At 50.6% G+C, this 72,089-nt stretch overlaps 1 protein-coding gene across 1 annotated transcript; it reads right to left on the reverse strand.

Annotated features, from left to right (window-relative positions):
* Nucleotides 1-679: 679 nt before the first annotated feature.
* SMYD5 (SMYD family member 5) lies at nucleotides 680-33,405 on the reverse strand. Its single transcript, XM_073662668.1, has 13 exons — nucleotides 33,252-33,405; nucleotides 30,440-30,548; nucleotides 28,737-28,876; nucleotides 28,293-28,414; nucleotides 27,998-28,067; nucleotides 27,448-27,552; nucleotides 27,253-27,315; nucleotides 14,391-14,461; nucleotides 12,745-12,851; nucleotides 12,608-12,664; nucleotides 12,436-12,530; nucleotides 1,333-1,403; nucleotides 680-1,093 (listed from the first exon to the last, which is right to left on the reverse strand). The coding sequence occupies exons 1-13, from the start codon at nucleotides 33,342-33,344 to the stop codon at nucleotides 970-972; spliced, it is 1,227 nt and encodes a 408-aa protein (XP_073518769.1). The 5' UTR covers nucleotides 33,345-33,405; the 3' UTR covers nucleotides 680-969.
* Nucleotides 33,406-72,089: the final 38,684 nt, after the last annotated feature.

Raw genomic sequence — 72,089 nt, forward strand, 5'->3', positions numbered from 1 at the left:
ATCCAGGCGCCACTAGGGGGAGCTCAGCGCCAACAAACTTGTATCCAGGCACCACTAGAGGGAGCTCAGCGCCCACAGACTTGTATCCAGGCACCACTAGAGGGAGCTCAGCGCCCACAAACTTGTATCCAGGCACCACTAGAGGGAGCTCAGCGCCCACAGACGTGCATCCAGGCGCCATTAGGGGGAGCTCAGCGCCCACAGACGTGCATCCAGGCGCCACTAGGGGGAGCTCAGCGCCCACAGACTTGTATCCAGGCGCCACTAGGGGGAGCTCAGCGCCCTCAGACGTGCATCCAGGCGCCACTAGGGGGAGCTCAGCGCCAACAAACTTGTATCCAGGCACCACTAGAGGAAGCTCAGCGCCCACAGACGTGTATCCAGCCACCACTGGGGGGCGCTCCCTGTATACAGCCACCACCGGGGGGCGCTCCCTGTATCCAGCCACCACTGGGGGGCGCTCTCTGTATCCAGCCACCACTGGGGGGCGCTCCCTGTATCCAGCCACCACCGGGGGGCGCTCCCTGTATCCAGCCACCACCGGGGGGCGCTCCTACAGTAATAAATACACATATGGGGTGACCGGCTCCATACAGATCACCGCAGGCCCCTGTAATCCCCCCGCCCCTGGTGCGGTCGGTATTGGGGGGCACAGAATGAAGACGCACACAGGCCGCCATTGCCGGAGAGCTGTATATAAATAATTTACTATTTATCGGCCAATCCTATAAAACGCTGATCACAAGGACCAGTATGAATGAGTTTCCAGGTGTCTCCGGGGAGGGGTACATGCAGTGCCCGCCCCCTTGTCCGTGGGGGTCCGGGCTGTCCCACCAGGGTCTGTACGGGGGAAGAGAAGAGTTTATGTATAAAAGTGGTCAGATGTGAAAGGCGGCAACAGGCAAAGTCAATTCAAGTGCTGGAGTGTGGGGTCCGGGCCCGGCGGGGGTCCGAGGCCGGCGGCTGCCATCACACGTCCGTCATCTCATCCTCCAGCTCCGCGTCCTCCTCTTCCTCCTCCTCCGAGGTCACGTCTGGCTCCTCACACTGCGACAGGCACTTCGGGCAGGAGCAGACGAAGAGATAGTTCTCCCTGGAAGCAGAGGAGCCATGAAAACTCAGGACAAAAGGTGTAAATCCCCCGCACCGCACTACAATGCCCAGCATGCCCTCACTGGGGGATTACCACCATGATGGGAGTTGTAGTTTCTTCACTATAGAACAGACCAAGTACAGACAGTGGATAGGATATAGGTTATCTGAGGAGAAGCCATGACTGAGTCCAGGCCGAGGGTCTCCAGTATCTGATGGGGGTCAGCGACGTTCTCCTACCTGAGGATCTTGTGCCGGGTGTGACGGCTCCGCTCCCTCTGACAGCAATCCAGATAACTGATACAGATCTCCTGAGAGACGGGAGAAGAAACCCGCAGAAGAGTCACAAGATGCTCCAGAGCTGCGCTCACTATTCTGCTGTGTACATACATTACATTACTGATCCTGAGTTACCTCCTGTATTATACTCCAGAGCTGCACTCACTATTCTGCTGGTGCAGTCACTGTGTACATACATTACATTACTGATCCTGAGTTACCTCCTGTATTATACCCCAGAGCTGCACTCACTATTCTGCTGGTGCAGTCACTGTGTACATACATTACATTACTGATCCTGAGTTACCTCCTGTATTATACCCCAGAGCTGCACTCACTATTCTGCTGGTGCATTCACTGTGTACATACATTACATTACTGATCCTGAGTTACCTCCTGTATTATACTCCAGAGCTGCACTCACTATTCTGCTGGTGCAGTCACTGTGTACATACATTACATTACTGATCCTGAGTTACCTCCTGTATTATACTCCAGAGCTGCACTCACTATTCTGCTGGTGCAGTCACTGTGTACATACATTACATTACTGATCCTGAGTTACCTCCTGTATTATACCCCAGAGCTGCACTCACTATTCTGCGGGTGCAGTCACTGTGTACATACATTACATTACTGATCCTGAGTTACATCCTGTATTATACCCCAGAGCTGCACTCACTATTCTGCTGGTGCAGTCACTGTGTACATACATTACATTACTGATCCTGAGTTACATCCTGTATTATACTACAGAGCTGCACTCACTATTCTGCTGGTGCAGTCACTGTGTACATACATTACATTACTGATCCTGAGTTACATCCTGTATTATACTCCAGAGCTGCACTCACTATTCTGCTGGTGCAGTCACTGTGTACATACATTACTGATCCTGAGTTACATCCTGTATTATACCCCAGAGCTGCACTCACTATTCTGCTGGTGTAGTCACTGTGTACATACATTACATTACTGATCCTGAGTTACATCCTGTATTATACCCCAGAGCTGCACTCACTATTCTGCTGGTGCAGTCACTGTGTACATACATTACATTACTGATCCTGAGTTACCTCCTGTATTATACTCCAGAGCTGCACTCACTATTCTGCTGTGTACATACATTACATTACTGATCCTGAGTTACCTCCTGTATTATACCCCAGAGCTGCACTCACTATTCTGCTGGTGCAGTCACTGTGTACATACATTACATTACTGATCCTGAGTTACATCCTGTATTATACCCCAGAGCTGCACTCACTATTCTGCTGGTGCAGTCACTATGTACATACATTACATTACTGATCCTGAGTTACATCCTGTATTATACTCCAGAGCTGCACTCACTATTCTGCTGGTGCAGTCACTGTGTACATACATTACATTACTGATCCTGAGTTACATCCTGTATTATACTCCAGAGCTGCACTCACTAATCTGCTGGTGCAGTCACTGTGTACATACATTACATTAATGATCCTGAGTTACATCCTGTATTATACTCCAGAGCTGCACTCACTATTCTGCTGGTGCAGTCACTGTGTACATACATTACATTACTGATCCTGAGTTACCTCCTGTATTATACTCCAGAGCTGCACTCACTATTCTGCTGGTGCAGTCACTGTGTACATACATTACATTACTGATCCTGAGTTACATCCTGTATTATACTCCAGAGCTGCACTCACTATTCTGCTGGTGCAGTAACTGTGTACATACATTACATTACTGATCCTGAGTTACATCCGGTATTACACTCCAGAGCTGCACTCACTATTCTGCTGGTGCAGTCACTGTGTACATACATTACATTACTGATCCTGAGTTACACCCTGTATTATACTCCAGAGCTGCACTCACTATTCTGATGGTGCAGTCACTGTGTACATACATTACATTACTGATCCTGAGTTACATCCTGTATTATACTCCAGAGCTGCACTCACTATTCTGCTGGTGCAGTCGCTGTGTACATACATTACATTACTGATCCTGAGTTACCTCCTGTATTATACTCCAGAGCTGCACTCACTATTTTGATGGTGCAGTCACTGTGTACATACATTACATTACTGATCCTGAGTTACATCCTGTATTATACTCCAGAGCTGCACTCACTATTCTGCTGGTGCAGTCGCTGTGTACATACATTACATTACTGATCCTGAGTTACCTCCTGTATTATACTCCAGAGCTGCACTCACTATTCTGCTGGTGCAGTCACAGTGTACATACATTACTGATCCTGAGTTACCTCCTGTATTATACTCCAGAGCTGCACTCACTATTCTGCTGGTGCAGTCACTGTGTACATACAGTGCCTACAAGTAGTATTCAACCCCCTGCAGATTTAGCTGGTTTGATAAGATGCAAATAAGTTAGAGCCTTCAAACTGCAAACGAGAGTAGGTTTTATGAACAGAAGCATAAATCTTACAAACCAAAAAGTTATGTTGCTCAGTTGAATTTTATTACATTTTAAACATAAAAGTGCGGGTCAATTATTATTCAACCCCTATGTTTAATATTTTGTGGAATAACCCTTGTTTGCAATTGCAGCTAATAATCGTCTTTTATAAGACCTGATCAGGCCGGCACAGGTCTGTGGAGTTATCTTGGCCCACTCCTCCATGCAGATCTTCTCCAAGTTATCTAGGTTCTTTGGGTGTCTCATGTGGACTTTATTCTTGAGCTCCTTCCACAAGTTTTCAATTGGGTTAAGGTCAGGACACTGACTAGGCCACTCCAACACCTTGACTTTTTCCCTCTTGAACCAGGCCTTGGTTTTCTTGGCTGTGTGATTTGGGTTGTTGTCTTGTTGGAAGATGAAATTACGACCCATCTTAAGATCCTTGATGGAGGAGCGGAGGTTCTTGGCCAAAATCTCCAGGTTGGCCGTGCTATCCATCTTCCCATGGATGCGGACCAGATGGCCAGGCCCCTTGGCAGAGAAACAGCCCCACAGCATGATGCTGCCACCACCATGCTTGACTGTAGGGATGGTATTCTTGGGGTCGTATGCAGTGCCATCCAGTCTCCAAACGTCAAGTGTGTGGTTGGCACCAAAGATCTCGATCTTGGTCTCATCAGACCATAGAACCTTGAACCAGTCTGTCTCAGAGTCTTCCAAGTGATCATGAGCAAACTGTAGACGAGCCTTGACATGACGCTTTGAAAGTAAAGGTACCTTACGGGCTCGTCTGGAACGGAGACCATTGCGGTGGAGTACGTTACTTATGGTATTGACTGAAACCAATGTCCCCACTGCCATGAGATCTTCCCGGAGCTCCTTCCTTGTTGTCCTTGGGTTAGCCTTGACTCTTCGGACAAGCCTGGCCTCGGCACGGGAGGACACTTTCAAAGGCTGTCCTGGGCGTGGAAGGCTAACAGTAGTTCCATAAGCCTTCCACTTACGGATGATGCTCCCAACAGTGGAGACAGGTAGGCCCAACTCCTTGGAAAGGGTTTTGTACCCCTTGCCAGCCTTTTGACCCTCCACGATCTTGTCTCTGATGGCCTTGGAATGCTCCTTTGTCTTTCCCATGTTGACCATGTCTGAGTGCTGTTCACAAGTTTGGGGAGGGTCTTAAATAGTCAGAAAAGGCTGGCAAAAGAGATCTTTAATCCACACATGTGAAGCTCATTATTCTTGGTGCCTGAACTACTTCTTAATACTTTAGGGGGACCAAACAGAATTCTTGTGGTTTGAGGGGTTGAATAATAAATGACTCTGAATTAACTTTTAACGTTTTAAAAAAAAAAAAAAAAAAAAAAAAAAAGCAAAAACAAAATTTGCTGCAGAGCATTTCCCACTTCCAGGCTGATCTACAGTACAAATGTCACAATGCCAAGTTAATTCCGCATGTGTCAACCAGCTAAATCTGCAGGGGGTTGAATACTACTTGTAGGCACTGTATGTACACAGTGACTGCACCAGCAGAATAGTGAGTGCAGCTCTGGAGTATAATACAGGATGTAACTCAGGATCATTAATGTAATGTATGTACACAGTGACTGCACCAGCAGAATAGTGAGTGCAGCTCTGGAGAATAATACAGGATGTAACTCAGGATCAGTAATGTAATGTATGTACACAGTGACTCCACCAGCAGAATAGTGAGTGCAGCTCTGGAGTATAATACAGGATGTAACTCAGGATCAGTAATGTAATGTATGTACACAGTGACTGCACCAGCAGAATAGTGAGTGCAGCTCTGGAGTATAATACAGGAGGTAACTCAGGATCAGTAATGTATGTACACTGTGACTGCACCAGCAGAATAGTGAGTGCAGCTCTGGAGTATAATACAGGAGGTAACTCCGGATCAGTAATGTAATGTATGTACACAGTGACTGCACCAGCAGAATAGTGAGTGCAGCTCTGGAGTATAATACAGGATGTAACTCAGGATCAGTAATGTAATGTATATTCCCAGTGACTGCACCAGCAGAATAGTGAGTGCAGCTCTGGAGTATAATACAGGATGTAACTCAGGATCAGTAATGTAATGTATATTCCCAGTGACTGCACCAGCAGAATAGTGAGTGCAGCTCTGGAGTATAATACAGGATGTAACTCCGGATCAGTAATGTAATGTATGTACACAGTGACTGCACCAGCAGAATAGTGAGTGCAGCTCTGGAGTATAATACAGGATGTAACTCAGGATCAGTAATGTAATGTATATTCCCAGTGACTGCACCAGCAGAATAGTGAGTGCAGCTCTGGAGTATAATACAGGATGTAACTCAGGATCAGTAATGTAATGTATGTACACAGTGACTCCACCAGCAGAATAGTGAGTGCAGCTCTGGAGTATAATACAGGATGTAACTCAGGATCAGTAATGTAATCTATGTACACAGTGACTGCACCAGCAGAATAGTGAGTGCAGCTCTGGAGTATAATACAGGATGTAACTCAGGATCAGTAATGTAATGTATGTACACAGTGACTGCACCAGCAGAATAGTGAGTGCAGCTCTGGAGTATAATACAGGAGGTAACTCAGGATCAGTAATGTAATGTATATTCCCAGTGACTGCACCAGCAGAATAGTGAGTGCAGCTCTGGAGTATAATACAGGATGTAACTCAGGATCAGTAATGTAATGTATGTACACAGTGACTCCACCAGCAGAATAGTGAGTGCAGCTCTGGAGTATAATACAGGATGTAACTCAGGATCAGTAATGTAATCTATGTACACAGTGACTGCACCAGCAGAATAGTGAGTGCAGCTCTGGAGTATAATACAGGATGTAACTCAGGATCAGTAATGTAATGTATGTACACAGTGACTGCACCAGCAGAATAGTGAGTGCAGCTCTGGAGTATAATACAGGAGGTAACTCAGGATCAGTAATGTAATGTATGTACACAGTGACTGCACCAGCAGAATAGCGAGTGCAGCTCTGGAGTATAATACAGGAGGTAACTCAGGATCAGTAATGTAATGTATGTACACAGTGACTGCTCCAGCAGAATAGCGAGTGCAGCTCTGGAGTATAATACAGGAGGTAACTCAGGATCAGTAATGTAATGTATGTACACAGTGACTGCACCAGCAGAATAGCGAGTGCAGCTCTGGAGTATAATACAGGACGTAACTCAGGATCAGTAATGTAATGCATGTACACAGTGACTGCACCAGCAGAATAGTGAGTGCAGCTCTGGGGTATAATACAGGAGGTAACTCATGATCAGTGATGTAATGTATGTACACAGTGACTGCACCAGCAGAATAGTCAGTGCAGCTCTGGAGTATAATACAGGATGTAACTCAGGATCAGTAATGTAATGTATGTACACAGTGACGGCACTAGTAGAATAGTGAGTGCAGCTCTGGAGTATAATACAGGATGTAACTCAGGATCAGTGATGTAATGTATGTACACAGTGACTGCACCAGCAGAATAGTGAGTGCAGCTCTGGAGTATAATACAGGAGGTAACTCCGGATCAGTAATGTAATGTATGTACACAGTGACTGCACCAGCAGAATAGTGAGTGCAGCTCTGGAGTATAATACAGGATGTAACTCAGGATCAGTAATGTAATGTATATTCCCAGTGACTGCACCAGCAGAATAGTGAGTGCAGCTCTGGAGTATAATACAGGATGTAACTCAGGATCAGTAATGTACTGTATGTACACAGTGACTGCACCAGCAGAATAGTGAGTGCAGCTCTGGAGTATAATACAGGATGTAACTCCGGATTAGTAATGTAATGTATGTACACAGTGACTGCACCAGCAGAATAGTGAGTGCAGCTCTGGAGTATAATACAGGATGTAACTCAGGATCAGTAATGTAATGTATATTCCCAGTGACTGCACCAGCAGAATAGTGAGTGCAGCTCTGGAGTATAATACAGGATGTAACTCAGGATCAGTAATGTAATGTATGTACACAGTGACTCCACCAGCAGAATATTGAGTGCAGCTCTGGAGTATAATACAGGATGTAACTCAGGATCAGTAATGTAATGTATATTCCCAGTGACTGCACCAGCAGAATAGTGAGTGCAGCTCTGGAGTATAATACAGGATGTAACTCAGGATCAGTAATGTAATGTATGTACACAGTGACTCCACCAGCAGAATAGTGAGTGCAGCTCTGGAGTATAATACAGGAGGTAACTCAGGATCAGTAATGTAATGTATGTACACAGTGACTGCACCAGCAGAATAGTGAGTGCAGCTCTGGAGTATAATACAGGAGGTAACTCAGGATCAGTAATGTAATGTATGTACACAGTGACTGCACCAGCAGAATAGTGAGTGCAGCTCTGGAGTATAATACAGGAAGTAACTCAGGATCAGTAATGTAATGTATGTACACAGTGACTGCACCAGCAGAATAGTGAGTGCAGCTCTGGAGTATAATACAGGAGGTAACTCATGATCAGTGATGTAATGTATGTACACAGTGACTGCACCAGCAGAATAGTGAGTGCAGCTCTGGAGTATAATACAGGATGTAACTCAGGATCAGTAATGTAATGTATATTCCCAGTGACTGCACCAGCAGAATAGTGAGTGCAGCTCTGGAGTATAATACAGGATGTAACTCAGGATCAGTAATGTAATGTATGTACACAGTGACGGCACTAGTAGAATAGTGAGTGCAGCTCTGGAGTATAATACAGGATGTAACTCAGGATCAGTGATGTAATGTATGTACACAGTGACTGCACCAGCAGAATAGTGAGTGCAGCTCTGGAGTATAATACAGGATGTAACTCAGGATCAGTAATGTAATGTATGAACACAGTGACTGCACCAGCAGAATAGTGAGTGCAGCTCTGGAGTATAATACAGGATGTAACTCAGGATCAGTAATGTAATGTATGTACACAGTGACTGCACCAGCAGAATAGTGAGTGCAGCTCTGGAGTATAATACAGGATGTAACTCAGGATCAGTAATGTAATGTATGTACACAGTGACTGCACCAGCAGAATAGTGAGTGCAGCTCTGGAGTATAATACAGGAGGTAACTCAGGATCAGTAATGTATGTACACTGTGACTGCACCAGCAGAATAGTGAGTGCAGCTCTGGAGTATAATACAGGAGGTAACTCCGGATCAGTAATGTAATGTATGTACACAGTGACTGCACCAGCAGAATAGTGAGTGCAGCTCTGGAGTATAATACAGGATGTAACTCAGGATCAGTAATGTAATGTATATTCCCAGTGACTGCACCAGCAGAATAGTGAGTGCAGCTCTGGAGTATAATACAGGATGTAACTCAGGATCAGTAATGTAATGTATATTCCCAGTGACTGCACCAGCAGAATAGTGAGTGCAGCTCTGGAGTATAATACAGGATGTAACTCAGGATCAGTAATGTAATGTATATTCCCAGTGACTGCACCAGCAGAATAGTGAGTGCAGCTCTGGAGTATAATACAGGATGTAACTCAGGATCAGTAATGTAATGTATATTCCCAGTGACTGCACCAGCAGAATAGTGAGTGCAGCTCTGGAGTATAATACAGGATGTAACTCAGGATCAGTAATGTAATGTATGTACACAGTGACTCCACCAGCAGAATAGTGAGTGCAGCTCTGGAGTATAATACAGGAGGTAACTCAGGATCAGTAATGTAATGTATGTACACAGTGACTGCACCAGCAGAATAGTGAGTGCAGCTCTGGAGTATAATACAGGAGGTAACTCAGGATCAGTAATGTAATGTATGTACACAGTGACTGCACCAGCAGAATAGTGAGTGCAGCTCTGGAGTATAATACAGGAAGTAACTCAGGATCAGTAATGTAATGTATGTACACAGTGACTGCACCAGCAGAATAGTGAGTGCAGCTCTGGAGTATAATACAGGAGGTAACTCATGATCAGTGATGTAATGTATGTACACAGTGACTGCACCAGCAGAATAGTGAGTGCAGCTCTGGAGTATAATACAGGATGTAACTCAGGATCAGTAATGTAATGTATATTCCCAGTGACTGCACCAGCAGAATAGTGAGTGCAGCTCTGGAGTATAATACAGGATGTAACTCAGGATCAGTAATGTAATGTATGTACACAGTGACGGCACTAGTAGAATAGTGAGTGCAGCTCTGGAGTATAATACAGGATGTAACTCCGGATCAGTGATGTAATGTATGTACACAGTGACTGCACCAGCAGAATAGTGAGTGCAGCTCTGGGGTATAAGACAGGATGTAACTCAGGATCAGTAATGTAGTGTATGTACACAGTGACTGCACCAGCAGAATAGTGAGTGCAGCTCTGGAGTATAATACAGGATGTAACTCAGGATCAGTAATGTAATGTATGAACACAGTGACTGCACCAGCAGAATAGTGAGTGCAGCTCTGGAGTATAATACAGGAGGTAACTCAGGAACAGTAATGTAATGTATGTACACAGTGACTGCACCAGGAGAATAGTGAGTGCAGCTCTGGGGTATAATACAGGATGTAACTCAGGATCAGTGATGTAATGTATGTACACAGTGACTGCACCAGCAGAATAGTGAGTGCAGCTCTGGAGTATAATACAGGAGGTAACTCAGGATCAGTAATGTAATGTATGTACACAGTGACTGCACCAGCAGAATAGTGAGTGCAGCTCTGGAGTATAATACAGGAGGAAACTCAGGATCAGTAATGTAATGTATGTACACAGTGACTGCACCAGGAGAATAGTGAGTGCAGCTCTGGGGTATAATACAGGATGTAACTCAGGATCAGTAATGTAATGTATGTACACAGTGACTGCACCAGCAGAATAGTGAGTGCAGCTCTAGGGTATAATACAGGAGGTAACTCAGGATCAGTAATGTAATGTATGTACACAGTGACTGCACCAGCAGAATAGTGAGTGCAGCTCTGGAGTATAATACAGGATGTAACTAAGGATCAGTGATGTAATATATGTACACAGTGACTGCACCAGCAGAATAGTGAGTGCAGCTCTGGGGTATAATACAGCATGTAACTCAGGATCAGTAATGTAATGTATGTACACAGTGACTGCACCAGCAGAATAGTGAGTGCAGCTCTGGAGTATAATAGAGGATGTAACTCAGGATCAGTGATGTAATTTATGTACACAGTGACTGCACCAGCAGAATAGTGAGTGCAGCTCTGGAGTATAATACAGGATGTAACTCAGGATCAGTAATGTAATGTATGTACACAGTGACTGCACCAGCAGAATAGTGAGTGCAGCTCTGGAGTATAATACAGGAGGTAACTCAGGATCAGTAATGTAATGTATGTACACAGTGACTGCACCAGTAGAATAGTGAGTGCAGCTCTGGAGTATAATAGAGGATGTAACTCAGGATCAGTGATGTAAAGTATGTACACAGTGACTGCACCAGCAGAATAGTGAGTGCAGCTCTGGAGTATAATACAGGATGTAACTCAGGATCAGTGATGTAATATATGTACACAGTGACTACACCAGCAGAATAGTGAGTGCAGCTCTGGAGTATAATACAGGATGTAACTCAGGATCAGTGATGTAATATATGTACACAGTGACTGCACAAGCAGAATAGTGAGTGCAGCTCTGGAGTATAATACAGGAGGTAACTCATGATCAGTGATGTAATGTATGTACACAGTGACTGCACCAGTAGAATAGGGAGCGCAGCTCTGGGGTATAATACAGGAGGTAACTCAGGATCAGTAATGTAATGTATGTACACAGTGACTGCACCAGCAGAATAGTGAGTGCAGCTCTGGAGTATAATAGAGGATGTAACTCAGGATCAGTGATGTAATGTATGTACACAGTGACTGCACCAGCAGAATAGTGAGTGCAGCTCTGGAGTATAATACAGGATGTAACTCAGGATCAGTGATGTAATATATGTACACAGTGACTACACCAGCAGAATAGTGAGTGCAGCTCTGGAGTATAATACAGGATGTAACTCAGGATCAGTGATGTAATATATGTACACAGTGACTGCACCAACAGAATAGTGAGTGCAGCTCTGGAGTATAATACAGGAGGAAACTCAGGATCAGTAATGTAATGTATGTACACAGTGACTGCACCAGCAGAATAGTGAGTGCAGCTCTGGAGTATAATACAGGATGTAACTCAGGATCAGTAATGTAATGTATGAACACAGTGACTGCACCAGCAGAATAGTGAGTGCAGCTCTGGAGTATAATACAGGAGGTAACTCAGGATCAGTAATGTAATGTATGTACACAGTGACTGCACCAGCAGAATAGTGAGTGCAGCTCTGGAGTATAATACAGGATGTAACTCAGGATCAGTAATGTAATGTATGTACACAGTGACTGCACCAGCAGAATAGTGAGTGCAGCTCTGGAGTATAATACAGGAGGTAACTCAGGATCAGTAATGTAATGTATGTACACAGTGACTGCACCAGCAGAATAGTGAGTGCAGCTCTGGAGTATAATACAGGATGTAACTCAGGATCAGTAATGTAATGTATGTACACAGTGACTGCTCCAGCAGAATAGTGAGCGCAGCTCTGGAGTCAGTACCGCGTCAGTAAGGATCAATATATGTAGGTGGTCCGGTCTCCTCACCTCCCCTGGCTCGATGTCCTCCAGCGCCATCAGGTGGAGCAGATAGTTGTTGTCGGGGAATGAAGCCTCAGCATTGGGGACACAGCTGTGATTACCTGTCAGGGATATTACTGGTTATCGGGGGTCCGGTGTGTAATCACCGGGGTGTAGTAGTGTTAGGGGGGGGACTCACAGCAGCTCTGCAGCAGGTACAGGCCGGAGCCCTCACAGTTCAGGAACTCCCCGGTCTCTGCAGAGGAAAGAGGTGACAGATGGGACCCTCTGTTATATACAGGCGGCCATTACAGTGCCCCATCCCCCGCTCCGCACCTTTCTCTATGTCCTTGTACAGCTGGTCTATCAGGGCGTCCAGCCGCTCCCTTTCATCCGCCGGCAGCTCCAGGGCGTCACACGCATGAACCCACTGACTGAGCGAGCTGCAACAGAAAGACGGAGCTACCACCCGATGGCTGCCACGGCAAACCCGGGGAGCCTATAATCACCAGCTCTCACCATCCCGCCCTCCTGGCGCCCATATTCCCTGCCCACTCCCAGGTTCTCACCACTGCCCCCGGCGCCCATCTCCCCTGCCCACTCCCAAGCTCTCACCACTGCCCCCGGCGCCCATGTTCCCTGCCCACTCCCAAGCTCTCACCACTGCCCCCGGCGCCCATCTTCCCTGCCCACTTCCAAGCTCTCACCACTGCCCCCGGCGCCCATCTTCCCTGCCCACTCCCAAGCTCTCACCACTGCCCCCGGCGCCCATCTTCCCTGCCCACTCCCAAGCTCTCACCACTGCCCCCGGCGCCCATCTCCCCTGCCCACTCCCAAGCTCTCACCACTGCCCCCAGAGCCCATCTCCCCTGCCCACTCCCAAGCTCTCACCACTGCCCCCGGCGCCCATCTTCCCTGCCCACTCCCAAGCTCTCACCACTGCCCCCGGCGCCCATCTCCCCTGTCCACTCCCAAGCTCTCACCACTGCCCCCGGCGCCCATCTCCCCTGCCCACTCCCAAGCTCTCACCACTGCCCCCAGAGCCCATGTTCCCTGCCCACTCCCAGGCTCTCACCACTGCACCCGGAGCCCATCTTCCCTCCCGCTCCCAGGCTCTCACCACTCACCTGGTACCAATCCCGCGCTCGCACCACTGCCCCCGGCGCCCATCTCCCCTGCCCACTCCCAAGCTCTCACCACTGCCCCCGGCGCCCATCTCCCCTGCCCACTCCCAAGCTCTCACCACTGCCCCCGGCGCCCATCTCCCCTGCCCACTCCCAAGCTCTCACCACTGCCCCCAGAGCCCATGTTCCCTGCCCACTCCCAGGCTCTCACCACTGCACCCGGAGCCCATCTTCCCTTCCGCTCCCAGGCTCTCACCACTCACCTGGTACCAATCCCGTGCTCGCTTCCAGGCTCTAACCACTGCCCGCAGTGCCCATGTCCCTTGCCCGCTTCCAGGCTCTCACCACTGCCCCCGGAGCCCATCTCCCCTGCCCGCTCCCAGGCTCTCACCACTGCCCCCGGCGCCCATCTCCCCTGCCCGCTCCCAGGCTCTCACCACTGCCCCCGGCGCCCATCTCCCCTGCCCGCTCCCAGGCTCTCACCACTGCCTCCGGCGCCCATCTCCCCTGCCCGCTCCCAGGCTCTCACCACTGCCCCCGGCGCCCATCTCCCCTGCCCGCTTCCAGGCTCTCACCACTGCCCCCGGCGCCCATCTCCCCTGCCCGCTCCCAGGCTCTCACCACTGCCCCCGGCGCCCATCTCCCCTGCCCGCTTCCAGGCTCTCACCACTGCCTCCGGCGCCCATCTCCCCTGCCCGCTCCCAGGCTCTCACCACTGCCCCCGGCGCCCATCTCCCCTGCCCGCTCCCAGGCTCTCACCACTGCCCCCGGCGCCAATCTCCCCTGCCCGCTTCCAGGCTCTCACCACTGCCCCCGGCGCCCATCTCCCCTGCCCGCTCCCAGGCTCTCACCACTCACCTGGTGCCAATCCCCTGCCCATTGGTTCCAACAAGAGCAAATAGTGATCGGAAGCCCTCAGGGGTGAACCACTGCGGAGACAAACAGCAGCGTGTAAGGAGTTAACCCTTGTTTGGTTACAATCGCACCAACACCCCGTGTAGATTTACTATTTATGTGCAAAAAATTATTATTTTTTTTGTCCCCGTATCCTGACAGCCGGAACCAGGCGCGTGGTCAGGACACTCGTACCGGTCACCAGGATTCGGTACACGGGACTTCATTACTTTTTAATTCAAATTTGTGTCGATACGATTATAGGATTCCTGATTTTTATACAGATAATAAAAAAAATTACTTTTGCAAAAGAAAATCTATTTTTACGGTCGTCCTGCTGTCAGGTTTTCATTTTTCTGAACCCTATGACGCCTTGGGTTTTTTCTAAACGAGCGCCAGACGGCATTCACCGAGCGCCAGACGGCATTCACCGAGCGCCAGACGGCATTCACCGAGCGCCAGACGGCATTCACCGAGCGCCAGACGGCATTCACCGAGCGCCAGACGGCATTCACCGAGCGCCAGACGGCAACACCGAGCGCCAGACGGCAACACCGAGCGCCAGACGGCAACACCGAGCGCCAGACGGCAAACACCGGGCGCCAGACGGCAAACACCGGGCGCCAGACGGCAACACCGGGCGCCAGACGGCAACACCGGGCGCCAGACGGCAACACCGAGCGCCAGACGGCAACACCGAGCGCCAGACGGCAACACCGAGCGCCAGACGGCATTCACCGAGCGCCAGACGGCATTCACCGAGCGCCAGACGGCAACACCGGGCGCCAGACGGCAACACCGGGCGCCAGACGGCAACACCGGGCGCCAGACGGCAACACCGGGCGCCAGACGGCAACACCGAGCGCCAGACGGCAACACCGAGCGCCAGACGGCAACACCGAGCGCCAGACGGCAACACCGAGCGCCAGACGGCATTCACCGAGCGCCAGACGGCATTCACCGAGCGCCAGACGGCATTCACCGAGCGCCAGACGGCATTCACCGAGCGCCAGACGGCAACACCGAGCGCCAGACGGCATTCACCGAGCGCCAGACGGCATTCACCGAGCGCCAGACGGCAACACCGGGCGCCAGACGGCAACACAGAGTGCCAGACATCAGATTTTATCACTTTTTTTTCAGGCAAAATTAACAGAAATAAAAGCTGGAAGGAGATTCTACATTTTTTTTACAGCATTCACCGAGCACAATAAATAAGAAACGACTGCCGACATGAGAGCAAAAATCACCAGAACAATAGTAACTAGAGTCCCCTGACGATGGACCCCACCGAAAGAACAATAGGAGCCTACACCCCCTATAAGCCCCCCCTATACTCTCTCACAACATAATGCTTAAAACAAATTTGTTTTTACATTGAATAAACAGATTAACGCAATGGAGGAGACATCTAATATATATAATTGTCTTATCCCGTCTGTCTGTCTGTCCAGGAAATCCCACGTTGCTGATTGGTCCGGCCGCGGCCAATCAGCGACGTGGGATTTCAGAAAAATATGGCGGCCGTTAGCGGCTCACCCTCACATGCTCACCCTCAGACGCTCACAAGCTCACGCTCTGACGCTGACACTCACGCTCTGACGCTGACACACTCTGAAGCTCACGCTCGGACGCTCACGCAGATTTTAGAAAAATATGGCGGCCGTTAGCGGCTCACCCTCACACGCTCACCCTCAGACGCTCATGTTCTGACGCTCGGACGCTTACGCTCTCACACTCACGCTCTGACGCTGACACTCACACGCTCACGCTCACGCTCAGGCTCTGACGCTCACGCTCAGGCTCTGACGCTCACGCTCAGGCTCTGACGCTCAGGCTCGGACGCTCAGGCTCGGACGCTCAGGCTCGGACGCTCAGGCTCGGACGCTCACGCTCAGGCTCGGACGCTCAGGCTCGGACGCTCACGCTCGGACGCTCACGCTCGGACGCTCACGCGGATTTTAGAAAAATATGGCGGTCATTAGCGGCTCACCCTCACACGCTCACCCTCTGACGCTCACACGCTCATGTTCTGACGCTCACACGCTCTGACGCTGACACTCTCGCTCGGACGCTCAGGCTCGGACGCTCGCGCTCTGACGTGGACGCTCTGACGCTGACGCTCGGACCCTCAGGCTCAGACGCTCGCGCTCACGCTCTGACACGGACGCTCTGACACGGACACTGACGCTCGGACCCTCAGGCTCAGACGCTCACGCTTGGACGCTCACGCTCTCATGTTCACCCTCACGCTCGGACGCTCACGCTCGGACGCTCACGCTCGGACGCTCAGGCTCGGACGCTCAGGCTCGGACGCTCAGGCTCGGAAGCTCAGGCTCGGAAGCTCAGGCTCACGCACTGACGCTCACGCTCGGATGTTCAGGCTCTGACGCTCACGCTCGGATGTTCAGGCTCTGACGCTCACTCTCTCATGCTCACGCTCGGACCCTCACGCTCGGATGTTCAGGCTCTGACGCTCACTCTCTCATGCTCACGCTCGGACTCTGACGCTCACCCTTGGATGCTCACCCTTGGACGCTCACATGCTCACCCTCACATGCTCACCCTCACACGCTCCCACGCTCACCCTCACACGCTCCCACGCTCACCCTGTGCTAGCCGGTCATCTCCCGGCTGCTCGCAGCAGAAGTTCCCCGACCGGCGGCCTCGGTCCCCGGTCCTCCAAAATTCATTAGGGGCCCCGGGGGGATTAATTTAAACACAGCTTCGCTGATTAGTCGCGCCCGGTTGGCCGCATACATATTCTAGAATACCCGATGAGTTAGAATCGGGCCACCATCTAGTGTGTGTATATATATATATATATATATATATATATATATAAACACATACATAAACACATACATAAACAGTGGTGTGAAAGTGTTTGCCCCCTTCCTGATTTCTTATTCATATACATGTTTCTTACTTAAATGTTTCAGATCACAAAACAAATGTAAATATTAGACACAGATAAGACAAGTAACCAGAAAATGCAGTTTTTAAATTAAGGTCTTTATTAAAGGAAAAATAATCCAAACCTACAGGGTCCTGTGTGATAGTGATTGCCCCTAAACCTAATATCTGGTCGGGCCCTTACCTAATCAAGCGTTTGCGATAACTGGCGATGAGTCTTTACAACGCTCTGGAGGAACTTTGGCCGCTCATCTTTGCAGAATTGCTGTAATTCAGGTTTCCAAGCATGAACCGCCTTTTTAAAGGTCTGGCCACAGCATCTCCATCGGATTAAGGTCAGGACTTTGACTAGGCCACTCCAAAGTCTTCATCTTGTATTTCTGCAGCCATTCAGAGGTGGACTTGCTGGTGTGTTTTGGATCATATTCCTGCTGCATAACCTAAGTGCGCTTCAGCTTGAGGTCACGAACAGATGGCCGGACATTCTCCTTCAGGATTTTTTGGTAGACTGCAGAATTCATGGTTCCATTTACCACAGCAAGTCTTCCAGGTCCTGAAGCAGAAAAACAGCCCCAGACCATCACCACCATATTTTACTGTTGGTATGATGTTCCTTTTCTGAAATGCTGTTACTTCTACGCCAGATATAATGGGACATACACCTTACAAAAAGTTCAACTTTTGTCTGGTCTGTCCATAGAGTATTCTCTCAAAAGTCTTGGCGATCATCAAGATGTTTTCTGGCAAAACTGAGACGAGCCCTTAAGTTAATTTCCCTCAGCAGTGGTTTTCGTCTTGGAACTCCGTCATGCTGCCATTTTTGCCCAGTCTCTTTTTTATGGTGGAGTCATGAACACTGACCTTAACTGAGGCAAGTGAGGCCTGCAGTTGTTTGAATGTTGTTGTGGGGTCTTTTGCGCTCTTGGGGTAATTTTGGTTGGCCGGCCACTCCTGGGAAGGTTCACCCACTGTTCCATGTTTCCGCCATTTGTAGATAATGGCTCTCACTGTAGTTCGCTGGAGTCCCAAAGCTTTAGAAATGGCTTCATAACCTTTTAGAGACTGATATATCTCAATTACTTTGTTTCTCATTTGTTCCTGAATTTCTTTGGATCGCAGCATGATGTCTAGCTTTTGAGGATCTTTTGATCCACTTTCCTTTATCAGGCAGGTCTTATTTAAGTGATTTCTTCATTGAGAACAGGTGTGGCTGTAACCAGGCCTGTGTGTGGCTAGGGAAAGTGTACTCAGCTACCCAAAGATGTGATAAACCACAGTTAATTTATGTTTTAAGGTGAGGGGGAAAAAACTTTTTCACACAGGACCCTGTAGGTTTGGATTTCGTTTTCCCTTAATAAAGACCTTCATTTAAAAAAACGGCACTTTGTGTTTCCTTGTCTTATCTTTGTCTAATATTTACATTTGTTTTGTGATCTGAAACATTTAAGTGACAAACATGCAAAAGAATAAGAAATCAGGAAAGAGGCAAACACTTTCACACTACTGTATATTAAGAAGTAGCCTGATAAGATGGGGACGCCCCGATGAAGCAAGGGTGAAACGTACATAGGGGCACCAGCAGCACATACGACAGCGATGTCTTCTACTTCTTAGTATATATACACTGCTCAAAAAAATAAAGCGAACAGTGAAATCCCCCCTCCTAGATCTGAATGAGTGAAATCTCCTCATTGAATACTTTGTTCTGTAGAAGCTGAATGTGCTGACAACAAAATCACCCAAAAATCATCAATGGAAATCACATTTATTAACCAATGGAGGCCTGGATTTGGAGTCACCCCCAAAATGACAGTGGAAAAACACACTACAGGCTGATCCAACTGTGATGTAATGTTCTTAAAACAAGTCACAATGAGGCTGAGTATTGTGTGTGGCCTCCACGTGCCTGTATGACCTCCCTACAACGCCTGGACATGCTCCTGATGAGGCTCAGTATTGTGTGTGGCCTCCACGTGCCTGTATGACCTCCCTACAACACCTGGGCATGCTCCTGATGAGGCTGAGTATTGTGTGTGGCCTCCACGTGCCTGTATGACCTCCCTACAACGCCCGGGCATGCTCCTGATGAGGCTCAGTATTGTGTGTGGCCTCCACGTGCCTGTATGACCTCCCTACAACGCCTGGGCATGCTCCTGATGAGGCTGAGTATTGTGTGTGGCCTCCACGTGCCTGTATGACCTCCCTACAATGCCTGGGCATGCTCCTGATGAGGCTGAGTATTGTGTGTGGCCTCCACGTGCCTGTATGACCTCCCTACAACGCCTGGGCATGCTACTGATGAGGCTCAGTATTGTGTGTGGCCTCCACGTGCCTGTATGACCTCCCTACAACGCCTGGGCATGCTCCTGATGAGGCTGAGTATTGTGTGTGGCCTCCACGTGCCTGTATGACCACCCTACAACACCAGGGCATGCTCCTGATGAGGCTGAGTATTGTGTGTGGCCTCCACGTGCCTGTATGACCTCCCTACAACGCCTGGGCATGCTCCTGATGAGGCTGAGTATTGTGTGTGGCCTCCACGTGCCTGTATGACCTCCCTACAACGCCTGGGCATGCTCCTGATGAGGCTGAGTATTGTGTGTGGCCTCCACGTGCCTGTATGACCTCCCTACAACGCCTGGGCATGCTCCTGATGAGGCTGAGTATTGTGTGTGGCCTCCACGTGCCTGTATGACCTCCCTACAACGCCTGGACATGCTCCTCATGAGGCTGAGTATTGTGTGTGGCCGCCACGTGCCTGTATGACCTCCCTACAACGCCTGGGCATGCTCCTGATGAGGCTCAGTATTGTGTGTGGCCTCCACGTGCCTGTATGACCTCCCTACAACGCCTGGGCATGCTCCTCATGAGGCTGAGTATTGTGTGTGGCCTCCACGTGCCTGTATGACCTCCCTACAACGCCTGGGCATGCTCCTGATGAGGCTCAGTATTGTGTGTGGCCTCCACGTGCCTGTATGACCTCCCTACAACGCCTGGGCATGCTCCTGATGAGGCTGAGTATTGTGTGTGGCCTCCACGTGCCTGTATGACCTCCCTACAACGCCTGGGCATGCTCCTGATGAGGCTGAGTATTGTGTGTGGCCTCCACGTGCCTGTATGACCTCCCTACAACGCCTGGGCATGCTCCTGATGAGGCTGAGTATTGTGTGTGGCCTCCACGTGCCTGTATGACCTCCCTACAACGCCTGGGCATGCTCCTGATGAGGCTGAGTATTGTGTGTGGCCTCCACGTGCCTGTATGACCTCCCTACAACGCCTGGGCATGCTCCTGATGAGGCTGAGTATTGTGTGTGGCCTCCACGTGCCTGTATGACCTCCCTACAACGCCTGGACATGCTCCTCATGAGGCTGAGTATTGTGTGTGGCCTCCACGTGCCTGTATGACCTCCCTACAACGCCTGGGCATGCTCCTGATGAGGCTGAGTATTGTGTGTGGCCTCCACGTGCCTGTATGACCTCCCTACAACGCCTGGGCATGCTCCTGATGAGGCTGAGTATTGTGTGTGGCCTCCACGTGCCTGTATGACCTCCCTACAACGCCTGGGCATGCTCCTGATGAGGCTGAGTATTGTGTGTGGCCTCCACGTGCCTGTATGACCTCCCTACAACGCCTGGGCATGCACCTGATGAGGCTGAGTATTGTGTGTGGCCTCCACGTGCCTGTATGACCTCCCTACAACGCCTGGACATGCTCCTCATGAGGCTGAGTATTGTGTGTGGCCGCCACGTGCCTGTATGACCTCCCTACAACGCCTAGGCATGCTCCTGATGAGGCTCAGTATTGTGTGTGGCCTCCACGTGCCTGTATGACCTCCCTACAACGCCTGGGCATGCTCCTCATGAGGCTGAGTATTGTGTGTGGCCTCCACGTGCCTGTATGACCTCCCTACAATGCCTGGGCATGCTCCTGATGAGGCTGAGTATTGTGTGTGGCCTCCATGTGCCTGTATGACCTCCCTACAACGCCTGGGCATGCTCCTGATGAGGCTGAGTATTGTGTGTGGCCTCCACGTGCCTGTATGACCTCCCTACAACGCCTGGGCATGCTCCTGATGAGGCTCAGTATTGTGTGTGGCCTCCACGTGCCTGTATGACCTCCCTACAACGCCTGGGCATGCTCCTCATGAGGCTGAGTATTGTGTGTGGCCTCCACGTGCCTGTATGACCTCCCTACAACGCCTGGGCATGCTCCTGATGAGGCTGAGTATTGTGTGTGGCCTCCACGTGCCTGTATGACCTCCCTACAACGCCTGGGCATGCTCCTGATGAGGCCGAGTATTGTGTGTGGCCTCCACGTGCCTGTATGACCTCCCTACAACGCCTGGGCATGCTCCTGATGAGGCTGAGTATTGTGTGTGGCCTCCACGTGCCTGTATGACCTCCCTACAACGCCTGGGCATGCTCCTGATGAGGCTGAGTATTGTGTGTGGCCTCCACGTGCCTGTATGACCTCCCTACAACGCCTGGGCATGCTCCTGATGAGGCTGAGTATTGTGTGTGGCCTCCACGTGCCTGTATGACCTCCCTACAACGCCTGGGCATGCTCCTGATGAGGCTGAGTATTGTGTGTGGCCTCCACGTGCCTGTATGACCTCCCTACAACGCCTGGGCATGCTCCTGATGAGGCTGAGTATTGTGTGTGGCCTCCACGTGCCTGTATCACCTCCCTACAACGCCTGGGCATGCTCCTGATGAGGCTGAGTATTGTGTGTGGCCTCCACGTGCCTGTATGACCTCCCTACAACGCCTGGGCATGCTCCTGATGAGGCTGAGTATTGTGTGTGGCCTCCACGTGCCTGTATCACCTCCCTACAACGCCTGGGCATGCTCCTGATGAGGCTGAGTATTGTGTGTGGCCTCCACGTACCTGTATGACCTCCCTACAACGCCTGGGCATGCTCCTGATGAGGCTGAGTATTGTGTGTGGCCTCCACGTGCCTGTATGACCTCCCTACAACGCCTGGGCATGCTCCTGATGAGGCTGAGTATTGTGTGTGGCCTCCACGTGCCTGTATGACCTCCCTACAACGCCTGGGCATGCTCCTGATGAGGCTGAGTATTGTGTGTGGCCTCCACGTGCCTGTATGACCTCCCTACAACGCCTGGGCATGCTCCTGATGAGGCTGAGTATTGTGTGTGGCCTCCACGTGCCTGTATGACCTCCCTACAACGCCTGGGCATGCTCCTGATGAGGCTGAGTATTGTGTGTGGCCTCCACGTGTCTGTATGACCTCCCTACAACGCCTGGGCATGCTCCTGATGAGGCTGAGTATTGTGTGCGGCCTCCACGTGTCTGTATGACCTCCCTACAACGCCTGGGCATGCTCCTGATGAGGCTGAGTATTGTGTGTGGCCTCCACGTGCCTGTATGACCTCCCTACAACGCCTGGGCATGCTCCTGATGAGGCTGAGTATTGTGTGTGGCCTCCACGTGCCTGTATCACCTCCCTACAACGCCTGGGCATGCTCCTGATGAGGCTGAGTATTGTGTGTGGCCTCCACGTACCTGTATGACCTCCCTACAACGCCTGGGCATGCTCCTGATGAGGCTGAGTATTGTGTGTGGCCTCCACGTGCCTGTATGACCTCCCTACAACGCCTGGGCATGCTCCTGATGAGGCTGAGTATTGTGTGTGGCCTCCACGTGCCTGTATGACCTCCCTACAACGCCTGGGCATGCTCCTGATGAGGCTGAGTATTGTGTGTGGCCTCCACGTGCCTGTATGACCTCCCTACAACGCCTGGGCATGCTCCTGATGAGGCTGAGTATTGTGTGTGGCCTCCACGTGCCTGTATGACCTCCCTACAACGCCTGGGCATGCTCCTGATGAGGCTGAGTATGTGTGTGGCCTCCACGTGTCTGTATGACCTCCCTACAACGCCTGGGCATGCTCCTGATGAGGCTGAGTATTGTGTGTGGCCTCCACGTGTCTGTATGACCTCCCTACAACGCCTGGGCATGCTCCTGATGAGGCTGAGTATTGTGTGTGGCCTCCACGTGCCTGTACGACCTCCCTACAACACCTGGGCATGCTCCTGATGAGGTTGCGGATGGTCTCCTGTGGGATCTCCTCCCAGACCTGGACTAAAGCATCCGCCAACTCCTGGACTGTCTGTGGTGCAACGTGACGTTGGTGGATGGAGCGAGACATGATGTCCCAGATGTGCTCAATCGGATTCAGGTCTGGGGAACGGGCGGCCAGTCCATAGCTTCAATGCCTTCATCTTGCAGGAACTGCTGACACACTCCAGCCACATGAGGTCTGGCATTGTCCTGCATTAGGAGGAACCCAGGGCCAACCGCACCAGCATATGGTCTCACAAGGGGTCTGAGGATCTCATCTCGGTACCTAATGGCAGTCAGGCTACCTCTGGCGAGCACATGGAGGGCTGTGTGGCCCCCCAAAGAAATGCCACCCCACACCATTACTGACCCACTGCCAAACCGGTCATGCTGAAGGATGTTGCAGGCGGCAGATCGCTCTCCACTGCGTCTCCAGAATCTGTCACATGTGCTCAGTGTGAACCTGCTCTCATCTGTGAAGAGCAGTGTGCGCCAGTGGCGACTTTGCCAATCCTGGTGTTCTGTGTCAAATGCCAAGCGTCCTGCACGGTGTTGGGCTGTGAGCACAACCCCCATCTGTGGACGTCGGGCCCTCATACCACCCTCATGAAGTCGGTTTCTAACCGTTTGTGCAGACACATGCACATTTGTGGCTGCTGGAGGTCATTTTGCAGGGCTCATGCAGTGCTCCTCCTGTTCCTCCTTGCACAAAGGTGGAGGTAGCGGTCCTGCTGCTGGGTTGTTGCCCTCCTACGGCCCCCTCCACGTCTCCTGGTGTACTGGCCTGTCTCCTGGTAGCGCCTCCAGCCTCTGGACACTAGGCTGACAGACACAGCAAACCTTCTTGCCACAGCTCGCATTGATGTGCCATCCTGGATGAGCTGTACTACCTGAGCAACTTCTGTGGGTTGTAGAGTCCGTCTCATGCTACCACGAGTGTGAAAGCACAACCAACATTCAAAAGTGAACAAAACATCATCCAGAAAGCATTGGTACTGAGATGTGGTCTGTGGTCCCCACCTGCAGAACCACTCCTTTATTGAGGGTGTCTTGATAATTGCCAATAATTGTCTATTCCATTTGCACAACAGCATGTGAAATTGATCGTCAATCAGTGTTGCTTCCTAAGTGGACAGTTTGATTTTACTGAAGTTTGATTTACTTGGAGTTATATTCTGTTTTAGTGTTCCCTTTATTTTTTTGAGCAGTGGATATATCCTGCCACTAAGGCTTTCCTTTCATTGTTATGGATATGGTAAGGATATAAGTCTGCTATTTCATCCTTCTTCTCTGCCAGATTTCTAAAACTTAACATGGACAAAACAGAATTCATCATCTTTCCGCCATCTCATTCAACCCCCCCATCTGACGTATCCATCAATGTCAATGGCTGTTCACTCTCCCCAGTCCCACAAGCTCGCTGCCTTGGGGTAACCCTGGACTCTGAACTCTCCTTCACACCACATATCCAAGCCCTTTCCACCTCCTGCTGACACCAACTCAAAAATATCTCCCGGATCCGCACATTCCTCAACCACGAATCTGCAAAAACACTAGTGCACGCCCTCATCATCTCCCGCCTCGACTACTGCAACCTCCTGCTCTGTGGCCTCCCTTCCACCACTCTCGCACCCCTCCAATCTATCCTAAACTCTGCTGCCCGACTAATCCACCAGTCCCCCCGCTATTCCCCGGCCTCTCCTCTCTGCCAATCTCTTCACTGGTTCCCCATTGCCCAGAGACTCCACTTCAAAACCCTAACCCTGGCATACAAAGCCATCCACAACCTGTCTCCTCCATATATCTGTGACCTAGGCTCCCGGTACATACCTGCACGCAACCTCCGATCCTCACAAGATCTCCTTCTCTAATCCCTCTTATCTCCTCCACCCACAATCGCATACAAGATTTCTCCCTTGCTTCCCCCCTACTCTGGAACTATCTACCCCAAAGTATCAGACTCTCGTCGACCGTGGAAACCTTCAAAAGGAGCCTGAAGACCCACCTCTTCCGACAAGCCTACAACCTGCAGTAACCACCGCTCCACCATACCGCTGCACGACCAGCTCTACCCTCACCTACTGTATCCTCACCCATCCCTTGTAGACTGTGAGCCCTCGCGGGCAGGGTCCTCGCTCCTCCATACCGCTGCACGACCAGCTCTACCCCCGGCCTACTGTATCCTCACCCATCCCTTGTAGACTGTGAGCCCTCGCGGGCAGGGTCCTCGCTCCACCATACCGCTGCACGACCAGCTCTGCCCTCACCTACTGTATCCTCACCCATCCCTTGTAGATTGTGAGCCCTCGCGGGCAGGGTCCTCGCTCCACCATACCGCTGCACGACCAGCTCTACCCTCACCTACTGTATCCTCACCCATCCCTTGTAGACTGTGAGCCCTCGCGGGCAGGGTCCTCGCTCCTCCTGGACCAGTCGATGTCACATTGTGTTCAAGATCATTGTAATTGTTAATGTATGTATACCCCTTTTTCACATGTAAAGCGCCATGGAATAAATGGCGCTATAATAATAAATAATAATAATAATAAGTACAGTGACATCAGGTGTATTATGTGACTATATTCATGTGCTCCTCCATTGTGTTACTCATTTATTTTTAACTGTATGAATTCAATAAACATTACATTGTAAGAGATTATTTGCTCCTATTCTGTTCTCTCGATGTTGTGGACAATAAATAAGACGACAGTTTTCACATTGTGTTTTTGCAGAGGATTTCTTTTTCATGTTATAACTGGTAATTTTCATTTTTCCCAGGATTTCCTGCTCTCACGAGGCCTCATGCACCCGGACCTGTGACTGCACGGAGGACTCACGGCCCCGCCCATGTACCGCACGGAGGCCGCACGGCCCTGCTCATGTACCGCACGGAGGACGCATGGCCAAGCTCATGTACTGCACGGAGGACGCACGGCCCCGCCCATGTACTGCACGGAGGATGCACGGTACCACTAATGTACTGCACGGAGGACGCACGGCCCCGCCCATGTACTGCACGGAGGATGCACGGTACCACTAATGTACTGCACGGAGGACGCACGGCCCCACTCATGTACTGCACGGAGGACGCACGGTACCACTCATGTACTGCACGGAGGACGCACGGCCCCGCTCATGTACTGCACGGAGGACGCACGGTACCACTAATGTACTGAACGGAGGACGCACGGTACCACTAATGTACTGCACGGAGGACGCACGGTAGCACTAATGTACTGCACGGAGGACGCACGGCCCCACTCATGTACTGCACGGCATCACTACACTGCGTCTGTCACTGACGGTCGGGTGATCAGGCCCCGATGGTAACTGATTGGCTCAGGGGGTATGAGACAGTGAAGCCTTTGTCAGACCTCCCTGCTGCCATGAGGTGGCGCTCTGCAGGTGCCGATGGGCAGTGTTTTCCCTGTGTCAGATTCCTCACATGCTCCGGTCACCAATGTCAGCGGCCTGTGAGGGGTTTAGGAGCTGACACTCCACTATGTCGGCTCTCAGCCCCTGCAGCAGCCCCTCCTGGCGCCACCTCTGTGACTTAACCGTGCGCCCGACTGTGAGAAATCACCTGAGACAGGTTAATGGCGCCCCCTGCTGGCTCAGTCTGTGCACAGATCAGGCTGTGGGTGAAGAAAGAAATCCTAAGGTCCTATAACACAACTGACAGGCTACTGGATTGTGATTGCAGCTCTGGAAACATCTGCAGAACATGAACGTTACAGCAGAATTACGAGCGCCTCTCTGGGAGGAGTGACTGTGGAATATGTGGCCATACAGGCAAAGTGTACAGCAGACCTGGAGACGTCTTACCCGGCTGACTCGCTCCTCGTATGAAGCCTCCATGAAGAGGCGGCGCAGCTGATCCAGCTGTCCCTGCAGGAGGGAGAGAGCGCAGGACATCAGCCAGAAAGCAGAAGAAGCCTGAATGCAGCTCTAGAGGTGACTGGAGGATAACCCAACATGGCCTCCTGCACCTCATACCCCGTACCTCGCCTCATTTCTCACCTTGAACTTGTCCCCCAGCAGTTTGTGGACGATCTCCTCCTCCTCGTTGGCCGTCTTATTACAGAACTGGGAGAAGATCTGCGGCCACCAGTCCTTGTCTTTGGCCTGCGGGCAGCGGAAGAGGGGACACATCACAGTAATGGCCGCGCCGGACCCCCTGAGACCCCTCATGTTCCTCCCACATCACCCAGAACGTCCCCAGACAATCAGTAATGGTCAGAGGCTCCCACCACAGGGCCACGGAGACCTCATGTCAAACACACCACATAGATATGGGGTCCACAGAAGCAGCCCCCTCCAGCTATAGACCCCAGACAGGCCGGGCTCAGGGCTGCCCCCCCACTATAGACCCCAGACAGGCCGGGCTCAGGGCTGCCCCCCCCACTATAGACCCCAGACAGGCCGGGCTCAGGGCTGCCCCCCCCACTATAGACCCCCAGACAGGCCGGGCTCAGGGCTGCCCCCCCAACTATAGACCCCAGACAGGCCGGGCTCAGGGCTGCCCGCCAACTATAGACCCCAGACAGGCCGGGTTCAGGGCTGCACCCACCTGCTTCACCGAGGCGGCCATCCTGGCCATGAGCATGATGCTGGCCGTCTCCGGGGGGTAATGGATGTTCCTGGATGGGGGTTACATAGGGGGAGACATTAGAGCAGCGCACGGTACTACAATCCCTGTCGGACCTCGGCTTATTCATTACTTCTCTGCCATCTTTGTCTACTCAGCTGTAAAGAAACTACAACTCCCAGCAGAGCGGCTGTGAGAGCACGCTGAGGGTGACACATCACAGACGGACATCGCCCCCTCCAGGCGAGGAGCCATCCTGGTCACACGCGCCTCTCACCTCCAGGTTTCCTCCAGCTTATTGAGCGGATGTTGAGGGTTATCCCGGGAGGAGCCCAGACACAGGACCTGGTGATATTGTTCTCTGGCCGCCCGGAGACAGTCAGCACTGCAGTACGACACCTGCAGGGGGAGACAGAGGAGACGTCACTGCCTTGATCACATGACAAGGCAAGCAGGGCATTATAACTCCAGTCCATGCTTTACACTGCAGCTCAACTCCATTGTTAAAATTTACTCGGGTTCACAGGCTCAGGATACTATTGTGTCTATTCCTGATGCTTTACACTGCAGCTACGCTCCACAGCTGTTGTCTGAAATCTATCAGCGCATTTTAAAAGGATCAGTTAATCTTCCCCGGCCCATGCTTTACACTGCAGCGCTGCTCATATAAGCGAGGCATGAGGCAGTGCAGTGTGGGGTCCTCGCCCTTCGTCCTCCTCACCTGGCACTGCGGGCACTGCTGGTGGAGACCATTCTGGACTGTGCAGAGCTCTGGGTAGGGGAGGGTGATGTGGGCGTTGGCAGACAGGCGCTGGGCGTTTTCCTCCGCCGTCTCCAGGGATCGCAGGCAGTGGTCACAGGCTGCGGAGAGGGAACCCGTGAGGAAGCGGAGCACCAATCACCTGCTGAGGTGCGGACCTTCCCCCGTTCCCCCGCGGAGGCAACAACCCCCCGCCGCTCAGAATGGAGGCGACTGTCGAGGAAGTCAGAGACAGAAAAGTGCTGCCAGGACCCGACCCAGCGCAGCCCTCCCCCCGCCAGGACCCAACCCCGCGCAGTCCCTCCCCCCGCCAGGACCCGTCCCCGCGCAGTCCCCCCCCCCGCCAGGACCCGACCCCGCGCAGTCCCCCCCCCCCCCCGCCAGGACCCGACCCCGCGCAGTCGCCCCCCCCCCGCCAGGACCCGACCCCGCACAGTCGTCGTCCCCCCCCCCGCCAGGACCCGACCCGCACAGTCGTCGTCCCCCCCGCCAGGACCCGACCCCGCACAGTCGTCGTCCCCCCCCGCCAGGACCCGACCCCGCACAGTCGTCGCCCCCCCCGCCAGGACCCGACCCCGCACAGTCCCCCCCCCCCCGCACAGTCGTCCCCCCCCGCCAGGACCCGACCCCGCGCAGTCGTCCCCCCCCCCCGCCAGGACCCGACCCCGCACAGTCGTCCCCCCCCCCGCCAGGACCCGACCCCGCGCAGTCGTCGTCCCCCCCCGCCAGGACCCGACCCCGCGCAGTCGTCGTCGTCCCCCGCCAGGACCCGACCCCGCGCAGTCGTCCCCCCCCCCACCAGGACCCGACCCCGCACAGTCCCCCCCCCTACCAGGACCCGACCCCGCGCAGTCGTCCCCCCCCCCCGCCAGGACCCGACCCCGCGCAGTCGTCCCCCCCGCCGCCAGGACCCGACCCCGCAGTCGTCCCCCCCCGCCAGGACCCGACCCCGCGCAGTCGTCGTCCCCCCCCGCCAGGACCCGACCCCGCGCAGTCGTCGTCGTCCCCCCCCGCCAGGACCCGACCCCGCGCAGTCGTCGTCGTCCCCCGCCAGGACCCGACCCCGCGCAGTCGTCCCCCCCCCCGCCAGGACCCGACCCCGCACAGTCCCCCCCCTACCAGGACCCGACCCCGCGCAGTCGTCCCCCCCCCCCCGCCAGGACCCGACCCCGCGCAGTCGTCCCCCCCGCCGCCAGGACCCGACCCCGCAGTCGTCCCCCCCCGCCAGGACCCGACCCCGCAGTCGTCCCCCCCCGCCAGGACCCGACCCCGCAGTCATCCCCCCCCCCGCCAGGACCCGACCCCGCGCAGTCGTCCCCCCCCCGCCAGGACCCGACCCCGCAGTCGTCCCCCCCCCCCGCCAGGACCCGACCCCGCGCAGTCGTCCCCCCCCCCCCCGCCAGGACCCGACCCCGCGCAGTCGTCCCCCCCCCCCCGCCAGGACCCGACCCCGCGCAGTCGTCCCCCCCCCCCCGCCAGGACCCGACCTCGCGCAGTCGTCCCCCCCCCCCCGCCAGGACCCGACCCCGCACAGTCACCCCCCCCCGCCAGGACCCGACCCCGCACAGTCACCCCCCCCCCCGCCAGGACCCGACCCCGCACAGTCATCCCCCCCCCGCGCAGTCGTCCCCCCCCCGCCAGGACCCGACTCCGCCTCACCTCACCTCGGTATCTGTACAGTGCGTTCCACTGGAACTGGGAGGACACCAGCGGCTTCTCCTGAAATATGGGGTCTCCTCTGCGGATGCTCCGAGCAGCGAACAGACCCCGACCCTAAAGAAGGAGAAACCATCAGAGACAACAGAACGGCCGACACCGGGAACATAGCGGGGGAGGGGGAGAGTGAGGGGAGCACAAAGGAGGCGACAACACTGGAGACACATTATATACACTATATACTCACACCCTGTATACACCACATATTCTACACTGCAGCGCCCTCTGCTCCCTCCAATATCACCACCTCCTGGCTACACACACACACACATATATATATATATATACACACAAAAAATATATATTGAAAACAGCACCATTTAATAGTTACTCACTGATGGGTGCCAGGCCTCCGAACAGTCTGTCCAAACTGTTGCATATCAACACACACATCTCCACCTCGCTGCTCTCACACCAGCTCCTCACTCCGCTGTCTGTGCCGCCCCTGGTCCCCTCTGCCCCCGCCTCCCCTCTCCAGTCCTCGGATGTCTGTGCCGCCCCCCGGTCCCCTCTTCCCCTCCTCCTCTCCGGTCCCCTCTTCTCCCCCACCTCCCCTCTCCGGTCCCCGGGCTGCTCCCCGATCCCCTCTTCCCCCGCCTCCCCTCTCCGGTCCCCGGTGTCTGTGCCGCCCCCCGGTCCCCTCCTCCTCCCCGGTGTCTGTGCTGCTCCCCGATCCCCTCTTCCCCCGCCTCCCCTCTCCGGTGTCTGTGCTGCTCCCCGATCCCCTCTTCCCCCGCCTCCCCTCTCCGGTGTCTGTGCTGCTCCCCGATCCCCTCTTCCCCCGCCTCCCCTCTCCGGTGTCTGTGCTGCTCCCCGGTCCCCTCTTCCCCCGCCTCCCCTCTCCGGTCACCGGTGTCTGTGCTGCTCCCCAGTCCCCGGTGTCTGTGCTGCCTCCCGGTCCCCTCTTCCTCCCCGGTCCCCGTGCCGCCCCCCCGATCCCCTCTTCCCCTCCGGTCCCCTCTTCCCCTCCGGTCCCCGGTGTCTGTGCCGTCCCCCGGTCCCCTCTTCCCCTCTCCGGTCACCGGTGTCTGTGCCGCCCCCCGGTCTCTTCCTCTCCGGTCCCCGGTGTCTGTGCCGCCCCCTGGTCTCCTCTTCCCCTCCGGTCCCCGGTGTCTGTGCCGCCCCCCGATCCCCTCGCCTCCCCTCTCCGGTCCCCGGTGTCTGTGCTGCTCCCCGGTCCCCTCTGCCTCCCCTCTCCGGTCCCCGGTGTCTGTGCTGCTCCCCGGTCCCCTCTGTCTCCCCTCTCCGGTCCCCGGTGTCTGTGCTGCTCCCCGATCCCCTCTTCCCCCGCCTCCCCTCTCCGGTGTCTGTGCTGCTCCCCGATCCCCTCTTCCCCCGCCTCCCCTCTCCGGTGTCTGTGCTGCTCCCCGGTCCCCTCTTCCCCCGCCTCCCCTCTCCGGTCACCGGTGTCTGTGCTGCTCCCCAGTGTCTGTGCTGCCTCCCGGTCCCCTCTTCCTCCCCGGTCCCCGTGCCGCCCCCCCGATCCCCTCTTCCCCTCCGGTCCCCTCTTCCCCTCCGGTCCCCGGTGTCTGTGCCGTCCCCCGGTCCCCTCTTCCCCTCTCCGGTCACCGGTGTCTGTGCCGCCCCCCGGTCTCTTCCTCTCCGGTCCCCGGTGTCTGTGCCGCCCCCTGGTCTCCTCTTCCCCTCCGGTCCCCGGTGTCTGTGCCGCCCCCCGATCCCCTCGCCTCCCCTCTCCGGTCCCCGGTGTCTGTGCTGCTCCCCGGTCCCCTCTGCCTCCCCTCTCCGGTCCCCGGTGTCTGTGCTGCTCCCCGGTCCCCTCTGTCTCCCCTCTCCGGTCCCCGGTGTCTGTGCTGCTCCCCGGTCCCCTCTGCCTCCCCTCTCCGGTCCTCGGTGTCTGTGCTGCTCCCCGATCCCCTCCTCCCTCTCCGGTCCCCGGTGTCTGTGCCGCCTCCCGGTCCCCTCTTCCTCCCCGGTGTCTGTGAAGCCCCCCGGTCCCCTCCAGTCCCCGGTGTCTGTGCCGCCCCCTGGTCCCCTCTTCCTCTCCGGTCCCCGGTGTCTGTGCTGCCCCCCGGTCTCTTCCCCTCCGGTCCCCGGTGTCTGTGCTGCCCCCCGGTCTCTTCCCCTCCGGTCCCCGGTGTCTGTGCTGCCCCCCGGTCCCCTCTTCGGTCCCCGGTGTCTGTGCCGCCCCCCGGTCCCCTCTTCCCCCCGCCTCCCCTCTCCGGTCCCCGGTGTCTGTGCTGCTCCCCGATCCCCCCCTCCTCCTCCCTCTCCGGTCCCCGGTGTCTGTGCTGCTCCCCGGTCCCCTCTGCCTCCGCCTCCCCTCACCGGTCCCCGGTGTCTGTGCCGCCCCCGGTCCACTCTTCCCCTCCCTCTCCGGTCCCCTGTGCCCCCACCGCCAATCCCCTCCTCCCTCTCCCGTCCCCTCTGCCCCCCTCTCTGGTCCCCGATGTCTGTGCTGCTCCCCAGTCCCCGCCTTCCCTCTCCGGTCCCCGATGTCTGTGCTGCTCCCCAGTCCCCGCCTTCCCTCTCCGGTCCCCGGTGTCTGTGCCGCCCCCCCGATCCCCTCTTCCCCTCGCCTCCTCTCACCGGTCCTCTCTTCCCCCCACCGGTCCCCGGTGTCTCTGCCGCCCCCCCGGTCCCCTCTTCCCCCGCCTCTCCTCTCCGGTATCTGTGCTGCTCCCCGATCCCCTCCGCCTCCCCTCTCCGGTCCCCTGTGTCTGGGCCGCCCCCCGGTCTCCTCTTCCCCTCCTCCACTCCGGTCCCCTCTTCCCCTCCTCCTCCCCTCTCCGGTCCCGGTACCTTGCCGCTGTTGATATAGCGGATCTCCACCGCCCGCCGCGCCGGCTCCGGCTCCACACAAAAGGAGAACACGTCGCACACGGAGGCTGCCATGATGGGAAGAGGAAGTGACCTGTGACCCGGAAACAGCTGATCGGACGGCAGGTCACGTGATGGAGTCCTGTCCTGTATGGCACACACTGACCGTCTGCAGATGCTGCTACACCTGACCTCAGGGACCGACTGTAGCCCCCAGCCGGCAGGGAGAGACGCCCGGAATCACGTGTGTGGCCCCACACCGGAAGAGAGTACACCCCCTGCTGCACAGTCATCTGTAGGAGGTCCACAGATAGAGCAGCCATAACCTGACACAGAAATGAGTACACCCCATCAGCAACACAGACATTCAGCAGATGGTTTACATCATTGACATGTGGGAGAAACGCCGTCTACTGAGGGCCGGCGTGATGGCGGCATCTTCTCTGTCACCATAGAGCAGCTCATCTGTGACTTCATGGTATCATCAGTGACGGAGCCCCCCCCCTCCTATACCAGCAGCTCATGTGCCCCCCGACACCGGCAGCTCATGTGCTCCCCCGACACCGGCAGCTCATGTGCTCCCCCGACACCGGCAGCTCATGTGCTCCCCCGACACCGGCAGCTCATGTGCTCCCCCGACACCGGCAGCTCATGTGCCCCCCGACACCAGCAGCTCATGTGCCCCCTGACACCAGCAGATCATGTGCCCCCGACACCAGCAGCTCATGTGCCCCTGACACCAGCAGCTCATGTGCTCCCCCGACACCGGCAGCTCATGTGCTCCCCCGACACCGGCAGCTCATGTGCCCCCTGACACCAGCAGCTCATATGCCCCCTATAACAGCAGCTCATGTTCCCCCCCGACACCGGCAGCTCATGTGCCCCCCGACACCAGCAGCTCATGTGCTCCCCCGACACCGGCAGCTCATGTGCCCCCCGACACCAGCAGCTCATGTGCTCCCCCGACACCAGCAGCTCATGTGCTCCCCCGACACCGGCAGCTCATGTGCTCCCCCGACACCGGCAGCTCATGTGCTCCCCCGACACCTGCAGCTCATGTGCCCCCCGACACCAGCAGCTCATGTGCCCCCTGACACCAGCAGATCATGTGCCCCCATACACCAGCAGCTCATATGCCCCCTATAACAGCAGCTCATGTTCCCCCCCGACACCGGCAGCTCATGTGCTCCCCCGACACCAGCAGCTCATGTGCTCCCCCGACACCGGCAGCTCATGTGCTCCCCCGACACCGGCAGCTCATGTGCTCCCCCGACACCTGCAGCTCATGTGCTCCCGCGACACCGGCAGCTCATGTGCTCCCCCGACACCAGCAGCTCATGTGCTCCCCCGACACCGGCAGCTCATGTGCTCCCCCGACACCGGCAGCTCATGTGCTCCCCCGACACCGGCAGCTCATGTGCTCCCCCGACACCAGCAGCTCATGTGCCCCCTGACACCAGCAGATCATGTGCCCCCCGAACACCAGCAGCTCATATGCCCCCTATAACAGCAGCTCATGTTCCCCCCCGACACCAGCAGCTCATGTGCCCCCAGACACCAGCAGCTCATGTGCTCCCCCGACACCGGCAGCTCATGTGCCCCCCGACACCAGCAGCTCATGTGCTCCCCCGACACCGGCAGCTCATGTGCTCCCCCGACACCGGCAGCTCATGTGCCCCCTGACACCAGCAGATCATGTGCCCCCATACACCAGCAGCTCATATGCCCCCTATAACAGCAGCTCATGTTCCCCCCCGACACCGGCAGCTCATGTGCCCCCCGACACCAGCAGCTCATGTGCTCCCCCGACACCGGCAGCTCATGTGCTCCCCGACACCAGCAGCTCATGTGCCCCCCGACACCGGCAGCTCATGTGCTCCCTCGACACCGGCAGCTCATGTGCTCCCCGGACACCAGCAGCTCATGTGCTCCCCCGACACCGGCAGCTCATGTGCTCCCCGACACCGGCAGCTCATGTGCTCCCCGGACACCGGCAGCTCATGTGCTCCCCGGACACCGGCAGCTCATGTGCTCCCCGGACACCGGCAGCTCATGTGCTCCCCGGACACCGGCAGCTCATGTGCCCCCCGACACCGGCAGCTCATGTGCTCCCCCGACACCGGCAGCTCATGTGCTCCCCCGACACCGGCAGCTCATGTGCTCCCCGGACACCAGCAGCTCATGTGCTCCCCCGACACCGGCAGCTCATGTGCTCCCCCGACACCGGCAGCTCATGTGCTCCCCGGACACCGGCAGCTCATGTGCTCCCCCGACACCGGCAGCTCATGTGCTCCCCGGACACCGGCAGCTCATGTGCTCCCCGGACACCGGCAGCTCATGTGCTCCCCGGACACCGGCAGCTCATGTGCTCCCCGGACACCGGCAGCTCATGTGCTCCCCGGACACCGGCAGCTCATGTGCTCCCCGGACACCGGCAGCTCATGTGCTCCCCGGACACCGGCAGCTCATGTGCTCCCCGGACACCGGCAGCTCATGTGCTCCCCGGACACCGGCAGCTCATGTGCTCCCCGGACACCGGCAGCTCATGTGCTCCCCGGACACCGGCAGCTCATGTGCTCCCCGGACACCGGCAGCTCATGTGCTCCCCCGACACCGGCAGCTCATGTGCTCCCCCGACACCGGCAGCTCATGTGCTCCCCCGACACCGGCAGCTCATGTGCTCCCCCGACACCGGCAGCTCATGTGCTCCCCCGACACCGGCAGCTCATGTGCTCCCCCGACACCGGCAGCTCATGTGCTCCCCCGACACCGGCAGCTCATGTGCTCCCCCGACACCGGCAGCTCATGTGCTCCCCCGACACCGGCAGCTCATGTGCTCCCCCGACACCGGCAGCTCATGTGCTCCCCCGACACCGGCAGCTCATGTGCTCCCCCGACACCGGCAGCTCATGTGCTCCCCCGACACCGGCAGCTCATGTGCCCCCCGACACCGGCAGCTCATGTGCTCCCCCGACACCGGCAGCTCATGTGCTCCCCCGACACCGGCAGCTCATGTGCTCCCCCGACACTGGCAGCTCATGTGCCCCCCGACACCAGCAGCTCATGTGCTCCCCCGACACCGGCAGCTCATGTGCTCCCCCGACACCTGCAGCTCATGTGCCCCCCGACACCAGCAGCTCATGTGCCCCCCGACACCAGCAGCTCATGTGCCCCCTGACACCAGCAGATCATGTGCCCCCATACACCAGCAGCTCATATGCCCCCTATAACAGCAGCTCATGTTCCCCCCCGACACCGGCAGCTCATGTGCCCCCCGACACCAGCAGCTCATGTGCTCCCCCGACACCGGCAGCTCATGTGCCCCCCGACACCAGCAGCTCATGTGCTCCCCCGACACCGGCAGCTCATGTGCTCCCCCGACACCTGCAGCTCATGTGCCCCCCGACACCAGCAGCTCATGTGCCCCCTGACACCAGCAGATCATGTGCCCCCATACACCAGCAGCTCATATGCCCCCTATAACAGCAGCTCATGTTCCCCCCCGACACCGGCAGCTCATGTGCCCCCCGACACCAGCAGCTCATGTGCTCCCCCGACACCGGCAGCTCATGTGCTCCCCGGACACTGGCAGCTCATGTGCTCCCCGGACACCGGCAGCTCATGTGCCCCCCGACACCGGCAGCTCATGTGCTCCCCCGACACCGGCAGCTCATGTGCTCCCCCGACACCGGCAGCTCATGTGCTCCCCGGACACCAGCAGCTCATGTGCTCCCCCGACACCGGCAGCTCATGTGCTCCCCCGACACCGGCAGCTCATGTGCTCCCCCGACACCGGCAGCTCATGTGCTCCCCGGACACCGGCAGCTCATGTGCTCCCCGGACACCGGCAGCTCATGTGCTCCCCGGACACCGGCAGCTCATGTGCTCCCCGGACACCGGCAGCTCATGTGCTCCCCCGACACCGGCAGCTCATGTGCTCCCCCGACACCGGCAGCTCATGTGCCCCCCGACACCGGCAGCTCATGTGCCCCCCGACACCGGCGGCTCATGTGCTCCCTATACCAGCGGCTCATGTGCCCACCGGCAGCTCATGTGCCCCCCGACACCAGCAGATCATGTGCCCCCTGACACCGGCAGCTCATGTGCTCCCCCGACACCGGCAGCTCATGTGCTCCCCCGACACCGGCAGCTCATGTGCTCCCCCGACACCGGCAGCTCATGTGCTCCCCGGACACCGGCAGCTCATGTGCCTCCCGACACCGGCAGCTCATGTGCCTCCCGACACCGGCAGCTCATGTGCTCCCCCGACACCGGCAGCTCATGTGCTCCCCCGACACCGGCAGCTCATGTGCCCCCCGACACCAGCAGCTCATGTGCTCCCCCGACACCGGCAGCTCATGTGCTCCCCCGACACCTGCAGCTCATGTGCCCCCCGACACCAGCAGCTCATGTGCCCCCTGACACCAGCAGATCATGTGCCCCCATACACCAGCAGCTCATATGCCCCCTATAACAGCAGCTCATGTTCCCCCCCGACACCGGCAGCTCATGTGCCCCCCGACACCAGCAGCTCATGTGCTCCCCCGACACCGGCAGCTCATGTGCCCCCCGACACCAGCAGCTCATGTGCTCCCCCGACACCTGCAGCTCATGTGCTCCCCCGACACCTGCAGCTCATGTGCCCCCCGACACCAGCAGCTCATGTGCCCCCTGACACCAGCAGCTCATGTGCCCCCATACACCAGCAGCTCATATGCCCCCTATAACAGCAGCTCATGTTCCCCCCCGACACCGGCAGCTCATGTGCCCCCCGACACCAGCAGCTCATGTGCTCCCCCGACACCGGCAGCTCATGTGCTCCCCCGACACCGGCAGCTCATGTGCCCCCCGACATCGGCAGCTCATGTGCTCCCCCGACACCGGCAGCTCATGTGCTCCCCGGACACCAGCAGCTCATGTGCCCCCTGACACCAGCAGCTCATGTGCCCCCTGACACCAGCAGCTCATGAGCCCCCATACACCAGCAGCTCATATGCCCCCTATAACAGCAGCTCATGTTCCCCCCCGACACCGGCAGCTCATGTGCCCCCCGACACCAGCAGCACATGTGCTCCCCCGACACCGGCAGCTCATGTGCTCCCCCGACACCGGCAGCTCATGTGCCCCCCGACATCGGCAGCTCATGTGCTCCCCCGACACCGGCAGCTCATGTGCTCCCCGGACACCAGCAGCTCATGTGCTCCCCCGACACCGGCAGCTCATGTGCTCCCCCGACACCGGCAGCTCATGTGCTCCCCGGACACCGGCAGCTCATGTGCTCCCCGGACACCGGCAGCTCATGTGCTCCCCGGACACCGGCAGCTCATGTGCTCCCCGGACACCGGCAGCTCATGTGCTCCCCGGACACCGGCAGCTCATGTGCTCCCCGGACACCGGCAGCTCATGTGCTCCCCGGACATCGGCAGCTCATGTGCTCCCCGGACACCGGCAGCTCATGCGCTCCCCCGACACCGGCAGCTCATGTGCTCCCCCGACACCGGCAGCTCATGTGCCCCCCGACACCGGCAGCTCATGTGCCCCCCGACACCAGCGGCTCATGTGCTCCCTATACCAGCGGCTCATGTGCCCACCGGCAGCTCATGTGCCCCCCGACACCAGCAGCTCATGTGCTCCCCCGACACCAGCAGATCATGTGCTCCCCCGACACCGGCAGCTCATGTGCTCCCCCGACACCGGCAGCTCATGTGCTCCCCCGACACCGGCAGCTCATGTGCTCCCCCGACACCGGCAGCTCATGTGCTCCCCCGACACCGGCAGCTCATGTGCTCCCCGGACACCAGCAGCTCATGTGCCTCCTGACACCGGCAGCTCATGTGCCCCCCGACACCGGCAGCTCATGTGCTCCCCCGACACCGGCAGCTCATGTGCTCCCCGGACACCGGCAGCTCATGTGCTCCCCCGACACCAGCAGCTCATGTGCCCCCCGACACCAGCGGCTCATGTGCTCCCTATACCAGCGGCTCATGTGCCCACCGGCACCAGCAGATCATGTGCCCCCTGACACCAGCAGCTCATGTGCCCACCAGTAGCTCATGTGCCCCCCGACACCAGCAGCTCCTGTGCCCCCTATACTAGCAGCTCATATGCCCCCTATAACAGCAGCTCATGTTCCCCCCGACACTGGCAGCTCATACAGTATATACATATACAGTGCCTTGAGCTTTCCCACATCTTTCATGTTACTCCCACAAACCTAAATGTATTTTATTGGATTTTCTGTGACGCAGAGTAACAAGTATTTGTGACGTGTAAAGGAAATGATACAAGGTTAATTTACAAATATAAATCTGATAATTGTGCTGTGCTTAAGTATTCAGCCCCCTGTAGTTTGATGCCCCTAATTAAAATCCTGAGTGACCTATCACCTCCAGAAGTCACATAATTAGTACATTGTGTCCTTCTGGGTGTGATTTCTTCTCATAACTACAGCTGTTCTGTGAAGGCCTCAGAGGTTTGTGAGAGAACATTGGGGATCAAACAGCATCATAAAAACCAAGGAGCCCATCAGACAGGTCAGGGATAAATCTGAAAACCAAGTAACCCACCAGACAGGTCAGGGATAAATCTGAAAACCAAGGAGCCCACCAGACAGGTCAGGGATAAATCTGAATACCAAGGAGCTCACCAGACAGGTCAGGGATAAAGCTGAAAACCAAGGAGCCCACCAGACTTGTCAGGGATAAATCTGAAAACCAAGGAGCTCATCAGACAGGTCAGGTATAAAGCTGAAAACCAAGGAGCCTATCAGACAGGTCAGGGATAAAATGGAGAAGAGGAAAGCCGGGTTAGGTTCTAAAAAAATAGCCCAAGCTCTGAACATCTTACGGGCCACTGTTTAATCCATCATTCAAAAATGGAAGGAGTAAGGCACAACTGCAAACCTACAAAGACATGGCCGTCCAGCTAACCTGACATCCCAAGCAAGGAGAGCACTAACTAGAGAACCAGCCTAGAGGCCCATGGTCACTGAGGAGGAGCTGTGGAGATCCACAGCTCAGGTGGGAGAATCTGTCCACAGGACAACTATTAGTCATATACTCCACAAATCTGCCCTTTATGGAAGAGCAGCAAGAAGAAAGTCATTAATGAAATCCATAAGAAGTCCTATGTAGGGAACACCACGAGCTTGAGGAAAAAGGGGCTCTGGTCAGATGAGACCAAAGTAGAACTTGTTGGGCTAAATGTAAGACACTGTGTGTGGTGGAAAATTAACACTCCACATCACTTTGAAAACACCATCCCCACCGTCACACATGGTGGTGGCAGGAAAAATGGTGAGAGCTGATGGGAAGATGGATGAAGCTAAGGACAATTGTGGAGGAAAACCTGTTGGAGGCTGCAGAAGACCTGAGACTGGGGCGTAGGTTCACCTTCAAGCATGACAACGACCCTTAACATCCTGCCAGATCCACAATGGAGGGTTTAGATCAGAGCGTATTCCTGTGTGAACGACACAGTCACAGTCCAGACCCAAATCCCAGAGAATCTGTGACAAGACGTGAAAATTACTGATCACAGACGTCTCCGTCCAATCACTGAGCGAGAGCGAGGGGGCAAAGAAGAAGGGGCAAAAAGTCACATCTAGATGTGCAAAGCTGGAGAGACAGACCCCAAAAGACTGCAGCAGGGAAAGGTGGGAGAGAAAGACCCCAAAAGACTGCAGAGAAAGGTGGGAGAGACAGACCCCAAAAGACTGCAGCAGGGAAAGGTGGGGGAGACCGACCCCAAAAGACTGCTGAGAAAGGTGGGAGAGACAGACCCCAAAAGACTGCAGCAGGGAAAGGTGGGAGAGACCGACCCCAAAAGACTGCAGAGAAAGGTGGGAGAGACAGACCCCAAAAGACTGCAGCAGGGAAAGGTGGGAGAGACAGACCCCAAAAGACTGCAGAGAAAGGTGGAGAGACAGACCCCAAAAGACTGCAGAGAAAGATGGAGAGACAGCCCCCAAAAGACTGCACCAAAAGGTGGAATTACAGACCCCAAAAGACTGCAGAGAAAGGTGGAAAGACACCCCAAAAGACTGCACCAAAAGGTGGAAAGACAGACACCAAAAGACTGCAGCGAAAGGTGGAGAGACAGACTCCAAAAGACTGCAGCGGAGAAAGCTGGAGAGACAGACCCCAAAAGACTGCACCAAAAGGTGGAAAGACAGACACCAAATGACTGCAGCGAAAGGTGGAGAGACAGACTCCAAAAGGTGGAAAGACAGACACCAAATGACTGCAGTGAAAGGTGGAGAGACAGACTCCAAAAGACTGCAGCGGAGAAAGCTGGAGAGACAGACCCCAAAAGACTGCAGCGGAGAAAGCTGGAGAGACAGACCCCAGAAGACTGCAGAGAAAGGTGGAGAGACAGACCCCAAAAGACTGCAGAAAAAGCTGGAGAGACAGACCCCAAAAGACTGCAGCGGAGAAAGCTGGAGAGACAGACCCCAGAAGACTGCAGAGAAAGGTGGAGAGACAGACCCCAAAAGACTGCACCAAAAGGTGGAGAGACAGACCCCAAAAGACTGCTGCGAAAGCTGGAGAGACAGACTCCAAAAGACCACCAAAAGGTGGAAAGACAGACCCCAAAAGACTGCACCAAAAGGTGGAAAGACAGACCCCAAAAGACTGCAGAGAAAAGTGGAGAGACAGACACCAAAAGACTGCAGCGAAAGCTGGAGAGACAGACCCCAAAAGACTGCACCAAAAGGTGGAAAGACAGACCCCAAAAGATTGCAGAGAAAGCTGGAGAGACAGACCCCAAAAGACTGCAGCGAAAGCTGGAGAGACAGACCCCAAAAGACTGCAGCAGAGGAAGATGGTCCTACAAAGTACTGACCCAGGGGCTGAATACTTATGCACGGAAGAATATCCAGATTTGTATTTGTAAAGTAATTAGAAAACCTTGTATCATTTCCTTTACAAATACTTGTTACTTTTTGTCACAGAAAATCCCAGTAAAATACTTTTTTTGTGGGTGTAACGTGAAAAAAATGTAGAAAAGTTCACGGGGTGTGAAGACATTTTCGAGGCGCTGTGTGTATATTGTTTAGTGATTTGCCTTCCTTATATACTGTACATGTTGATATTACTATTATTCTGCCATCTAGTGCTTGATCTTGGTAATGCAACATGTTTAATTTAATGATTTAATCTGGAACAACCTCACTCATTTGTGTTTTTATTATATATTTTTTATTATGTCAGTACTAATATACTATTAATACATTATATTTTGATAATTTGTTATGTAATCTTTCTCTAGATCTCTTCTGTCAGGGGGAGAGTTCAGCGCAGCCGCTGGCTTTGTCACGTCCAAGTGGAGCAGATTATTTCTTCCGCCAGCATGAAAAGCCTTCCATTTGTCATCATAAATTAGTGATGTATCAGTGCCGGCTGCCATTCACCTACAGCTGATGCCATGGATTAGATTTGCCCTATCGTCTTTGCCTGTCGCTGTGCATTAGGGTGCACAAACCTAAATCTGCTCCAAAAATTGAGATATTTTTTTCACAGCTTGTTGACGAGTCATTGCTTCTTCGCTTTGAAAGCAGCCGTCCGCTCATGCTCCCCTCATAAAGGAATCATTTCTGGATGGCTTGATAACAATCCATTTTAATTGTTTATTAATTTTACAGATAGCAAACCTGTTGCTGATCACAAAAAGGGGTATTTTTTCCCTCAACAGTTAACGAGTATAAGCAGGACTGTCCATCCGGGTGGGCTTCCACATAATGCCTTATAGCTATCACATAACACGGTATTGGACAGTTGAATCAAGTTGGATTATCAGAGCCAGTATAAAAGCAGAAGCAATACATGCAGCAGCCATTTTGGGGCGCATCTCGATTGTGAGTAGACATCACAGCTTAGCAATAAAGATAGGGACGGTAAGCTTTAAAACACTGAGTAAACTGTTCTGATAGCTCGTACCACAGCACAACAGTGAAGAATGGTTAACATCTAGTGACCCACAGCTTGAATTAATAAACTTTCTAAAATATTAATTTACTGGTGTGAAGATCTGAGGTTGTGGGTTGGTATAATCACCAGGCAGATTAATGATGCAACAATGTTTTATTCCTTAGATCCAAGCTTTTACAACAACTGCAGGTAAACGGACAAAATACCATTGTCCCAGTCCACAAGATCCCCTCCCCTGGGCGGTAGTAGCCAACCAAAAGTTGGGGCACAGTGAGCATCCCCTACCTTTGTGCCAAGCGATGCTCACTGTGTCCCAACTTTTGGTTGGCTCATAGATTTCATATCTTCAGCCAGTATAGTCTGTAGCCACCGTCCACGCTCCTCCAGACAACAGATAAAACAATAGAAGCACAGGTATCCAGTAGCAATAGTCCTTAAGAAAGTTAATCAGATCTAGATGATAGATCCCACAACTGTAGCATGTTTATCCAGCCCAGTTGGCAACCGATTTCCAAACTCCATAGGCCATCCATCCATGGGCTCCAGGACCTCAGCCTAGATCCTATTCCTTCAACGTCATTCCACCAACTCTCTAACTAAATATGTGGCTTCTGTTCCTCCCTCCCTGGGATCAGCCCCCTGAGTGGGTAGAAGTGTTCACACCGTACCCCTTAAACATTTGCTTTTAGCTGAAAGAATGAAGAATATTTCAGAAGCCCTTCAACTGGGATTGAATATGAGACCCCTTGCGGTGATGGCTCCCCTGGGTCTATTATCTCCATCCATGCTATGGAACTAGTGGCGGTTAGAACAATGGCTTAAGGCCCCTTAGATACTAATGAGATTATTGGAATGATGGCTTTCCTTGATTACCAATCTTGGGTCTGGCCCTACGTATGCATAAGATCCAGCCTGCACATCTTCCTCTGTTTACCGTCATTGAATGAAAACATGTATTTCCTGAGGCTGAACTGATGAGAAAGCGAATGTCTAATAAAACACAGCAATAGGATTGACGTAACCAGTGCTCTGTGCTGGAAAAAGTCCTTTAGAACAAGGCGAACTCCTCACAACCGGCTTTGCTGAATTTTTCCTATGATAATTTTTCCTAGAATCATTCTTAGAAGAATTTTTCCCCAAAATTCTGTTAATATTGTGTTGAACCTCAACATATTTAGGTGGGGTAAATGGATGGTAACCAGTGGTAAAGATCATGATGTTCAACAACACTTTACATAAACAGACATTTTCTGCTTTTTAAATTGTAAAATCTGTTAAAAAATTATCCCCTTTTTGGGGTCAGATGCCCGTCTTGCTGTTGTTTATACACAGAGAGAGCAGATGCAAGAAAGACAAGGGGTGGTGCAAAAATTATCCATTGGGGAAGTATCAGGAGCTATGTTCTCTGTTTAATGAAGAAGGGATAGCAATTTCACAAGCCGTCCAAAAATGATCTTTGTTTGGGGTTACGCAATAAGTTCACTGTTCAGATATAGAAGTAATATCATTTTAATATTGTCTAAAAATTATCCCCTTTTGAGGGCCGATGCCTGCCTTGCTGTTGTTTATACACAGTTCACAAAGAAGAAGACTTTTTTTTGCAAGTGGTGGTGCAAAAATTATCCATTAGAGTAGTATCAGGTGCTTTTTTTCTCTAATGAAGAAGGGATAGCGTTTTCACAAACCATCCAAAAATTATCTTTGTTTTGCGTTAAGCAATACGTTCACTGTTCAAATTCAAAAGAAGTAATAGCATCTTAACATGTCATACAAAAATTATCCCTTTTTTTGGGATCATCCACAAATTTTTTGCTTGCAAAATGAAGAAACAACGGCATATTCTCAAGCTAAAATGCGAAAATGGCCCATTTCTTTCAACAGATTGCTGTTTTTGAAGCTTGGCACAAATTAGATTTTCCTTGAATTGAGTCGCTCATTTCTAGTTTTATACCATTGTAGATAAGAAGCTATTGTGGAGCTATTGTGGAGTATTAATCTGCCCTAAACTTCCCAGAGTCCGGCTGGAGCCCCCACAAGAACCCCTGGAGGAGACTGTGGGGTAAGAGAACGGACCCTCAGACCATCAGGGAGCCACAGGGAGAGGACGGGCGACATCTTCCCCCTCTTGCTCTGGATGGCCACTAGATCCAGGGATATTGAGGGACCCTCACTGAGGTACTGGACCGGCCGCACAGACTCACTGGACAGTCCAGGCAGGGCGCTCTGAATACCTGCACGGCCGCGGCACCACTCGGACGGGGGCTGCCGCGCAGACACTCCAGATGCTCCGTCCCTTCCCCGGCGCCATCTTGGTGAGTCAGCGCTGAAGCAGAGCACGCAGAGCAGATGAGAGATCCGGCTCTTATTGCACAGGGGACATAGGAGTACCCGCTCCTCCCTGGGGTCCTCTATAGTATAAAAGGGGAGAGGAGGACAAGCGAGGAGAGGGGAGGACGAAGGAAAAAGAAGTCATAAAATATAAAGCAAAGGAAAAACATTGGAAAAGAAAAGAAGAAGAATAAGGAAAGCAAAAAATAATACATAAGTGGGAAAAAGGAAAAAAAAAGTGATCACGAGATGAAAGAGAGGAGGAGGAGAGGAAGGAAAAGGTGAAAGAAAAGGGAAAAAAAAGAAATAAAAAAAAGCTGTTAAAAAAATAAGAGAAGGACCATTTAGACTCTTCACTATCTTCTGGTCCCACCAGTATTTGGCATTTTTAATAAGTTACTGGGGCGTAAAGGGATATCAACCACCATTTATTCCTATCATTAACCACTTTACAGCCTGTGGCGTATTAGTACACACCAGGCTGTAACCCCCTGTTCAGCGCAGGCTCCGGCGCTGAGCCCGCACTGAACCGGGCACATGTCAGCTGATTATTACAGCTGAAATGTGCCCGCAGCAGCCGCGGGTGTAATCCACCCGCGGCTGTTAACATGTTAAATGCTGCTGTCAATTTCTGACAGCGGCATTTAACATCGCCGCGCCGGAAGCGCTTCACTTACCCCGCCCATCTGTGACCCCGTCACGTGATCGCGGGTCACCGATGCGTGGGCATGACAACCCTGGGTCTGCAGCAGATTCCAGTGGTTGTCATGAGCTGATCGCTATGACCGCCACCTAGTGGTCAGTGCTCATAGCACAGGACCATTTCTGCTACATAGAGGTGATCTGCTGATCATCTGTATGTAGCAGAGGCAATCAGACAAGTGCTCCTTCTAGTCTCCTATGGAGACTATAGAAGCATGCAAAAAGTGTAAAACAAATGTTTTTAAAAATATAAAAAAAATTAAAAATATATAAAAGTTTAAATCACCCCCCTTTCACCCCATTCAAAATAAAATAATAATAAAAAAAACAACCTACATACACATATTTGGTATCGCCGCATTCAGAATCGCCCGATCTATCAATAAAAAAGAAGAATCCAATTGGTAAACGGTGTAACGAGAAAACACTTCTGAACGCCAGAATTACGTTTTTTGGTCGCCGCAAACTAAAAATTATTCCTTTTTCTCTACAGTACACAAAAAATACTGAATCGACTACTTATCCATTCCCCTTCACCTCCTGAATGAAGTTAAGAAAATCACTTATGACAATATAATTCACTCAGACCGCGCTCTATTATTTCTAATAACATATCCAGCCACCAAAAGAAACGTCCTCTCAATTGGAGGCTGAATAAGAATCGAATCTACAATTCTTAGTCCCAGAAATACATAAGTGAGTGTTTTAAAAATTACTTCACAGAAAACTGTCTTGATGATACCTGCGACTCGAATACTTGGGAGGCACCTATAGCGGTTATGACGAAACAGCTTCTTATCTTAATCAGCTAGACGTCTAGATTTGTTAAGCCAAGAGAAATATACTATTGTGTCTGTGTTGACTTTAGAACTTGTGTCTGTTTCTTTGGTGGGTCAAGAAGGACAGACCAGTATTTGTATAACCCTGAATATTGACTTCTATTGGTTTGTGAATAATGATGTTTATTACTATGCTAATTGCATATTGTATTAAAGCCAGCTAGATGCTGATTTAATGAGCCCCTGCTATACCAACTATGTAAATTGATTAAATTCTCAAACAATGAGACCTGAGACCTGAGCCCTGTGGAATAATATCATCCCTAATCCTTGCCCTGTGGATGTGTGCTTGAAAGAACAAACTCCATGCAGCAGCTGCCGTCCCATTTCCTTAATTAATAACAACATTAAACTCTATGGTAAAATAATTGGCGACAGAATCTAAACGATCCTACCTAATCTGGTCAGTCTTCAGCAAGTAGGTTTTGTAAGGGGAAGAGAAGCAAACGACAACGTCATTAAAAGCCTAAACATCGTTCATCTATTAAAACTAAGAAGCGCTCAAACGGCTCTTCTATCAACAGATGCTGAAAAAGCGTTTGACCGTGTCCATTGGAAATACATGGAACAAACACTGATGGAAACATTTTGGCCCTCTACACTAAAACCTTGGCTAGATTGAAGTTCAACAATGAACTTTCCCCTAACTTCAATATCAGAAACGGGACGAGACAGGGTTGCCCTCTCTCACCCCTTTTATTCGTCCTTGTAATGGAAACCTTTTTACAAAAAAATAAAACAAAACCCCTAAATCCATGGTATAAAATGTGGTCAAACAGAGCATAAAATAGCTGCATTTGCAGATGATGTTCTCTTCTACTTAATAGATCCCTCTAAATCAATTGAAATATTACTTAACAAAATAAATTAATTTGTTTTTGTGTCAAACTTTAAAACACATTTTTCCAAGTCTGAGCTGCTAAAAATTAACATAAATCCAGAAAACTGGCATCACATATCACAAATATCCCCATATAAAAATAACTGCTGACATATTACATGCCTAGGGACCAAAATCAGCAATTCTCTATCCTCCCTCTAGGACTTTACACCGCTACTCCATAGATTGGAGCGTGATGTCTCCTCATGGAAAGAAGCCCCTATTTCCTGGTTTGAAAGAATCAATCTGGTAAAAAGGATCAACCTGCCCAAAATCCTATACTTTCTCCAAGTTTTACCTATAGATATCCTGTCAGGGATTCCAACACAGGGACGACACCGGGGAGATCACGCAATATCTCGCTGTTGCCGTCACGCTGTCCGTATTTCGTCCAGAGTCTCGAGCACGCGATCCAGACTACTCCCTACGTAGGTATCGGCAAGCGACCAGGGAGCTTATGGCATCACACCTCTGGGTTCCAAAGCCTGGAATCCATGTTTACGCCCTCCGTATGGTCACTGTCAGCTTCACGATAGCCCAATTATTATTTTTCTCTGCCACCACCGGCTGAGTTTGAAATATAATACAGGCCTGGCCAGACACCTGCGTTTTGGTAGCGTATATGGCTTCGGGGAAGGGAACGATTACAGGACAAAAGAAACAGAACTATTAAATTTTATCCTTAATCCAAAGGGAGGCAGTGTTTAGGAAAAATATATACAAGGATGTTACAAAGGAGACATTAAAAATACATACGCAGTTACATAAAATAAATAGGATGAAAGAAGATAACTTACACTATATGATCGCGGAGACGAATCAATATAGGTGCAGGAGGAGCTCCCCATTTTGATTATGCTGTTATCAACAGGACCCGTTGATTATAATCCTTATACCCCCCTGGCAATGAGAGAGTCTGTAATGTCCATGAGTTCTCTTATACCTAAGGGGAGATTTACCCACATGCCCCTTGTGGTGACACCATGTGGGCTGGTCTCCAGCCTGTACATTTTTATTAAAAACGCTAACTTCTGCGATAACTCATCGCTCATTGATCGCCGAAGCTTGCAAACGACGCCATTTTTTCCCTTATGATTTTATCTTCAGTTAGAGACCACTCATCGCATAGTTGCAGTCTGCTATTCTAGTGTTTTTGCACTACAGCTCTATGTAGTGTTTTTCAGCGGCAGAAAAAATATCCCTATCATTCCCGCGGTGATTTTACCTCTAAAAATAAAGGTCACGTTATTGCCGCACATACGGAACTCACAATATTTCATATTTCATATTGGAGTCAACGTGGCTATGGCTGGAGGTCCGGAATTGTTGTAAGTGCCTTTGAACTTAACGAACCATTTCTTCTTTCTTCCAAACTTTAGCCTGGGAGAAGGTGTCTATCTCAGGTCTGTGTTAAGAGGAAATACATTTGCATTTTAGTTAGCCTGTAATGCCTCATGGCTGGCATTTGTTTGTGTAAGGCCTCCCTCATGACTGTGTTAATTGGGGCTTTTGTGCTGAGCAGAAGGGGAAGAATGGTCAATATCTGGGTCAGGGAAATATGGAAGAACATTTTTAATATTTCTCAATACTTCCCTGACATATCCCAAAACTCTTCTTCCAAAGAATTAAAACCTCAGTCTCAAAGTTTATCTGGCAAAATAAAGGCTACAGGATTAAACATTCAATACTAACAAAAGTGAAAAACAAAGGAGGTCTGGAACCCCCAGACTTTGAAAAATACAGACTTTCTACGCATCTAGATAGATCCATGGAGTGGCGTATATTCCCACCCAGGACACTTTGAGTGGACCTGGAACTTTGTTCTCTCAGTGGAAATATCAATATTTCATATACTGCAAAATAAAAAACCCACTCACTAAGTTACAGATAAACCTCTGGAATAAAACCAATAAAAGACATAACTTAGTCCCTAATATCTGTGCTCATGCTCCACTACTATACTTAATTCCAAACAGATTTAGATCCTTAGAAGATAAAATTAAAACTTCAGAAAACTTATCTAATATACAAATCATTCATTTAATAGATAAAAACAATGCTAAGATAAAATCTCTATTCATTAATATTAGATGAACAGGCTCTGAACTCTTAATCCTTAAAGAAACACCCAGGGTTCCTACCTACCAGATAATACAAACATCACAATAGACAGTCCAGTATGAAATATACTTATAAACACCAGAAGAAAATAAAAGAATAATATCCAAAATATACATAATACTTTGTGATACATGGGAAACCTCTCAATCAATGAGAAAAAGAGTTAAACATGACCCTTAATCCTGAAGATGTCACAGTAATGCTAAAGGGCGTATATTCCACATCTCCTCCAATCAAATACCAAGAACTGAACGATAAGATAATATCCAGGTGGTATAAAATCCCCGACAGTCTCCATAAAATTGACAAATCTCATTGCTGGAGATGCAACGCGGAACCTGGCACACCCTCTCATATTTGGGACCAGTGCACTAAAATCATGCCTTTTTGGGAAAAAAAAACTTAGAAAAAGCTCTCAACACCTCACTCATACATATCAAATAAGATTGTACTCTAAAGTCTATTCCCCGTTCCATGCAAAAAACAAACGAATGTTCATACCGCACATAACCCCCATTATCAGACTCACCCTCACAACTGTGAATATCTGCTCGTTCTCAGCAGGACCCCCCTCCCCACCACACCTCCATTTGCCTAATCCCCCCCCACTACCCCTCATCTTCCTTTTGCCTTCCTCTCCTACATTATTTCCATATTTTCCTAAGTTATTTCTATTCCATATTCAAAATGAATGTTGATATTCTTTCATGTGATGGCATATAACTGTTAATGTCTATGTTCCTGTTCCTTTTTTGCAATATTCATAAAAAAAGAATTTATACAAAAAAGAAAAATGTGTTCATACAAAAAAAACTCAATGAATTAGAGTGAGATATCCTGAGGTAAAAGAAGTGTAAGTCCCATAGGTAGGGAATGTAAAGATGCACAGAGACACAAAAAAAGGGGTCTCGCCAGTCAATGAAAGAACCGCACCTGATGCGCGTTTCGCACCTAGCTTCGTCAATGGGTGATGGTAAACTACATATCCTGGCTGTTTATAGTCATGATAATCAATTACACACTGTTGGTAATTTGTTACACATGTGCCAGGAGAGGAAACATCATCTGGAGAGTGGAAATGATGTCATACGTCATCGATGTATCGACCAATAGCATGCACACAGAGACATTCGACGAATAGAATTGCCAGAACAAAATAAAAAACATGTGACCAAATCATGTAGTAATCACGTGTCCAGTGATGTAAGTGGGACTGCACTATATGTGCAATCACATGACCGATAAAATAGCACTTCATCGCATTCAAACAATCCCTCACTACAGCAAAACAAATCTACTTCTCATCTCTCATATCCTCCCTATCTCACAACCCTAAACATCTATTTAACACTTTCAATTCTCTCCTTCGTCCCCCAGCACCTCCTCCCTCTTCTCTCATCTCAGCCGAAGACTTTGCCTCATTCTTCAAGCAGAAGATTGACACCATCAGACAAAGCTTTTGCCTAAAGCCCGCACAACCCCTCCTCATATCTACTCAACCTTCCTCCTCCAAACCCCACTTCTCCACCATTACAGAAGATCAAGTCTCCTCTTTACTTTCCAAATCACACCTCACCACCTGCGAACTTGACCCAATCCCATCCCACCTCATCCCTAACCTTACAACAGTCTTCATCCCAACCCTAACCCACCTCTTCAACCTGTCACTAACAATCACTGTCTTCCCCTCATGTTTCAAACATGCCGCAATCACACCCATCCTCAAAAAGCCCTCCCTTGACCCATCCTCTCTGACTAGCTTCCGCCCCATATCACTTCTCCCCTTTGCCTCAAAACTACTAGAACAACATGTCCACCTTGAACTGTCCTCCCTCCTCTCCTCCTGCTCCCTCTTCGACCGCCTGCAATCTGGCTTCCGACTGCATCACTCGACTGAAACTGCCCTGACCAAAGTCACCAACGACCTTCTAACTGCCAAATCCAAGCGACACTACTCTGTCCTCCTCCTCCTGGACCTGTCATCTGCCTTCGACACAGTGGACCATTCCCTTTTACTACAGATTCTCTCTTCTCTTAGCATCACGGACTTGGCCCTATCTTGGATCTCCTCATACCTAACAGACCGGACATTCGGCGTCTCCCACTCACGCACCACCTCCTCATCTCACCCCCTATCTGTCGGTGTCCCCCAAGGTTCAGTCCTAGGACCCCTGCTCTTCTCCATCTACACTCTCGGCCTGGGACAGCTCATAGAGTCTCACGGCTTTCAGTATCACCTCTATGCCGATGACATACAGATCTACCTCTCTGGACCAGATATCTCCTCCCTACTAACCAAAATCCCACAATGTCTGTCCGCCATCTCATCCTTCTTCTCTGCCAGATTTTTAAAACTCAACATGGATAAAACAGAGTTCATCATCTTTCCACCCTCTCATTCACATCCCCCATCTGACCTATCCATCAACGTCAATGGCTGCCCACTCTCCCCAGTCCCGCAAGCTCACTGCCCTGGGGTAACCCTGGACTCTGATCTCTCCTTCAAACCACATATCCAAGCCCTTTCCACTTCCTGCCGACTCCAACTCAAAAATATCTCCCAGATCCGTGCATTCCTCAGCAAAGACTCTGCAAAAACACTAGTGCACGCCCTCATCATCTCCCGCCTCGACTACTGCAACCTCCTGCTCTGTGGCCTCCCTTCCACCACTCTCGCACCCCTCCAATCTATCCTAAACTCTGCTGCCCGACTAATCCACCTGTGCCCCCGCTATTCCCTGGCCTCTCCTCTCTGTTAATCCCGTCACTGGCTCCCCATTGCCCAGAGAATCCAGTTCAAAACCCTAACCCTGGCATACAAAGCCATCCACAACCTGTCTCCCCCATACATCTGTGACCTAGTCTCCCGGTACATACCTGCACGCAACCTCCGATCTTCACAAGATCTCCTTCTCTACCCCCCTCTTACCTCCTCTTCCCACAATCACATACAATATTTCTCCTATGCATCCCCCCCTACTCTGGAACTCTCTACCCCAACACATCAGACTCTCGCCTACCATGGAAGCCTTCAAAAGAAACCTGAAGACCCACCTCTTCCAACAAGCCTACAACCTGCAGTAACCACCGCTCCACCATACCGCTGCACGACCAGCTCTACCCTCACCTACTGTATCCTCATCCATCCCTTGTAGAGTGTGAGCCCTCGCAGGCAGGGTCCTCGCTCCACCATACCGCTGCACGACCAGCTCTACCCTCACCTACTGTATCCTCCCCCATCCCTCGTAGACTGTGAGCCCTCGCGGGCAGGGTCCTCGCTCCACCATACCGCTGCACGACCAGCTCTACCCTCACCTACTGTATCCTCACCCATCCCCTGTAGATTGTGAGCCCTCGCGGGCAGGGTCCTCGCTCCACCATACCACTGCACGACCAGCTCTACCCTCACCTACTGTATCCTCACCCATCCCCTGTAGATTGTGAGCCCTCGCGGGCAGGGTCCTCGCTCCACCATACCGCTGCACGACCAGCTCTACCCTCATCTACTGTATCCTCACCCATCCCCTGTAGACTGTGAGCCCTCGCGGGCAGGGTCCTCGCTCCACCATACCGCTGCACGACCAGCTCTACCCTCACCTACTGTATCCTCACCCATCCCCTGTAGACTGTGAGCCCTCGCGGGCAGGGTCCTCGCTCCTCCTGTACAAGTCGCTGACTTGTTTTGTTAAGGTTATGTAAATGTTTTTGCTTTGTATATCCCTGTCACATATAAAGCGCCATGGAATAAATGGCGCTATAATAATAAATAGTAATAATAATAAATAGTGGTGACATGGTCCCTCCTCCTATGTAGCCGCGTGTATAATAGCCGTCCACTGTTGTCATCACCACATGACCAATGCCAGGGTCAGCACATAACCAACAGCGTTAAAGTCACCTGACCGCTGACGTGTGGTAAAGTTATCCAACCCACAAACGTGAGAAAAGTCACTATGGTGACAATCACATGGAGGGATTGATATAGTCGATCGAGTCATAGATGCATGATTAGAATGAACATAATCAGAGTGGCGATCACGTAATTGAATAAGATGTAGGGGTATGGTATAACATAGAGGACAGGGAGTGTATAATATACATAACAGGTTATAATAATAAAACAATATGATGGGGCTACAAATACAAACATATATGTAGGATATGTAAAAATATATATCAAATCAAATATAAATATCTTAAAGTGCAAGTCAATAATTACAAAAAACACATTACACTGCTGTGTAAAATAGCATGATAAAGACAATGCGCATGGTATAGACAAAAAAGAAATATATAATAATATGTAAAAGTGATGAAAAATTCATAGTAAAAATGAATGCAACATGCAAATTAAAACATACAAAATAAGAGAAGGTGCAAGTGCTCGGGTGATACGTGAATATGTATACTTACCCTAATGTGTACTGACTAGAGATGAGCGTTGTTCTACTTGAACTGTTCGCCAATCTCAAATTCGAGCTGTTTTGGGCGGTGTTCGAGCCGTTCGGCGAACACGAACAATTTGAGAAAAATTCGGCTGTTCGAGGTTATGTTCGATAACTGTTCGTGCACCAAAATCATAACTGGATTTTTTCTCAGTAATGATGAAAATTAATGTTAATACGCAGTTTGAGTGTACAGCGGGGCGGGGGGAGGGGCAGGGGATGGATCTCTGCAGGAACAATGAAGATCTCCATTTTTTTTTCTCTTTCCCGCATTTGCAGTGGGGAGGTGCAATCTGTCAGCCTATCAGCAGCGCACACACGGAGCGAAGTGCTTTTTTTCACACAAGCAAGGGCATGTGTCATTGGCAGTGTATGTGTAGCACCCCGAGGACTCGGCTGCTACAGGGGTATTGCACCTCAACCAGAGGTGTGGTATTCCACTCCCGGGTAAGGATGGAGTGTGGGACTGAGCTCAGTTAGCTGCATGCACTACATACATCCCATTTCCGGGGGACAGAACTACGGTACTCCCACCAGATAAATGTGCAGGTACGACAGCGTCTGTCCCTGGCTGGAGTGGGAGGGGGGTGGAACATCCCAGTAGTGTAGGGGCAGATAGGGGAGGGGCTCTGGGCATAGAGATAGGAGCCCATTGGGTGCTAGTCACCTGGGCTCACACATAGAGGGAGTATATATGGTGGGCACCATCTGAGATCAGGGTCAGTTCAGCCTGAGGAGAAGCCGAGCAGAGGAGCTCAGCCAGGAGGGCTGACAGGGAGCTGTGGCTCCTGCTGGGCCCAGCTCCAGGGCCAGGCTTGTAGTGGAGGAGGAAGAAGAAAGGCCCAGAGACGCAGAGCCAGAGTGAACCCTGAGATCCCAGAATTAAGCCAAAAGGGTGAAGGGTTGGCAGAAGAGGGCACCGGATCCCAAGCTGGCGGAGGCAAAAGTAACCCTTAGCCAGGAACCGGAGGTCGTGGTCAAGCTTTGCCACGACCCTCACCACATCCACCAGGAAGGTACACCAAGAGTAGGGTCAGGAAAGCCAGAGAAGGTTTTGCCACCAGGAGGCCCAAGGGAACCGGACAAAGGTGGATCCCTGGTGGGGACGGCCAGCAGAGAGAGAAAGAGAAGGGAGCTCAGGACCACGCTCCAGAACTACCTGGGGGTTAGCCGAGTCCCACACCTGGTGAATGCAGCACGGCTCGGGTGGTCACTCAAGGCCAGAGTGACTGAAGGAACACCAGTGAGTAAAAACCCTGAAACTGCATCTCAGGTCTCTGACTCTCCTTTCTGCACTATCACTACCCCCATCATCCGCACCAGCTGCCCTGAGGCCATACCCCTCCCGTTGGGGGTTATACCACCATCGCTGCACACATACTACCGGCCTCAGCGGACTGTTCTGCAGCGGCGGCCTTGTGGCCGCAAATCAACGGGTGGCGTAGTCGACACTTAACAACATCTACAAAGACTGCCACACACTTAGTTTGACACCCTGGGCACGGACCGGGTCACCGCCACGAGGACTACTACCCCTATCCAGATCCGGCTCCGGGTATCCCCTGAACATGGCCCAGGGGGTGCGTCATATGTCACATGTCCTTGCCCTATAAGACCAAGCCATTTTCCCCGTCGCCACCATTTTCTCACTGCTGCAGCTGCGTGTTAGACGGCACCGCTGTTGCTGTGTGCGCTATACCTTGTTAATTTCAAGCCAATTTTCGCACAAATCTACAGATAGCTTGGGAGTAGGGAATAGTTGTGATTGCAGTCCTTTTAAGGACTAGGTTACAGCATTTCCTACGACTTTTATCAGGCAGGTCTGTGCTCTTAAATAGATAGATTGTGGGAGTAAAGACTAATTGTAATTGCAGTCCTTTTCAGGACTAGGTTACATCAGTTCCTATCAGTTTTTGCCAGGCAGGTCTGTGCCAGTGCTGTGCAAGTTTTTTTCACAGCATTTGGCTGAATCTAGCAAAGCTAATCCTTTTTGGCCTATTGCAGAGTGTGTTAGTCAGTGGAGTAGCCTATCTGTGTTGCAAGATATACCACCTGTGTATAGAATACCAATTTTTTTACTGCACCTAGTGAAGTAAAATCTTTTGGGCATAGCATCATTCTATTAGTCCATCTATACTGACCTCCATCAGGTTGCAAATTGAATATAATTTTTTTCTGCATCTAGCTCTGTGTAGCATCGGCGTCTCTGCCCCGTTCTAGGCAGAGACGCCGTCCCTCTCACCTCCCCGCTCCTGGCGCGGCGTCCTCCAGCGCTGCTCTCCCCGCTGCTTCCGGCACGCGCTCCTTCCCCGGCAGTGTGCTTAGGGCGCGTGCGCGCGCGCTCCCCCTCTCTTAAAGGGACCGCGCGCGTCGTCCTAAGGAGTCCCCGGCCAATTGCCGGAGGACCTCCCATATAAAAGGCACCTCCTCCAAAATGGAGGTGCCCGAGCAATGTTGTAGCACTGTTCACTACTCTGCTTCAGCCCTCAGGTCCCGTTGCCAGTTACCTGCCAGTTACCTGCCAGTCTGCTGTCCAATTCCTGCCTGATATCCTGCTACCTGCCTGCTAGCCTGAGGTCCGACGGTCTGCCTTCCAACTCCTGTCAGTCTGTCTAAGGACCAGCTTGCCCGCTCACCTGGGAGCGCACATCTTCTACCTGCCTGCTTGCCTGAGGTCCGACGGTCTGCCTTCCAACTCCTGTCAGTCTGTCTAAGGACCAGCTTGCCCGCTCACCTGGGAGCGCACATCTGCTATCTGCCTGCTAGCCTACCTGGAGGCTCCGCCGTCACTTGCTGTGACCACCCGCCTGTCCAGAGACTCCTGCCCGCTCACCTGGGAGCGCTCATCTGCTACCTGTCTGTTGGTTCTCCTGGAGGCTCCGCCGTCACATGCTGTGACCACCCGTTCATCCAGAGACTCTCGCCTGCTCACCTGGGAGCTCAAGTCTATCATCTGCCGCCACAGGTCGTACCAATCCTTTACCCAGAGACTGCCCCGGTCACTTGCCGTGACCTCCTGCCCGTTCTTCCAGAGACTGCCCCGGTCACTTGCCGTGACCTCCTGCCCGTTCATCCAGAGACTGCTCCGGTCACTTGCCGTGACCTCCTGCCCGTTCATTCAGAGACTGTCCCGCTCACCTGCTGTGACTGCCTGCCCGTCTACCCTGGTCGCCACCCGCTCCCTTACAAGGACCGCCCCCTTGTATAGTAGCTCAGAGGTTCCGCCTCCCAGACCCGTTACACTCTGAAAAAATATTTGGGCTTCTAGCAGTGTGTGAGACTTGTTCTATTAGTCCATCTATACTGACCTCCATCAGGTTGCAAACTGAATATAATTTTTTTCTGCATCTAGCTCTGAAAAAATATTTGGCCTTCTAGTAGTGTGTGGGACTTTCTCTATTAGTCCATCTATACTGACCTCCATCAGGTTGCAAATTGAAAATAATTTTTATCTGCATCTACCTCTGAAAAAATATTTGGGCTTCTAGCTGTGTGTGGGACTTGTTCTATTAATCCATCTATACAGACCTCCATCAGGTTGCAAACTGAATATAATTTTTTTCTGCATCTAGCTCTGAAAAAATATTTGGCCTTCTAGCTGTGTGTGGGACTTGTTCTATTAGTCCATCTATACTGACCTCCATCAGGTTGCAAATTCAAAATAATTTTTTGTCTGCATCTAGCTCTGAAAAAATATTTGGCCTTCTAGCTATGTGTGGGACTTGTTCTATTAATCCATCTATACAGACCTCCATCAGGTTGCAAATTGAATATAATTTTTTGTCTGCATCTAGCTCTGAAAAAATATTTGGCCTTCTAGTAGTGTGTGGGACTTTCTCTATTAGTCCATCTATACTGACCTCCATCAGGTTGCAAATTGAAAATAATTTTTATCTGCATCTACCTCTGAAAAAATATTTGGGCTTCTAGCTGTGTGTGGGACTTGTTCTATTAATCCATCTATACAGACCTCCATCAGGTTGCAAACTGAATATAATTTTTTTCTGCATCTAGCTCTGAAAAAATATTTGGCCTTCTAGTAGTGTGTGGGACTTTCTCTATTAGTCCATCTATACTGACCTCCATCAGGTTGCAAATTCAAAATAATTTTTTGTCTGCATCTAGCTCTGAAAAAATATTTGGCCTTCTAGCAGTGTGTGGGACTTTCTCTATTAGTCCATCTATACTGACCTCCATCAGGTTGCAAACTGAATATATTTTTTTTCTGCATCTACCTCTGAAAAAATATTGGGCTTCTAGCGGTGTGTGGGACTTGGTCTATTAGTCCATCTATACTGACCTCCATCAGGTTGCAAATTGAAAATAATTTTTATCTGCATCTACCTCTGAAAAAATATTTGGGCTTCTAGGTGTGTGTGGGACTTTTTCTATTAGTCCACCTATACTGACCTCCATCAGGTTGCAAACTGAATATAATTTTTTTCTGCATCTATCCCTGAAAAAATATTTGGCCTTCTAGCAGTGTGTGGGACTTTCTCTATTAGTCCATCTATACTGACCTCCATCAGGTTGCAAATTAAAAATAATTTTTTTTCTGCATCTACCTCTGAAAAAATATTGGGCTTCTAGCTGTGTGTGGGACTTGTTCTATTAATCCATCTATACAGACCTCCATCAGGTTGCAAACTGAATATAATTTTTTTCTGCATCTAGCTCTGAAAAAATATTTGGCCTTCTAGCTGTGTGTGGGACTTGTTCTATTAGTCCACCTATACTGACCTCCATCAGGTTGCAAATTCAAAATATTTTTTTGTCTGCATCTAGCTCTGAAAAAATATTTGGCCTTCTAGCAGTGTGTGGGACTTTCTCTATTAGTCCATCTATACTGACCTCCATCAGGTTGCAAACTGAATATATTTTTTTTCTGCATCTACCTCTGAAAAAATATTTGGGCTTCTAGCTGTGTGTGGGACTTGTTCTATTAGTCCATCTATACTGACCTCCATCAGGTTGCAAATCGAATATAATTTTTTTCTCCATCTAACCCAGCCAATAGTTTTGGCCTAATACCACAGTTTGGCCACTCAGCTCTGCTCGGTTCCCATCCATTGTTTTTTTGTGCAAACAACTCCAGAGTTGTGAATTAGTTAACCACCAAAATGAGTGGAAAAAGGCCTGCTGCTGGTGGAAAGGGGAATAGGCATGTTGGGAAGGGGAAAAAAGGTTGTGTCCGTGGGGTAGGTGTTAAAGCAACAGTAACATCTGCAGAAGAAAGACCATCTTCCAGCCAAACTAAAATGTCTACTTCTTTTAGCGGACAATGTGATAAGATCCCTTTCTTACGGCCACGCCAATCGCTACAAATTCCAGATGAGGCACAAAAACAGCAGGTGCTTCAACGGATATCAAGTGCTCCTTTAAGTGGGCTCTCCTCCACATCAACTTCAACATCACAAATACTCCAGTCCTCAAAGGTGTCACCCCAATCGCACTTGCTTCCTCACAGCTCCCAAATCTCCAGCTGCCCGTCTGAGTATGAGGTAGAACAGATGGTTGAGTCTGCAGAGCTGTTTACTCATACTATAGCCTGGGAATCAGAGGTCGACTCCAGCGCTTCTGTGAATCCAGACGAGGAAATGATCTGCACTGATGCCCAGAATCTTTATGAGTTGGATCCAGGACCAGACGCAGAAGGTTCTGACCATAATGTAGACCCTCATTCCCAAACTGTAACTCCTGTTGGTGGAGACAATGAGGAAGACGATGATGAGACTCAAATACCTGATTGGAGCGACAACTTTAGTTTTTTGTCAGGGCAGGAACAGGTTGGCTCTGAGGACGACGGGTGTGATAATGCACAGGGTGATGATGATGAGGTTGGAGATTCCACTTACTGTCAACCCACAGTCAGCCAAGAGATGAGGTCAGCAGAGGAGGTGGAGGAAGATGCTAGTGACGACGAGGTCAGGTTGCGCCTTCCTGGACAGAGACGTAGTACTGGAAGCACGTCAACAACTGCATCCTCAAACACAACTCTGCCTCTCACCACAAGTCGTGGTGGCTCTTCAGGTCGCATGGGTGCTAAGCCTTGCATAGCCTGGGCATTTTTTCAGATCCATAAAGATGACCCAACTCGTGTTATCTGTAACATTTGTCAGCAAAAGCTAAGTAGAGGCCAAAAAATACATAGTTTGAGTACTTCATGCATGAACCGGCACATGGACATGAAGCATAAGTTGCAGTGGGAAGCTCAGTGTGCTACAATGCGGCCTAGCCGGCCGGGCCAACCACCGTCTGCCATATCTTGTGCATCCGCGGCCTCTTCATCCTCTGTGACTGGGGGGACAGCAGTCACACCTGTTTTGGGGCGCAGACCTGCCACCTCTTTACCCGCAACAGCCAGCGTGATTGGCAGGTCATCATTTTCTTTGGAGGTGGTAACACCAGCTGGTGTTGAGCGCTGTCCGACATCGATAGCACCACCTTTGGATCAAGGCAACCTAACATGTCCGCCTGCATCTTCCTCACAGACCGGCAGTTTGCCGGGGACACCCTTATCAACCCCGTCTAAGCACAATAGCCAGCCCTCGGTCCCTCAGATGTGGACAAGTAAAAGACCATTTCCTCCTAGCCATGAGAAAGCTAAGAGGTTGAATTTCACCATCTGCAAGCTCTTGGCTACAGAAATGCTGCCTTTCCGCCTGGTGGACACAGAGGATTTTCGAGACCTTATGTCCGTCGCAGTGCCTCAGTACCAGATGCCCAGTCGGCACTACTTCTCAAAGAAAGGTGTGCCTGCGCTCCACCAGCATGTCGCACACAACATCACCGCTTCTTTGAGAAACTCTGTGTGTGACAGGGTGCATTTCACCACAGACACTTGGACGAGTAGGCATGGACAGGGGCGTTACATGTCGCTGACTGGGCACTGGGTAACTATGGTGACAGCAGGACAAGGGGCTGCTGTCCAAGTCTTGCCGTCCCCACGAGTTGTGCGTCAATCCTCTTTATGTCAAAGTTCCTCCACTGCTTCTGCCTCCTCAACCTCCTCTCGGTCTTCCACCTGCACCCAAAGCCTGTCTGGTCATGCCACAAGCTTTCTAACTGCGCAGAAGGGATCCTGCACACCTCCTTACTATGCTGGCAGTAGGGCTCAACGTCATCAGGCGGTTTTTACTTTGAAATGTCTGGGAAATGTGAGTCACACAGCTGAGGAGTTGTGGTCAGCTCTGGAGAACCAATTTCATGAATGGTTGTCTCCTCTGGACCTGAAACCAGGGAAGGCCGTGTGCGACAATGCTGCAAACCTGGGTGCGGCCCTTCGCCGGGGCAATGTCACACACGTGCCTTGTATGGCTAGCCACTTACGCCTTGGAGATCTTGTCATGCCCCGCAGCCAGCGTTCTGTCTGAACGTGTGTTCAGCGCTGCTGGTGGTGTGCTGACAGATAAGCGCACGCGGCTCTCCACTGATAATGTAGACAGACTCACGTTCATAAAGATGAACAAATCATGGATCCGAAACGACTTTTCTACCCCTGTGTCATCCTGGGGAGAGTAAAAGCTTGATGATTGGTTAAAATCACCCTACCAACCGTTTTAAGCTTTCAAATTACTAATCATGTTTATCTGTATCTTAGCTGGAAAATAATTTGGGCTTTGTAGCAGTGTGCAGCACTGATTCTATTAGGCCATCTATAATAAGCTCCACCAGATTTAAAATTACTAATCATGTTTATCTGTATCTTGGCTGAAAAATAATTTGGGCTTTGTAGCAGTGTGCAGCACTGATCCTATTAGGCCATCTATACTAAGCTCCACCAGATTTAAAATTAATAATAATTTTTAGCTGCATCTAGCCCGGAAAATAATTTTGGGGCTCCGAGATGCGCAAGACACATAAGTGCCTTCTTGCTGCACTACCTGCAACATGACCCTCATATTGTCAGAATTCGAAGTAATCATGACTACTGGGTTGCCACACTCTTAGATCCCCCAAACTTTTCGATCAACCTTTTCATTTTAATAAAGACCAAAAAAATGGTCATTTTTGAAATTATAAGCATTAGCAGGTTATTAGAAACTGAAATCAAACAGTTTTCAACTCAAAACTTTATTCTAGGTGATGTTACATTTTCACATAGGACCCCTTGTTCGAAATAAGCTTCTGAACTCTCTCGTCCATTGAATTTGTCAGGTTTTGGATGGTTTCTGCTTCAATTGTTTTGCATGAGGACAGAATACCCTCCCAGAGGTGTTGCTTAGATGTGAACTGCCTCCCGCCATCATAGACACTCCTTTTGATGATGCTCCAGAGGTTCTGAATGGGGTAGAGGTCAGGGGAGCATGGGGGTCACACCATAAGTTTGTCCCCTTTTATGCCCATATCAGCCAGAGATGCAGATGTTTTATGTGCAGCATGAGATGGTGCATTATCATGCAGAAAAATGATCTTGCTGTGAAATACACGGTTCTTCTTCTTGAACCATGGCAGGAAGTGCTGTTTGAGAAAATCCACATACATTATGAAGTTCATCTTTAGCGCCTTCAGGGATCCTAAAGGGGCCGACAATCTCTCTCCCCATGATTCCAGCCCAAAACATTACTCCACCTCCTCCTTGTTGGCGCTGTAGCCGTGTTTGCGTGGGGTGTCCATCAACCAGCCATCCTCCACTCCATCCATCTGGACCATCGAGCGCTGCACGGCACTCATCCGTGAACAAAACAGTTTTGAAATCAGTCTTCATGTAATGTTTAGCCCACTGGAGCCGTTTCTGCTTGTGTGAAGTGGATAGAGGAGGTCGACAGGATGGCGTATGCACAGCTGCAAACCTCTGAAGTACCCTGCATCTTGTTGTTCGGGGGACGTTGGAGGCACCAGCAGCTTCAAAAACTTGTCTGCTGCTATGACAAGGCTTTTTTGCCGCTGCTCTTTTAACCTGACGTAATTGCCTGTAGGAAAGAGTCCTCAATTTGCCCTTATCAGCACGCACACGTGTGTACTGTGAATCAGCTACATACTTCTTGATTGCCAAGACACTTCATCCTGATCATCGCACAATGTTGATTGTAGTCATGCCTTGACCTAAACACTCCACAATTTGTTGCTTCTCAGCAGCCGACACATCCTTTTTCTTTCCCATTTTGGCAGAAAATGTAGGCTGCTTAATAATGTGAGACAGCCTTCTTAAGTAGTCTTGCCTTTCATTGGACACACCTGCCAATCTAATTAGCACAGGTGTCTGCAATTGCTTACAGTGATATAAAGAGCCCTGACACACATCACCATCAATGAGTTTAACTGACAAACAAACAAATTCTTCCCTTATCACTCCTAAACACTTTTTGTATAATAATTTGGAACGCAGTGTACATATGCTTTTCCACAAAACACCAGTGGTTCACGTAGTGAATCTTACAGTTCTAACTTGCCAACCGTGGTCTGTATGGAGTTGTTCAATAAAGGGCCCAAAATTAAGATAACATAGATGGGAGAGGTCTCTATGAATAGGAATTCCTAAGTATTTGATACCCTGTGAGGGCCAGGCAAAGGGAAAGTTGGACTGGATGGAATCCTATATGGATTTAGGGAGGGAGACATCGAGGGCCTCAGACTTCGCTGCATTGATTTTAAAATTTGACCATGTAACAAAGTGATCTATTTCAGCCATAACAGCATGGATGGATATATGTGATTGAGTGATATATACTAGGACATCATCAGCAAATAGAGAGCACTTGTACTCGGTGCCTCCCACCTCAATCCACCTAATATTGGGGTTATGGCGAATTGATGAGAGCAGGTGCTCCGTCACTAGGATGTATAAGAGAGGGGACAGAGGACATCCCTGCCTTGTCCCATTGGTGATTGTGAAAGGTGATGAAAATGTTCTGATGCACCCCCTGGGCCTTGGGACACCCGGAGCCGGACCCTTTTTGGTGGATGCTGGTGGTTGTAGTCTTCGTGGCGGCGACCCTGTTCCGTGGCTCAGGGTGGTCAAACCAGTGGCGGAACTATTTATGTGGTTTTGATGTTTAAATGTCCGACTACGCCACCCGTGGATTGCGGTCAGAGTGAACCGCCGCTGCAGGGCAGACCGCTGAGGCTGGTGTTGTGGGTGCAGCAGAGCGTAGCATAACTCCCCACGGGAGGAGTATAGCCTCAGGGCAGTGTATGCGGAGGATGGGGGTGATGGTGCAGGGCAGCAGCAGTAACGACACGGAGTCAGTGATGCAGTTCAGGGCCTTTACTCACAGTTCTTATTATCCAGACCACGTCTGCAGGTAACAGCTGCCCACGTCGTACTGTGCTCACCAGGTGAGGGGCTCAGACAACTCCCAGATAACTTTGGAGCGCTTCACAGGACCCCCTTTGTGTGTCCTTTGTCTGGCCTTTCTTACCAACCCTTCTGTCCGGCTGCCTCGGGCCTCCTCTTGGTAAACTTGGCGCCAGTTTCCCTGACCCTATGTGGTGCCTTCCTAGCGGGTGTAGCGAGGGGCTGCGTCACATAAAATGTCAGAGCCTCCGGTTTCTAGCTGAGGGTCGTTTCCTGCCTCCACTAGTTTCGGGGACCGGTCTCCCCCTTTGGCCTGACCCCTCCACGCAGGTGGATTCGGGCGTGCGGTGGCGACTCGCCCGTCCGCACCCCTGGGATCCCTTCATTCCTCGTTCCTGGAGCCTTCTCCGCTCCTCTTCCTTCCTTCTCCCTCTTCCAGGCCTGGGCCTCTGTTACTAGGCCCGCCTCCGGAGCAGAGCTCTTGCAGAGCCCCTGCTCCCTGCCACTTCTGCTCAGACTTCTCTGCACTGAACTAAGATGGTGCCCACCTTTTATGCTCCCTTCTCAATGCACCCAGGAACTGCTTCCTCCCTGCTCCTGCACTACAGGGTTCCCCTTACTCAGTGTTCCCTCCCCCCACTCCAGCCAGGGACAGTGACTGTCATGCCCATCTCAGAGGCGTATTGGTCGCCCTGCCCCACGGCAATGTGGTGTAATGCATGCAGGTGTCGGGTCCTGATCCACACTCCATCCTTACCTGAGAGTGAGATATCACACCTCTGGGTGAGGTGCAATACCTCTGTAGCAACCGAGCCCTCAGGGTGCTACAGTTCCATTTATCTTCAGCCTAGGTGACATATTGTGATACAGGGCCGTGATTTTGGCTATAAAAGGGTCCCCTAGACCCCTACCCCAAGCTTTTTAAGAGAATCATATATGGCGTGCCAGGAGACTCTATGGAATGCTTTCTCAGCATCCAACGAGAGTATCTAATTACAAATTTTTAACTGCATCTAGCCCAGGAAATACTTTGTGCCTAGTAGCAGTGTCTGCTAGTCAGCGGATTATCCCGGCTGTTAAGCAAGCTACACCACCTGTAGTTTGGACACTTAATTTTTTCAAAGGAAATGCTTCGGGACCACGGGATACTCAGTGAAGAGCATCAGGAGGCACGCCAAGGCATAGGGGCTGGGACTGGCAGTAGGATGCCTTGCGGTGGACAGCCGAGCTCGATCCTTATAAAAGCTTTTTAACTGCAGCAGCTTTAGTGGACGCTACTGGAGCTGGAATTACGCGGCTGCTGGCATGAGACTTGCCCTCCAATAGATCCTTGTAAATGGATTTAAAATGTATTCATTCAAATTAGAGGGACAATTTAAATTAAAAAGATTAGAGCTGCCTCCACCACAGGGGGGCTCGCTCGACTCACCAGCGGACAGGCACCAGTATTGGGAGAGGGGGGCTGGCCGTCAGGGTTCACCGCGGCTCTGGCACAAACCCGGCGACACAGAGGTGGCACGGGCAGGAGCGGACTGAACGTGTCGGCTTCTCATTTTTTGGATTTTAGAAGGGCATGACATGCCTATATCTGTGTCTCCCCCTCCTTTTACTCCTCCACCTCTTTTCTTTTCGCATGACTATATGTACTTGTCACTTTTCCATGTGTTAGTTGTGTCTTCTGAGCAGTTTGTCAGCTTTTGGACACCTTTGAAGGTGTTTTCTATGTGTTTCTATGTGTTTTTGTTTGCCTGCCATTGGTTTTAACGGTGTTCGAAGGTGTTCGACGAACAGTTCGACGAACAGTTCGGCGAACACACGGGTGTTCGACGAACCGAACCGAACTCGAACACTACGGGGGTGGCTCAACACTAGTACTGACCCACATATGAAAAAACCTATCCAAGTATGTATCACTCAAAAAATAAAAACAATTAACAATATTAAAGCCATATACAAAGATATAAATTCTCCAGAATGATAACTGCTGGTGCTATAAAAGGGAGGAGGAAATTGCATTAAAGGAGAAATATAGAGGAATGCATATAATGATCATAAATAACATAAAAACTCCACAATGGTATCTGTCAGTAATAAATGCAAGACATAAATATCACAGACCATATCCAGAAGATGGCAAAGAGTATATATATATATATATATATATATACAGGTGAAACCAGAGGTTTCCATACACTATATACTGTAAAAAGACACATCTCCATGTTTTTCTCAACATCCGACATGAAATCAGAATAAACCTTTCCTGTTTTATGTCAATTAGGATTACCATCATTTTTAATATTTGCCAAATGCCAGAATAATGAGAAAGAGAGAATATTTTAAGGCATTTCTATTACTTACTGCAAAGTCAAAAGTTTACATACACTAAGATTACTATGCCTTTAAACAATTCTGGACGGCCCATATGATGATGTCATGTGTTTGGAAGCTTCTGATAGGTTTTTTGGCAACATCTGAGTTAACTAGAGACACACCTGTGGATGTATTTTTAATGTACACATGAAACACAATGCTTCTTAGTTTGGCATCATGGGAAGGTCTAAAGAAATCAGCCAAGATATCAGGAAGAGAATTGTGAACGTGCACAAGTCTGGCTCACCCTTGGGTACAATTTCAAGATACCTGAAGGTGACTTGTTCATCTGTACAAGCAATTATACTCAAATACAAACAAGATGGGAATGTCCAGGCATAATACTGCTCAGGAAGGGGACGGGTTCTGTGTCCCAGAGATGAACGTGCTTTGGTCCGACATGCACATCAACCCAAGGACAAAAGCAAAAGACCTTGTGAAGATGATGGCTCAGGTTGGTAAGATTGTGTCAATATCCACAGTGAAACGAGCACTATATATAAACAAGGGCTGAAAGGCCACTCTGCCAGGAAGAAGCCATTACTCCAAAAGAAACATATAAAACCAGCTTAATGTTTGCAAATGCACACAGGAACAAAGACCTTAATTTTTGGAGACATGTCCTGTGGTATGATGAAGCTAAAATTTAACTTTTTGGGCATAATGACCATCGTTACATTTGGAGGAAAAAGGGAGAAGCATGGAATCCTAAGAACACCATCCCAACTGTGAAACACGGGGGTGGCAGCATCATGTTGTTTTGCTGCAGGAGGGGCTGGTGCACCTCACAAAACAAATGGCATCATGAGAAAAGAAGAGTATGTGACAATACTGAAGCAACATCTGAAGACATCAGCCAGGAAGTTAAAGCTTGGGCGGAAATGGGTCTTCCAAATGGACAATGACCCGAAGCATACTGCCAAAATGGAACAACATGGCTTAAGGATAACAAAGTCCATGTTTTGGAGTGGCCATCACAGAGCCCTGATCTCAATCCTATTGAAAATGTATGGGCAAAGCTGAAAAGGCTGTGAGCAAGGCGACCTACAAACCCGGATCAGTTACACCAGTTTTGTCAATAGGAATGGGCCCAAATTCTGACCATCTATTGTGAGAAGTTTGTGGAAAGAGATCCGAAACGTGTGACCCAAGTCATTCAGTTTAAGGGCAATGGGACCAAATACTAATGAAATGGATGGAAACTTCTGACTTTGCAGTAAGTAATAAATATGCTTTAAAACATTCTCTCTCTCTCATTATTCTGATTTCATGTCAGATATTGAGAAAAACATGCAGATGTGTGCTTTTATATAGTGTATGTAAACTTCTGGTTTCAACTGTATATGTGTCCACCGGGAAACTGGTGGTATCGAAAGAATGGTATTAGAAAACTAAAAAATGAACCTGGAAATGAAGAGATAAAAACAATTAATATAAAAAAACAAAAGAAACACATAAAAAGACACAACAAAGAATAAGGAATCTTTATTTTAAGATATGGCACAAAACTGATGTTATCATTAAGACTGGATGGAAAAAGAGTATCTAATTTGTGAATCCACCATGCTTCATGTTGGGCTATTTTTTTTTTACAGAAACCATCACTTGGACCCGGAATTATGTGGTTAATTCCACGGATACGAAGCAAAGATTCGTCACAGTCATGCGTCGTTTTAAAGTGATTAAATATTGGTTTTAGGCCAAGTGTAGTTGAAGATTCAACATTAACAGAAATAAACACTTGAAATAGCTCCCTCTGTGTGTAATGACTCTATATAATAGATCCCTGTGTGTAATGACTCTATATAATAGATCCCTCTGTGTGTAATGACTATATAATAGATCCCTCTGTGTGTAATGACTCTATATAATAGATCCCTCTGTGTGTAATGACTCTATATAATAGATCCCTCTGTGTGTAATGACTCTATATAATAGGTCCCTCTGTGTGCAATGACCCTATATAATAGATCCCTCTGTGTGTAATGACTCTGTATAATAGATCCCTCTGTGTGTAATGACTCAATATAATAGATCACTCTGTGTGTAATGACTCTATATAATAGATCCCTCTGCATGTAATGACTCTATATAATAGATCCCTCTGTGTGTAATGACTCTATATAATAGATCCCTCTGTGTGTAATGACTCTACATAATAGATCCCTCTGTGTGTAATGACTCTATATAATAGATCCCTCTGTGTGTAATGACTCTATATAATAGATCCCTCTGTGTGTAATGACTCTATATAATAGATCCCTCTGTTTGTAATGACTCTATATAATAGATCCCTCTGTGTGTAATGACTCTATATAATAGATCCCTCTGCGTGTAATGACTCTATATAATAGATCCCTCTGCGTGTAATGACTCTATATAATAGATCCCTCTGTGTGTAATGACTCTATATAATAGATCCCTCTGTGTGTAATGACTCTATATAATAGATCCCTCTGTGTGTAATAACTCTATATAATAGATCCCTCTGTGTGTAACGACTCTATATAATAGATCCCTCTGTGTGTAATGACTCTATATAATAGATCCCTCTGTGTGTAATGACTCTATATAATAGATCCCTGTGTGTAATGACTCTATATAATAGATCCCTCTGTGTGTAATGACTCTATATAATAGATCCCTCTGTTTGTAATGACTCTATATAATAGATCCCTCTGTGTGTAATGACTCTATATAATAGATCCCTCTGTGTGTAATGACTCTATATAATAGATCCCTGTGTGTAATGACTCTATATAATAGATCCCTCTGTGTGTAATGACTCTATATAATAGATCCCTCTGTGTGTAATGACCCTATATAATAGATACCTCTGTGTGTAATGACTCTATATAATAGATCCCTCTGTGTGTAATGACTCTATATAATAGATCACTCTGCGTGTAATGACTCTATATAATAGATCCTTCTGCGTGTAATGACTCTATATAATAGATCCCTCTGTGTGTAATGACTCTATATAATAGATCCCTCTGTGTGTAATGACTCTATATAATAGATCCCTCTGTGTGTAATGACTCTATATAATAGATCCATCTGTGTGTACTGACTCTATATAATAGATCCCTCTGCGTGTAATGACTTTATATAATAGATCCCTCTGCGTGTAACGACTCTATATAATAGATCCCTCTGCGTGTAATGACTCTATATAATAGATCCCTCTGTGTGTAATGACTCTATATAATAGATCCCTCTGTGTGTAATGACTCTATATAATAGATCCCTCTGTGTGTAATGACTCTATATAATAGATCCCTCTGCGTGTAATGACTCTATATAATAGATCCCTCTGTGTGTAATGACTCTATATAATAGATCCCTCTCTGTATAATGACTCTATATAATAGATCCCTCTGTGTGTACTGACTCTATATAATAGATCCCTCTGTGTGTAATGACTCTATATAATAGATCCCTCTGCGTGTAATGACTCTATATAATAGATCCCTCTGCGTCTAATGACTCTATATAATAGATCCCTCTGTGTGTAATGACTCTATATAATAGATCCCTCTGTGTGTAATGCTCTATATAATAGATCCCTCTGCGAGTAATGACTCTATATAATAGATCCCTCTGCGTGTAATGACTCTATATGATAGATCGCTCTGCGTGTAATGACTCTATATAATAGATCCCTCTGTGTGTAATGACTCTATATAGTAGATCGCTCTGTGTGTAATGACTCTATATAATAGATCCCTCTGCGTGTAATGACTCTATATAATAGATCCCTCTGCGTGTAATGACTCTATATAATAGATCCCTCTGCGTGTAATGACTCTTTATAATAGATCGCTCTGCGTGTAATGACTCTATCTAATAGATCCCTCTGCGTGTAATGACTCTATATAATAGTTCGCTCTGCGTGTAATGACTCTATATAATAGATCACTCTGCGTGTAATGACTATATAATAGATCCCTCTATGTGTAATGACTCTATATAATAGACCCCTCTGCGTGTAAGGACTCTATATAATAGATCCCTCTGTGTGTAATGACTCTATATAATAGATCCCTCTGTGTGTAATGACTCTATATAATAGATCTCTCTGTGTGTAATGACTCTATATAATAGATCCCTCTGTGTGTAATGACTCTATATAATAGATCCCTCTGTGTGTAATAACTCTATGTAATAGATCCCTCTGTGTGTAATGACTCTATATAATAGATCCCTCTGTGTGTAATGACTCTATATAATAGATCCCTCTATGTGTAATGACTCTATATAATAGATCCCTCTGTGTGTAATGACTCTATATAATAGATCCCTCTGTCTGTAATGACTCTATATAATAGATCCCTCTGCGTGTAATGACTCTATATAATAGATCCCTCTGTCTGTAATGACTCTATATAATAGATCCCTCTGCGTGTAATGACTCTATATAATAGATCCCTCTGTGTGTAATGACTCTATGTAATAGATCCCTCTGTGTGTAATGACTCTATATAATAGATCCCTCTGCGTGTAATGACTCTATATAATAGATCCCTCTGTCTGTAATGACTCTATATAATAGAACCCTCTGTGTGTAATGACTCTATATAATAGATCCCTCTGTGTGTAATGACTCTATATAATAGATCCCTCTGTGTGTAATGACTCTATATAATAGATCCCTCTGTGTGTAATGACTCTATATAATAGATCCCTCTGTGTGTAATGACTCTATATAATAGATCCCTCTGTGTGTAATGACTCTATATAATAGAACACTCTGTGTGTAATGACTCTATATAATAGATCCCTCTGTGTGTAATGACTCTACATAATAGATCCCTCTGTGTGTAATGACTCTATATAATAGATCCCTCTGTGTGTAATGACTCTATATAATAGATCCCTCTGTGTGTAATGACTCTATATAATAGATCCCTCTGTTTGTAATGACTCTATATAATAGATCCCTCTGTGTATAATGACTCTATAT

This window comes from Phyllobates terribilis, unplaced genomic scaffold, assembly GCF_046119375.1.
Source record: "Phyllobates terribilis strain yellow unplaced genomic scaffold, ASM4611937v1 Scaffold_82__1_contigs__length_6685932, whole genome shotgun sequence".
NCBI classification, from domain to species: Eukaryota; Metazoa; Chordata; class Amphibia; order Anura; family Dendrobatidae; genus Phyllobates; species Phyllobates terribilis.

Excerpts from the sequence above, each read along its gene's own strand:
- SMYD5 (XM_073662668.1), bottom strand. The coding sequence starts at position 33,344 with ATGGCAGCCTCCGTGTGCGACGTGTTCTCCTTTTGTGTGGAGCCGGAG. Across the intron at positions 28,068-28,292 it reads AAGCTGGAGGAAACCTGGAG|GAACATCCATTACCCCCCGG; the intron begins GTGAGAGGCGCG and ends ACCCCCATCCAG. Across the intron at positions 14,462-27,252 it reads ACGAGGAGCGAGTCAGCCGG|TGGTTCACCCCTGAGGGCTT; the intron begins GTAAGACGTCTC and ends TTGTCTCCGCAG.